Source organism: Labrus mixtus, chromosome 13 (assembly GCF_963584025.1).
Source record: "Labrus mixtus chromosome 13, fLabMix1.1, whole genome shotgun sequence".
Lineage (NCBI taxonomy): Eukaryota > Metazoa > Chordata > Actinopteri > Labriformes > Labridae > Labrus > Labrus mixtus.
Genome location: NC_083624.1, coordinates 10,072,999 through 10,143,593, shown reverse-complemented (window position 1 = coordinate 10,143,593; position 70,595 = coordinate 10,072,999). Strand labels below are relative to the sequence as shown.

The 70,595-nt window shown below is 43.2% G+C and overlaps 4 protein-coding genes across 5 annotated transcripts; 1 reads left to right on the top strand and 3 right to left on the bottom strand.

Moving 5' to 3' along the window:
- Positions 1-2,333: 2,333 nt before the first annotated feature.
- Positions 2,334-7,875, bottom strand: rgcc (regulator of cell cycle). Its single transcript, XM_061053642.1, has 5 exons — positions 7,716-7,875; positions 7,285-7,458; positions 4,838-4,945; positions 4,293-4,355; positions 2,334-2,771 (listed from the first exon to the last, which is right to left on the bottom strand). The coding sequence occupies exons 1-5, from the start codon at positions 7,741-7,743 to the stop codon at positions 2,764-2,766; spliced, it is 381 nt and encodes a 126-aa protein (XP_060909625.1). The 5' UTR covers positions 7,744-7,875; the 3' UTR covers positions 2,334-2,763.
- Positions 7,876-10,398: 2,523 nt separating this feature from the next.
- On the bottom strand, positions 10,399-27,077 carry f5 (coagulation factor V). The gene is made up of 26 exons (XM_061053640.1): positions 26,825-27,077; positions 26,367-26,449; positions 25,159-25,281; positions 24,328-24,540; positions 24,078-24,239; positions 22,899-23,120; positions 22,655-22,820; positions 22,367-22,547; positions 21,781-21,877; positions 20,743-20,948; positions 19,737-19,884; positions 19,387-19,599; positions 17,169-19,254; positions 16,882-17,050; positions 16,507-16,743; positions 15,921-16,137; positions 15,009-15,188; positions 14,768-14,884; positions 14,601-14,672; positions 14,399-14,484; positions 14,154-14,309; positions 13,911-14,055; positions 13,488-13,639; positions 12,567-12,749; positions 11,248-12,463; positions 10,399-11,072 (listed from the first exon to the last, which is right to left on the bottom strand). Exons 1-25 carry the CDS (start codon positions 26,974-26,976, stop codon positions 12,317-12,319), a joined length of 5,913 nt encoding a protein of 1,970 aa, XP_060909623.1. The 5' UTR covers positions 26,977-27,077; the 3' UTR covers positions 10,399-11,072; positions 11,248-12,316.
- Positions 27,078-30,346: 3,269 nt separating this feature from the next.
- On the top strand, positions 30,347-36,927 carry slc35a5 (solute carrier family 35 member A5). Its single transcript, XM_061053639.1, has 10 exons — positions 30,347-30,484; positions 31,775-31,931; positions 32,056-32,154; positions 32,237-32,370; positions 32,721-32,788; positions 33,374-33,562; positions 33,645-33,845; positions 33,932-34,059; positions 34,212-34,480; positions 35,755-36,927. The coding sequence occupies exons 2-10, from the start codon at positions 31,805-31,807 to the stop codon at positions 35,821-35,823; spliced, it is 1,284 nt and encodes a 427-aa protein (XP_060909622.1). The 5' UTR covers positions 30,347-30,484; positions 31,775-31,804; the 3' UTR covers positions 35,824-36,927.
- Positions 36,928-37,406: 479 nt separating this feature from the next.
- ccdc80 (coiled-coil domain containing 80) lies at positions 37,407-59,525 on the bottom strand. Of its 2 annotated transcripts, none has more exons than XM_061053638.1 (10): positions 57,882-59,525; positions 57,266-57,463; positions 54,976-55,442; positions 54,132-54,473; positions 52,260-52,416; positions 47,855-47,991; positions 46,385-46,536; positions 45,393-45,496; positions 41,617-41,700; positions 37,407-41,007 (listed from the first exon to the last, which is right to left on the bottom strand). In XM_061053638.1, exons 1-10 carry the CDS (start codon positions 58,567-58,569, stop codon positions 40,685-40,687), a joined length of 2,652 nt encoding a protein of 883 aa, XP_060909621.1. In that variant the 5' UTR covers positions 58,570-59,525; the 3' UTR covers positions 37,407-40,684. The 2 variants fall into 2 exon arrangements, with proteins under 2 accessions (XP_060909621.1, XP_060909620.1); XM_061053637.1 differs by having other exon boundaries at positions 54,976-55,445; positions 57,882-59,524.
- Between the last annotated feature and the right edge of the window lie 11,070 nt (positions 59,526-70,595).

Below are 70,595 nucleotides of genomic sequence, written 5' to 3'. Positions count from 1 at the left end.
CTTTTGAAGTTCTTGAAGTTTCTAAAGCGGTCGTCGGCTCAGAAGAGAGTTCATTCTCTTAAATTACAAGATTGGCCGCTCTCTTTCACGTTACATTATCTTTATTGTTTACACAGAATCTGCAAAATAAGTGCTAAGCAAAGAAAAAAATGGGGCCGTTGAGGGCCTAGCGGTTTAGGTCACACAACCCATGTATGGAGCCTAGTCCTCCAAGTGGGCGGCCATGGGTTCTAGTCCGACCTGTGGCTCCCTTCCCACATCTCATCCCCCACTCTCTCTCTCTCTCCAGATCTCCTACTCTGTCCACTGTCCTCACTGAATAAAGGCATATAAAAACCACATAAATAAAGCTAAAAAAAAACAGTCAAGAAAACATGAAACTCCTGCAAACCAGATCCTGAACATGCCTCGAGTGATGCACGTGTTTTTGCTTCTTCGTTTTGCATTTGATTATTGTTGTGCAAAGTTCAAAATTGTCTTTGCATTTTGTTACTTAACTGTTCTATCAGGAAGCTTGTGTTACAAACTGGTAGCATGGCGTTTAGGTGTTTGCTTTTATCAGGTTGCCTGTCAGTCTGGCTGACTGATTGGTTGAAATGTGGGATTAAAAAAGTCAGGATATGTCCGCTTGACGGCCTAGATTACACATCATTAGGTCTTTTTTTTTATGTGTTTGAGTATTCCTGAAACTCATTGATCGTGCTCTCTGGTCCGTCTGCACCTGCTGCACTGCTGCTCTAGAACCATCATGGAGGCCGGTCTGCCCAGGCTGAGGGGTCGTCTCTGACATTAGACCACTTGAGCCACACCTGCTGCCGGCCCTGTAAGAGGTCACACCCTCCTGTCTCCCTCCGCCGCTGGAAATAGACCCTGTTGCTGCAGAGGTTACATAAGTGTTTGTTTGTTGAGAGGTTGATTAATGAGCACAGAAGGTAGGTGACGTGTTGTATCTATTTCAGTGCGTCTGTGTGTGGCTGTTGCTACATGCATGACTTTTACATTATTAGGAATCTGCTGCATGACGCCTCTACTCCCTCATTCCAAGCACATGATTAATGTAATGACGACGCAGTTAACCGCAAAGTTTGTTGTAGATTCTGTGTTTGTAGCTCTATGTTGGGCTCGCTCCTGCAAAGGCGGCTAAAGATCTGGAGGCAGATCAGCAAAACATTCAAAAATGCGAAGTGTTTTGGACATCTGGGACGTTTTTTGTTTTTGTTTCTTGGAAGAGTCGAACATTTTCAAGGTGACAGCTTTCTCAACATATAAATATGGGCCTCATTTATCGGACTGCTTTACTGCACTAAATGCATCTTTTAGAACCCACAGATTTTAAATGTAGATTCTCCTGGATGTTTTTTAATTGACCACATTTCTCCTTACATCAGGAATGATTTTTGAACTTTATGCTACAGTTAGATCGTCGACGTTCCCCCTTTTGACTTTTCTCTGAAGTTTCCACATTTGTGCCTTAAAAGACCCAAAGAGGACGCATTCTGCAAGCCGAAATAAAAGACCAAAATCTGTGAGAACTGGCATTGAAACAATAATCCCTCTTAGGTCGAGTTTTACTAAATGATTATGCACATTTTCAATCCAAGATGGTATTTATTTTATTATCCTACTTTAACGTGTTAACATCTTTTACTTGCATTTACTTCCATCGTGGCCACTTTTGTTCTTTTTTCCTGCATGCATTGTTTTAATAATCACAATGAGAAGCTCTTTTGGTTGCGTGTTTGTATGAGTGTTCCTTTACAGATTCACTGGAGTTGAACTTCTGATATCTCTCCAGATTAGCAAACAGCAGCTGAACCACAGCTTTGCTAAGAAACCAATTCGTCCTGCAGGGACTCGATAACAGATCAAAGTGCTTTCTGCAAAATATACAAATGTGAAATACGCTGCTGTGTTAAACTTCAGATAAACAAATCCTTACTCTGACCTGCTGAATGGACCTCACAGAGGGCGTCTGTGGTCGCTAAAGCGAAACGAGACTGCACATGAACTTGAGCTCTGTGTTACTGAGACGAGCTGACAGAAGCCCAGAAAAGCAAACGCTCCGGTCCAAAATAAAGAGCGGAGTCGTGTGTTAGTAAAAAGAACATTTCATACTTTAATATTATCTCTGGCTCGGCATTCGCTGTATTAAATACACATATAGCTTTCCAGATTTCTCCAGAGATGATTCAGTTTATTCCAGTTAATCTGAACGTCCTGTTAATAAGGCAAATAGAATTATTATTTACATAAGATACAAAAATATATTTTACACAAAGAAAAGACAATAAGGAGCTCTATAAAATTACAAATATATTTCTATTATAAAAAGCTTCTTTTTTTTTTTAAATACTCTTCCAGCTCAGGGGTTGGAGTGTTGATGTGATCTGACAGTAAAAGTTCCAGTGACTCTCTGCGGCGTTTCATTCACGCCTCCTCACTCCTCGTAATGATTCATGGAGTCCATTGCATCATGCTGTGTCCTCAGGTTTCCTGCTAAGCTAAATTTGGCCCTCTTCGCTGCCCTTACAGCCCCAGTATCCAGGTGGTTGAAGTGAGTAGATGGCTGACGGGTTAAATTTAGGAGCTGGTGCCGTGGTGGAGCTGCTTGGACGCCGCTGGGATCCAGCTGTATCCTGTTGGGTGGTTTTGGGTGTAGGAGCCGGGCGTATGCTGCTCGGGGGGGGGGGGGGGGGGGGTCCAAACATTCACTCCCTCCTTCCCTCGTGTGGCTGCACTCCAAGACGACTCTGAGCCTCCTCGTCACATGCCTGAGAACAGAGACAGACAGACCTGATTAGAACCGGACTCTCTGGCTCCTCGGCTCTATTCTCAGAGCGGCGGGCTGCTCGCTTTTTACGGGCAGGGCATCGTAAACAACGGTGGCCCCCTAATAAACACACCATTCAGCAGAGCCAACAGGAGGCTGGCCGACTTCCCGCCCAGGCTCACTGAATGTCCAGTTTCTTTTACAGACGGTCTGTGAAAGACGGACATTCAGCGGCGGAACAGGGGCGAGGGCCGAGGGAAGGAAAAAACATCCACACAACTCCCACTCCGGTCTCATTCCATTCCTGACATTTACAGTGGGAATTCACGCAGCGGCACACATTCCTCAAACTCTGAAGCAAGTTCAAACACTCACAATCCCCAAAGTACAGAAGTCAAACACAAATGAGCCGTGTGTGTCTGTTATCAATGACATTTTGCAAGTTAAATGACGCCCTTTTTTGCTTTAATCTCCTCATGTGCATAAGCAAACATACATATCTATAAATATGCAGAGGAGGAAAAGTGAACACTTTCTTTACCCAAGTAGAAGAACAGATACTTCTGTAGAGGCAGGCGTACTTATCGGACTTGTTTACTGCAGTGCACATGTTGCAGAGGCGGCTCTGATACGTCCTCATATCTCAAAGTAAAAGTTTCCCTCTGAAGGACATTTATACCGCTGTTTTTTTAAGTTATATTTTTGGGCTATTTTTGCCTTTATTAGTCAGGACAGCTGAAGAGAGACAGCTCACCTCATTTTAGAACATGATCAAACTTAAGTCAACCTGACTTTGAGTGTGACTAACACGTTTTTCAATGTGCAAATCAGAGAGATAGAAAGTGTTGCGCTGCTCTGAATACGACGCCAAGCTCAAACTCTTGTGAAGTTTATTCCTGTCGTGTTTGACGCGCACAGATGGATGCACAAAGAGCGCAGCTTTTCTGTTTGTGCCACGTCCGTTTAAAAAGGGTTAAATCCCTCTTGGTGTTGGTAAAGGTTCAAAAAAATAATCAGGATTATTCCCCTTAAGAGTATAACATCTAAAGTAACGAGCCTGTTGTCAAAATATAATTAGTAGAAAGAAGATATCTGTAAAAAATAAGTAGAGTAATGAATACTGAAGTCATGTCCAGATACCTGAAAACTATTCCTGAGATACAGTAAGTGCAGGAGCTGACGATGGAGGGCTTTGTGATGTGTGTAATTGCACGGTGTTGGTCCGAGCACTTTCTTGCGAGTTTGATTGACAGGTTCAAAAGGGACACGCTGCCTGAGAGACCTTCATGGTCCACATAACACCACCGCCCCGGCCCCTTCACCCTCCTCCTCCTCCTCCTCCTCACACATCATTGTTTCTAAGAAACCAGAGGGGAGGGGCTGCTGTGTCACTTTATGAGTGGTCGTTAGCATAGCTGACACAGGGAACAAAACGCTTGTGTTAATCCCGGAGTAGCGGGCGGCGCCAGCACGCACGCTAATTCATCAAGAGTTCTGACAGCTCGGCGGCATTAGCACTTACTCTCTAATGTCCTGTCGAGGTCGGCGATGAAGTCCTCCAGCTCTTTAGTGTCGCCCAGTTTGGCTGCAGGGAAAGAAAAAAAGATTCACATTTTCAGACAGAGCAAAACAAATCTTCAGAAACTCGTTTAAAGACCAGAAATAAAGTCTGCGGCTCCATTAGATCATTACACATCTTTGTTTGAGAGCCTGGTATTTGTGCATGACAGGGGTAAAACAAAGATCTGTTACAAAGCAGGGATCAATTCACCGTTATGAGAGACTATTCCTGATGTAAGTTCTTTCACAAAGAGGGCAGACATTTCAAGAGAGACACAGAGACAGACACAATGTGGGTAGAAACTGGCTGAAGCTGGAGCGCAAGAAATCTGTACAAGCAACAACACATCAGAGTGCAGGCGTACTGTTTGGGGACAAGCCGAGCAAATATTAGCTGATGAAGGTTAACGCCTTACTGTTCAGCATCTAAATATGTAATCTTAAAGTCAAAGTTTCTTCACAAGTTTCAATAGAGATATGAAAATATTGTTAGATAGAATTACTCACGTTTTGGTGACATGAGAGGAGGTGAGGAGTTGGTGGGGGAGAGCACGGTGGGGGAGTTGAGCCTCTCGTCACTGAAGCTGAAGCTGTTTCTGTTGAGAGACTCTGCACCTGTCAGACAGAGAGAGAGAGGAGACAAATTCAGACACATTAGATCAGGTAAGTGTCCACCTCTCTGTGTACACACACACAACACAAATCTAAATCTGTGTCAGTGGAGCAGCTTCGGTGTGTAATCATCACATTCTCCTCTAATGACGGCCTTCCTCTCTCCGGCCTGTCACACACATGCATGTGCTTGTGTTTGCACACACAAAAAACACACGCTTTTGACATCGGTGCAAAAACAAAACTCCGGCGCAAAAAAAGCGGACTCACTGTAGCGACACATTTTATGCATTTCCCTTAGAAGTTGAAGATTCAACGTGCAGTCCGTAACTGTAAGTCAGAGACTAGATCTCCAAGGTGGCAGTCAGTGAGATTTATCTCTGACACGTTGAGAGTCTGATACCAGAACAGTGCAGGCTGCAGTTTCTATCTCTTCTGTACGACCCAAGCCTTGAACGGATGGTTACATAAGTGATATAACGACCAGTTTGAGCCTGCCAGGTCATATTATGAACGCCACCACGTTACATATTTTCACTGTCTGTTTGTCTGCAAAGAAATGGAGTCAGAGAGAGATAAAGATGTGGAGACTTTCTGCAGCTGGAGTCCAGGATTTAAGGCTCATTCATTCAGTAAAAAACAGCTTCTCTAAAGCTTGAAGTCTCGGTTTAAGTGGACAACACTGTCCGTTCTGTCTTTGGGATTTTGAAGTGAGTGTGTGAGACAAAAAGTAGATTAGGCCACACTTATAGCTGTCCTCGCCTCTCTCACTCCTCTGCCCAGACCCGCAGCAGATCTTAACAGTGTCTCAGATGTCGACCACTTACCACTCCCCCCCCTCCCCCCCTCCTCTCCCTCTGACCTGTGCCACTCCCAGCACTCAACACTGCACACACAGCGGGAGATAGGAGACACCACACAACGGGGAGCGCCCGGGCACACACACCGCCGCAGCCCTTTTGTGTTTGACTTGGAAATGAAGCCCTGTTGTTTTTACTGTTTTTCATGCACTTTCTATTTTCCTCTATCTCTGCTTCCCGCACTCTCTGGTGGATCTCTCGGGGCTCTGCCCAGTTTTGTGTCATTAATCTGCGCGTCCAACAGTCCGTCCATCCATCAGGCTGCAGGACAATAGAGCGTCCCCGCGTGGGACAGGTCCCTCTTCATTACACTGCCATGGAGAGGACAGAGCTCCTGCAGGAATCTGATCCCCTCCGATCAACACGCTCATTAAGACTGCAGACCTGTTCAAACACCTTCCACCGCTATTAACACAGATGATGAGTACTGCAGGATCTGTAGTGGTAATGTGGTAATGAGGTAAGTCCTACCTGCTGTGATAGCACCCTCGAACCCAAGCGTAACCACAATTCTGTGGTCGAATTCTTGTGCTGACGTTTAAAAAATCTGCATCGAATAAAAATCTACCCATCCAGGTTTGGATAATAAACCACACAAGAGCTGTAATCGTTCAATGCGCTTTTGTTTTTTTGGAAGAAGAATATTCTGCAGTCTAGACTTTTAAAAGTATCCCAGTCCTAATAATCAAATCTTTTCCATCTCTTCCTGGCAGACCGGCTGCGCTCACACGTGTTTGGGAAACTCAAGGGGACGCGAAGCATATTTTTCTTTTTAAAGTCAGCATATGATGCTATCACATTTATGCAGCCTGAGGCCACCTCTGCAGCTGACTGAGAGGACTTTGAGAAACACTGTGGGGTAAAATAGCAAATGTATGCTTTTTAAAACTTTAGAGTCACAGCCACGATCCAGAGGCAGGTGTGCCAAAGTATGCAGCAGTAGCTCGATATCACGGCCAAATCTCTGGACTGAGATCAAGGATTTCTCTCTTGCCTTCAGGCAGAGACAGAAGAGAAGCATATGCAGGGATGCATGTGCAACAATCTGCCCTGCTGCCCTCTGATGACACATGATAAGAAACTGCACACAGAGGTGATACAGTGCAGAGGAGGAGGAGGAGGAGGAGGAGAAACACTGACTTAAGATGAGATATAACCTGCATGATTCAAAGTTTATGATAACAAATTTGACTGGCGGTTTTGGCAAAGTAGAGATAACTTTTTAGAACACCAGGCACTGAAAAAAGAGATAAAAATAATTTCTGCAGAGCCTGATCTCCATTCTGGCTCCCCTCTGAAGTCATGGGAGACTATCCCTGTAGTCATCTAGAATCATTTTTCTACGGATCCTGAAAATGTGTCACTGATGTCATGAAATGATCCAAAAGTTTACATTTGACTTTTTTTTCTTTCTTTTTTTTTTTTTTTGCCCCGATGCTCTCTAGTAAAGTTGAATGTCCAGTTAAAGGGTCAAACACTCACTCTCTGAGTCGCTGATGCCGCTGTCGCTGACGCTCGCGCAGCTCCTCCTCTTCACCGTCTTCAGGTGCTCGTCGTACCTGAAGTGACGCTTCTCCACCGGCGACGTGAAGTCTTCGATCACCGCGTCGAACTCGCACAGCACGTCGTCCAGGTCCTCCTCGTTGACGAACTTCGCTGCAAGAAAAAAACGGCAGAAATATAACTTAGTGTCAGAAACCTCATAAACTCCATGTTCTAGTATTGGAATCGACTTTTAATCCCGCCAATATTTTTTACATCTCTTAAAATAACCTGTTTATTTTCTAATTGGGATATTGTATAGGCCTATTCTAATATAAACCAGCATAACACGCCTTACTATCTTTCAATAAATAAGTTCCCCCCTCGATAATAAAAATATAGCCTGTAATAAAAGATAAATAAACATTTACCTTGGGCTCTCAGTTTTGGAGACTTCATTATTCCAGTGATTTTAGATTTTCCGGTCCGGAAATAATCTTAGTTTATACTTGAACGTCGCTCAGAGTAAAGTCCAAAACTGTCTTCTACGAGTCTCACTGCAGGTCTTGAACTGACCCTCCGAGTCGAGGACTGGCGCTTTTAAAGGAGCCACGCTCAGAGGGGGGGCGGGGTCAACCCGAGCAGAGCAGAGGAGGGGAGGGGAGGGCAGGAGGTGTGTGTGTGTGTGTGTGTGTGTGTGTGTGTGTGTGTGTGTGTGTGTGTGTGTGTGTGTGTGTGTGTGTGTGTGTGTGTGTGTGTGTGTGTGTGTGTGTGTGTGTGTGTGTGTGTGTGTGTGTTGATCTTAATATTTACAGTCTATTGGTCGTGACCATTAAAAGTCTTCCCGGTTGGGGTTACACTCCGCTGACGTCACTCTGATGTTTGTAAACATCTTGTGTGTCAGTGTCCAGCAGCAGGCAGCAGAGTGTAATACAGATATTTATAATCACGAGCCGGTATGTTCATATTCTATCACTGACAGATCACTCAGGATCAACTCAGGACGCTTTGATTGATTTACTCTTTTCAATTACATCCGGCTTAACATGCATTTATAAGATCCGGGAGTGGTGGAAAGTGAAGAATAGGAACTTTGTTTTTCTTCTACTGCCTTAAATATCAGAGGCCAACGTCGCACTGTTGCTCAAAATATTTTCCTTCAAAATATGTTGCAGTTGACATAAAGATGAAACAACAGCAGGAAAAGACAAACTGGCAAAACCACTAAAGCAACAAAAATACAAATAAATAGAGACTAAATTAATTTGCTTACTATAAATAAATAAATGTATTTTTGAGATCATTCAGGTCCCTACTGTCCCATTGTTATGAAGAATTATGATGGATCTATCTTAATATTCATGATCCTATGAATACCGACTTTTATTAGTAAGTTAATGTTTATAAAAAGCTCAATATAAATTTGAGTTAATGTCACTTTTCTGAAGCTACAATTCCCTGAACAGACGTGTTGATCCAAGGGGACATCAGAGAGTAAGAACAACACAAGATTTAAAACTTTACTTAAACATAAATCCTGAAAGTCCTCTGCCACTGTGTAACATGTTTCTATTCCACTTGTGATCTTATCATGTGGAGAAGAATCATCTCTGAATGTTTGGTCTAGGACTAACCTGCAGCGACTCCTGGTGGCGCACTGTAGAAACTGCATGTTACTTTTGTCCAAGCATTGAAGCAGTCATTCACTCAGATGTTGTGTGGTGGTGTGACTTTTCTAACATGTTCAGGAAAAAAAATGAATTAAGTTGAGAGCTGTAAGAAATCAGAAACACAACAATCACAACTTCAACAAAAACAAAAAAAAACATCTACGTGAATGAAGCCCCATTTCCCGGCCCCTCATCCTGTTTCTGTGGATCTGACTGCTGTGAAGGAATGTGCACACAGATCATTAAACATACTTATTATTGCTATTCATCAGAGAAGTCATTGCACATATTTTAAGAGGTGATCAGACTAAGACTCTGAAGTCCACCTGGACTCTGAAGTCGGGTGTGTGACCAATAACTGTGTGCAAAGAAAGAACAACACTTCTTATATGTACTGTATTGTAAAATTGGGGAACTTTAAATACAGTTATTGCATGTTTTGGATAGCACTTTCTATCTCATCAGAGAACACTTGAGGTTTTTATGACGGAAATACCCAATATTTGGTGTCTAGGACTCTGGGGCGGCTGTGGCTCAGTCTGTCGGCTCTCAACTGGAAGGTCGGGGGTTCGATCCTCAGATCCTGTAGCAACATGTCCGATGTGTCCTTGGGCAAGACACTTAACCCCCGAGTTTCTACGTCTGTGGCGTGTGCATGTGTATGAATGGATGAGTTACTTCTGATGGACTCTTCACTCAGCAGACTCTGCCATCAGTGTGTGAATGTGTAGGTGTGACCTGCGGTGTAAAAGCGCTTTGAGTAGTCAGAAGACTAGAAAAGAAATATACAAGCTCAAGTCCATTTACCATTTCGGATTTCTATGTTTGTTGCCGTGGTATCGAAACAGGTATCGACAGTGTTTGATTTTTTATTTGTATTGTGTCAAAGTTTAAAAATCAGGTATAGTGACACCTTAAAAGACACGTCAACTCACCATATCCGCTTTAAAAAATGTCTGGAGTCTGGATGAGTCGGCGATTTCCTGTTAAAATGTTAATGAACAAACTCTGACCTCTGCAACAAGAGACTTTGCAAACAAATGATGCACCACATTCTGATCACTTGGAGTATTTGTACAGTCTCACTGACTAACAGCTGCTTCTCCTCTCAGTGCTCCCAGAGCATCCAGACGGCAGGTCGTCCAATAAAACTATGACTTAATTTGTTACTCGTAGATCAGTAGCGACGCAGGGCAGCCATGCTGGGACTTTCACACCTCCAGTGCCCAGTTTAACATGATCAGCAAATGGATAAACACGGCATGTGTTTGCAGCTGCACGTGTCTGTTGACTCTGGAGGCCCCCGGGCTGCCCGCTAAACGACGAGGCCTGCTCAGCAGAGGTGCTAAAAGTGACGCCTTCTCGACACCATGAGAACATATCAGTGTGCACATACTCATACTCAGGATACCGAGACATGAATCACTGAGCAGGACGCTTAAAATAAGAACAGCAATCATTTTTATTGACAAATAAATTACGTGATGTCTACTTACATATTTACATTAATTTATAATCATTTCTGATGTCAGCATAAAAATAAAACTCATATTTCAAAAACACATAAAACTATGACGCATGGGTTAGGATTACTCATACTTAGTGCATTTACAAATTAGTTTGGGAATATATTTGTGGATCTGAAAACGTAATCATCTGTTGCAAAAAATCTCCAATCTTTCCATCTTTTTTTTTTCTTCTGCTGCAGCACCCAAAGGTGACATTAAAGGAGGTAACATTCCCCATCAGCAGGAGCCATGACTCATGCAGCAGCTGAGTTTCACAAGCTGTATGATGAGTTTAACAAATGCCCTACACCATACCTGTGAGTATATTTATGCATATAGTGCCCTTGATAAATGACTGTATATTTTGGAAATGGATGTGCATGCACCACATGTATGCTTCAGTTTGCTTAGGTCTTTATTTGAGCGTGCATAATTGACCAGAGGGGTGTACTACCAAACAAACTAAGACCAAGTCATCGACACATCATCACAGAAAAGGCCTGATTGTTTGTCACCTGATCGTCATGAGGGACATATAAGAAAATAAAGAATACTAAAAAAGTGCAAATTCCTTAATTGAATTATTTCTAGACCACTCGTTGAACTTTCTCTGATGCCTTTATTCAGAGATAGGACAGTGGATAGAGTCAGAAATCTGGGATAGAGAGAGTTTGGGGAATGACTTGCGATCAGATTTGAACCTGGGCTGCCTGCTTGGAGGACTCCATACATGTGTGGCACGTACTAACCACTACGCTAGCTGCCCCAAAGCTCCTGTCAGGGACTTTCAGTTTTTGTTGATTTTGGCGCCCCCCTGTGGACAAAGTGATGCATACTATTCCTTTGCTGATCTTGTTCTGTACATGTGAGGGTGGTGAATTCCTTTTTCCAGATCATATTGAAATTCATAATTTGTGATACCATACCAGTTCACTCTTTGTTGTAACTTGCATTTAGTGGGCACTAGACTTCCTGTATGACACAAAAAAACCTCAGCCTGATGGCTACTGTGTGTGTGCTGATGTGTTACTCAAATTTAAAGGTGACATATTCTCCTCCTCTTCAACCAGTTTAAATAAGTCTCAGAGCTCCTCAAAACATGTGTGTGAAGTTTCTTGTTCTAAATCCACTCTGATCCTGTATTTGATCATGTCTATGAACCCCTCTATTTCAGCCCTGCTCAGAACAGGCTGTTTCTGTGTCTGTACCTTTAAATGTAAATGAGCTGTGTCTGACCACGCCCCCTCTCTGGAAGGGCTTGGGTGTACTCTGGCTTTCTCGCTCCATGTCCTATTGTTTACGGTGAGAAGGCAGACTCGGAGGGCAGAACAAACACCTAGCTGTGGGAGTGTCACCCACCTGGGGGAGGGGCTACTGCCCTTTGTGATGTCATGAAGGGAATTCTCCAAACGGCCTGTTTGAGCACACATTTTCTGAAAAGTGGAGCAGGCAGAAGACACAGAAGATGGACTTTTCTCATCATTGGGGGGTTTGTAGACAGACTAGGGACACATATTAGTGTTAGAGGAACATGGTGAAGTGTATTTAGCATAACATGTGACCTTTAAAATAAAATAAAACATGTGTGTAACATATTGCATATATTCTTATGAAGAATGCTGATATGGGTAGAATAAGTGAAAGACTGATGCTTTATAAAGACGATTTCAGAACTGAAACTTTGAACATAAAGAGTAGTGAGTCATGGTGATCCAGCCCGGTAAAAAGCGAGACCGCTACAAAAAACTGTAAGCTCTGACTTTGGGCTCAACATTACTCACTTAGTGATCCTGTGTAGTAGTAGTAGTACAGCCCTCTGAATTGTCATAATGTTATTTTAAAGGTGTGTGTGTTTCACTCAAAGTCACAGCCCAGGAGTTCTATCCGCATAGTGATGGAGCCCATCCAGCTTTTGGGAACGATCCGGATGAATCGGGAGAAAATTGGAGGGTAGATGTAGTTCTTGACGTGGTCGTTGTTATCTGTATTTCCAAAGAATGTCTGCATTTTGCGGGAAGAGACATTTTTAGTATCCACTTTCCTGCCTTGGTAAAAGAAAACTTTAATGTGGTATACTTTGCATTTCGATTTTCCTGCAGCTCACCTTGGAGGAGATAGCCTCGTCGTCTGTGTACTGGTTCCAGTGGATCCCATTGTCGCTGTACAGCAGAGAGTAGGAGATGACGTACATCTGTTTCCCCAGAGCCATGGCTCCTTGTGTTATGATACCTGTGATCTTTTTAACCTGAGGCAGCTCCACCTGAAGCCACTGGTTCATGTCGTTATACTGAGATAGACAGGTAAGAAACAGAAGGTTTGACTACAGATATCTCTGTGCTCTTAAAGGTAGAGTCAGTAGCTTTTTCCTAAAAATTAAAATCCAGACTTGTACAAAAGTAAAGCTGCTTAATCATCCCTTCTGGGCCTCCATGCATGTGTGGTGGTGACTGTGACTGTGTCTGCAGAGACCCTGACCTCTGATTAGATTTTACTGTTCTGGTTTGTTTGGATTGAGGCGGGACGTTTCTGGACGGGGAGCTGGTGTGTTTCCTCCAGCCAATGACAGCGCAGCAGTTGGGTTTAGGAGTGGATGCAATTTAGTGATCGGACGCAATTCAAACTGGTGAATATGATGGATGTAGCGGCAAAGATGAGAAAATATAATCACAGTGAGGTGAAACTTAAAGCAGATTAAGCTCGTTCCAAAACAAGGATGAACCTTTTGTTGGCTTTCACCAGCAGACGTGGAGTTGGCCTGATTTCTATTGGACAGGTAGATGCCAAACAACGGTGGTTAGCTTGTGCTAGCGTGTGGTAGCTTGCAGTGTACAGTAGGTACAAGCAGTAAATACTAGAGTTCTGGGGGTGATGAGCCCAGGAGAAGGGGACTAGTTTGAATGTTTACAAGCTGCAACGAAAAATATTACTGACTCCACCTTTAAGGGTTAAAAGGCTGAAGTTAGATAAGATCCAGAACTACAAGGTCAATAAGTCTGTTTGTCATACACAGTATTAGTATTTGTACATTTGCCTGCCACGCGTTGATGGTTCCCTGTTTGTTGAGACGAGCGAGTGAGGGTTTCCAGGGTCCAGAGTACCAGCTGGTGGCTCTGGAGCTGGCTGTGATCCGATGGTCTTCGATGAGTCCGGTCTCCATCCCCAGAGGCACTGAGCAGCCTGAGAGAGGAGACAAGAGAGGTCAAATTTACAGAACATCTAATGACATCCATTTTGTTTTTAACAGGTGTAATCTTGTTTACATATTTTGAGGTCTCGATGACTAACGGGTACAAAATATCGGGGAATAGCTAGGAGGAGGAGTAGAATTAAATTGTAAATACATTTTTTGTCAATGAAGTTTGGTGGCTTTAAAGAGAGTGACGTTACATCTCTTGTGGTCAAAAGGAACCTTCTTTAATAGAAAGGTCTGTATAAACATATACATTACCATCCAGCTCACAGCCGTAGAACTCCATGCGAAGTGTTCCCTTGCCGTACCAGTCGACAGGGTGAAGTCTGATGAACCGTCCAATCACAGGAGGAAAGAAGATGTTTTTGCTCACCTCGTGGGATTCCTGGTTCCCGGTGAACGACTGTAGAAAGAATCGGCAGACACAAAGAATTAAAGAGGTGATCTGTGTCAGTTTGAAGCTGTTTGTTCAAATCAAGAAGGTCATCAAACTTCTCCCACCTTCCTGAGGTCCCTGCTGTTGCCCTTAAAGAAGATCCAGTTCCTGCGGTCCGTGCTGTAAGAGATGTAGTACCTGACCACAAACTGGGAATGGAAGAGCTGTTTGGCTCCCTGCGTGGCGACCTGGCTGATCACAACTGGCCGCTGGAAGTCCACCTGGACAGGAGGAAGTCCACATGGAGCAGATTATGTTTAGGAACAAAGTGAACACAGTCAAACAAAGTAATTCCACTTCTAAGACATACCTGAATCCAGCTGTGGTTCTTCTCTGTGCTCCAGGCGTTGTATTTGCCATGATTGTTCAGTCTGGCGAGATGGGGTTCCCAGTATCCTTTAAAGATGAAGGTGATATCATTTCTCAAGTGACATATCAGCATTATGGAACAATACCCTGCAATAATTGTACACTGATTGTGGATCCAGCAGGACCACAGGGATTACGGTTACCTCTGGTGTTGATTGCGGTGATCTGTTCATCTTTCACGCTGCCTGACTCCAGACCCAGCGGACGGTAACAGTCTGATAAGAAACATTGAGGTGAATACAACAAATCGTCAGTGAAGTGAGAATAAAACTCTACATCCTGCAGAGATATTTTTTTTAATCGTCCGTACCATCATCTAGAGCCAGAAAGAGGGTCTGCATGCCCTTCTGTTGGTTGAAGCCGACTTCTGTCTCCAGCTGCCACAGGCCGGGTTTGGATGGATACATCTCCAGAGTAGCAAAACTTCCTGCAAAAACAGTTCATTTGAAAGTGCTACATTTCACATATCAAATAAGATTAGCAGGGCAATTGACTTGGCCTTAGACGTAAATAGTTGTCTTGTTTGAAAAATAATTTTAAAAAAAGGTCACCAGGCAGCAGCGGGTACACAGCTTGTCTGTAGCTGGTGGTCTTCTTGTGGAGGAATGTCTGTCCGTGGAAGTGGACACTCTGAAAGTCTTTTGGAGAACCCATGTTGATCAGGTGCCAAGCCACAAGCTGGTTTGTGTACATCCGCAGACCTTTCAGGTTGAATATAATCCCATTGATGGCTTTGGAAAAAAACAACAGATAAAAATAAATTTTTAGCATTTACATTACTTTGTAATCCCTGACTGATCATTCTTGAAAGTATCAAAGAAACGTATAACACTGGCTTTACCCAATGAAGATGTTAAATTATTCTTTCTGTTGTATTTAAAGTAGAGCTGTCATGATTCATTTTTCAAAATGCGCTAAATCTCCTAATTTCCATAGTAAATCGTGATTAACCATGTTTTTATTGCATGTTTGAAATTCCATTATTTTCCATTTCAAAACAATTTTTGCTATGCTTTTATTTTGAATTGTTGGACTGTCTTAAGCTAATGGTTCTTTACTTCCTGTTTGGATACAGACCTGCTTTAATTTTGAAATAAAATAAGGCACTTCCAGAAGATCGGAGGTTACCACATTAACTTAGCCACAGAAAAAGGAATATGTAAAAGATCGAAATGTAAATGAAAATAGCTCAAAGGAACGGTAAAAAAATAAATGGTGTACGCCACAAGGTGAATATTACTTTTGACTCGTTAACTGAGCCATCTGGGAGTTTTTAAAAGTGATATGAGACATTCAGGCGTAGCAGGTGGTTCATTTCCATCATTGTGACTATAGGGAGACCCTGCATAGGCTTAGCTACGGTGCGCCCAAAGGGACATAACCGCACACAACTTGTAATAAAGTAATGGGTTAATTTGAGCCCTTAATAGAATTGCAATTAACACATTAACATGTTGCATTACAATGGAACTTGAGGTCCTCCCTGAAGCTGAGGGCCATAGTTCTCCTTCGACTTTTCCTCTGGATCCTCTCGCGGTTATTCTCGTAGTACCAGCTCTGGGATTCATCAAAGGTCATGAAGAGCAACATGAACTCCCTCATGTTTGGTAACTTGTTGTCCAGTGTTCCCTCTCGACACACCAGCAGAGGCCCAATCAAGCCAGAGTTGATATCCTTTTCCTTGAATACAGAGCAAACACTGAGTTTACTATCAGCTTTTAGAAATGTGTAAAACATTCCACTCTGTTAAAAAAAACTTACACATAGTATATTTTGAAGAAAGGAATAGTCCTTAAAGTGACCTCTTTATGATCTTGCAATAATTCTGAATGGATATATTTGTGGTTGCTGAAACATGACTCAACCCTGGCTAAAACTGTGGCCATGTTTCAGTTACTTTCAGCCAATTCACGTGTACATTGTGTATTTTCAAGTTGCCACAAGGGGGCAGCAGAGTAAGAAACGATCGGCTGTTTTGATAGTTTTAATGCTCCTAGACATTAACATAGTTAGTATATAAACATCTAAAAAAAAATGCAAATTACTCACAGGGTTAACACCTGAATAGTAGGCCCAGGTCCGACAGTTAGACTCGTCTGGTGTTGGCCCAACCGCAGAAGGGACCTTCCACAAATATGTGAAGGTGGTATTGGGCTTAACCTCATCGTCATATTGATACCAGTACTTAGAGCCATCCTCATAGGACAGACCTTCTGTTTGTTTGGTATAGGTGACGCCATTTGGATGTAATGAAAATGGACGGTTGGCATTGTTCCTGAACACCACCTACAACACGAAGAGACGCAATCAAAGGTTCAGTATGTAACAAAGGCTCTGAAGGAATATACAAATGTGCCTTTTTACTTGCCAACAGATCAATGGATCGTAAAAATGAATAAAGCTACAGTTAAGATACAGTCTTACCATTATGCTTTGTCCAACCTCTGCCTTAATGACAGGTCCAAGAATGCCTAAATGCTCATCCATCTCCCCTCTTATTTCAGGGGTTCTGAAGCTACTGTCCATGTAACCTCGGAAAACCACCTTGGTGAACTTCGTCTCTCTGCTGTTAAGTTGTGACCTGTCTTGCCTCCTGTGGAGACAATACAACTTTATTTCAATTTGTGGATGTGAAGCTGTGGTAGAACTCTACAATAAATCTGAACTACCATATCTTCTCAATTGTCAAATGAGCTTTCTGTAAGGCTTACCTCTGTCCGTAGCCGGCATAGTCCCACTCAACCTCTTCTGCAGCGATGAAATAAGTTCTGACATTTGGGCCTGCGAATTTCAGGTAGTACTTGGCTGTCTCGTCCAGGTTGAGATTCTTGATGTCTTCATGATCACTGTAGGGGTCTTTGTAGACAACATACTCATATTCATCTGCTTTCACATCTAGATCATCTATTCCTAGATGATCCGGTTCATCTCCAGGAATATACAGCTCATAGTCACTGAAATCAGGCCTAGGCACACCGATGACGACAGGCTGGTTAATGAGTTCATCCTCAACAGAGAAAGGATGAGGTACACTTGGTCGTGCCCCACGTGGGGCCATGCCTGTATTGAATCCTCGCGGAGAGAATGGTGAACCACTTCTTGCCTGAGGCTTGTATTCCTTCCTCCTCTTTGTTTTCATGCCTTGGCCCTTCTGGGGTCTCTGTCGGACATTCTTGGTCTTTTTTGGTGTTGGTGTTGTTTTGGGGGCCTCTTTACCTAAATACTTCATCAGGTCATCAGGAATCTCCAATGGTACCACTTGGTGAGTTCCGTCATAGGTCCAGTTGTACTCTTGCGTCTTTACAGATTTTGTTTTAATCACCGTTGCATCATTTTCTTTAAGGTAGATAACCACTTCTTCATTGCTTTCTGAGGAAAATAGCTCCTCAGAACTGTCCTTCCTGGAGAGGGATAGGTTTCCCGAAATCATGGTCTCATTGGTCAAACTATGTGAAGATGAAGATGTTGTTTGGTTCGACTGGTCAAGAAGAGCTGTAACATTACCCCTTCCCTCCATACTAATCTCCAATGATGAATTTGAGATTAATATATTCATCGAGACATTCTGCAAGGGCACAATTTCCCCACGAGTATGCAATATGCTTTCAAGGCTGGAATTGGATGAAATATTGGCATTATCAGAAGAGTTCCCTTTGAGTCCATACTCTAGCTCCTCAGCGGTGTTCAGAGAGTCATTAGCTTTGGTTTGGTTGCCAGTTTTGATTTCAGCCTCTCCAACATCAGTCATTGGAATAGACAATGAATGGTTTGTTCCATCTGCTGACACATTAGCATGAGTAGTCGCTGTGTTATTCTCAACAGCCTTTTCATTTCTGTGTGACAGGGAGGTGACATTTCCATTCGGTGTTTCATGGATATTGTTTTTGGAGAAACTGGATAGAGGCTCAGAGACGGAGAACATATCCCCTCTGGTAAGCATCTCCTTGGATTTATTTGCCAAGATATTACTGTTAAAAGTCTGGTTATCCCCATTTGGGGTTAGATTCATTCCTTCAGCGTCCAAGACAGAACTTGAATTTCCATGTAATGTTACTGTGAGATTGTTAATTTCTCTTGTTATAGTTCCAATCATTGATGATGTCGTAGCATTGGTGGCATTGGTGGCATTGGTGGCATTGGTAGCATTGGTGGCATTGTTAGCATTTGTCATAATAGTTTCATTCTTTGCCAGTGTATATGAGCTATGAAAACCTGTTGTATTCTCTGTTTTAGATGTGGTAGAATTGTCTAAAGTTAAACGGGTGCTACTGATCTGAAAATGTGTTGTATTCTCACTGCTTAGGTTCAACACATTTTCTGTTGTAATATTCAGTCCATCCAACTTTTTCCATTTTGAAGATAATGTCTCATTTTGTGCATTCGGCTTCGGTATAGAGTCCTTGTATTTATGCTTTGTATTAGCCATATTAAGGATAATATCCGTATCTCCATCAGGGACATCAACAACATCATAGTTGAGGAAAGTCAGGTCCAGCAACTCAACACTCGAGCTCTTAGATTGGTTCTTTTGAGACCTAAGACCCAATTCTGCTGCAAAGAAATCTGTGTAGATATCTATCTCAACTGGTTTCTTTTCTTTTTCAGTTTTTGACTCCTCCGCTTCCTTCTTGATCTCAGCCAAGCTCAGAGGGTTCCACTGAGTGAATGCTGGATTTTCTGGATCTTCAAAGTCATTGTACTCATACTGGTAATCGCGGTAGCACTCGACATCCTGAAATCTCACACGCATTCCTTTCATTGTCTCATGGGAGTTCAGGGAAGCCAGGAGCCAGCGGCCTGGTTCAAAAGAGACACACAGATTAATCATAAACTTTAAAGACATTTGATTTGATTACATTAAAGCATTGCTACATAACAATATTTTGAAAATAAAGTGTTGAATCAGACTTAAAAAAGAATCTAACAAACCAATGTTTTCCATGTTCATAGTGATGGTCTCTCCAGTCATGGGGTAAAGGCTGAGGAAGTCCTCTGTGCGATCATTCAGCGTAAATGGATGTCCGTAAAAAGTAGCCGTCTGGATGTAGTCCTGCGCTCCAACGCTGGACATGTGCCATGTCGCAACCTCACCATTGCAAAAGCCGAGGAGGGGGCCACTCTCAAACATATAACCGTTGATTGCTGAGAGAACATTTTGATAAATATAAGTCCTCTTTCAGGCAGCAAAGAAAAATTTAATTATACGCATGAACAAATAAAAGACAGAATAATGATTGAGGTTAACTTTTATGAGTCATTGCAATTGTGACAAAACTTACTATGCATGACATTGGATTTATAAAAGTCGGGGTCTGCCTTGTTGACTTTGGATCGATCACAATATTGTCGAATGTTGTGGTCCAGGTACCAGCTCTTGTTCTCATCAAACACAGCTAACATTGCATGCTGCTCCTTGTCTGCTCTCAGCTGTAGATACAAACCAATGTAGTCAGTTCACGTTTGGTTCATTGGCTTTCTAAATATTTGACTCCTCCTACACAGAGTCACAAAACTGCTGCAGTCCCATCATCAAAAACACAACATATTCATACAACTTTGAATAAAAATAAGTTCCCATGAAAAGATTAAGAGTCTGCAGGCATTCAACGAGCTCTGAGAAATCACAATTCATCCAGAACATCAACATCTCGACCAGATTTAAACAGATTGATCATATGAATTAAAAAGAAAATATCAGCAAGAAAAAATAAATCATCCTAATAGTGGTGCTACTGGAAAGGTCAAGGACTCACAACAGTCAGAATGGATTCATCTCCAACCACCGGATTGCTGATGGACGGTCTAGCTCCCCCCACCCCCTTGCTCTCTATCCCTCTTCCTGCATCTTATCCCATCTCTCCCCCTATCCCTTTCCAAGCCCGGCGCAGTCTAGGCCTGTGAAGACTGTTTCGTCATGAGCCGGGGATCCGGCCGAAGATTTCTGCCTTTTAATAAGGCAGTTTTTTCTTACCACTGTAACTTTTGCTGCTTTGCTAAAGTGCTCATGATGGATAGGCCGGATCTTTGTAACATAGCAATAAGTAAGGTCCTTTACCTGCTTTTTGTAACATAACAATGAGTAAGGTCTTTTACCTGCTCTTTTGTAATGTTAACAGACAATGAGTAAGGTATTTTACCTGCTTCTTGTAAAGTGTCTCGAGATAACACTTGTTATGAGTTGACGCTATACAAATAAAAGTTGATTGATTGATTGATCTCCTGGGGACAATGAAAAACACATCCGACCAAAGTGGATGCCCAACAAACATGGTAGAGTCTTTTTACCTGAACATTTCTGACATTGAGGGACTGACTCTTGCAGATGAGGATTGATCCGATCAGTCCTGAGGCGATGTCTCGTGGTGTGTCCACCGCGCTGTGGTACAGTCGTGTCAGACATCGAGAGTCTCCTCCCAAAGGCTCATCCTCTTCCAAAACTCTCCATACATAAGTGTGAGTCTCACCTGGCTGAACTCCATGAGACTGGTTACCTTGAAAACACATTGAAATGTTCATTACTCATCATTATTTCAGAAACAAATCTTGTTTTTCTTTTGCTGCAAAAAAAACAACTTGTTGCTACTACTTTCATGCCCCTGCTTGATTGTGGTGATGTTTTATATATGCATGCATCTTCTCAGTGCCTAAAATCTCTGGATAGTGTCTATCATGGTGCGTTGAGATTAATAACAAATCTCAGGGCCCTGACTCATCATTGTACTCTGTATGATCGAGTCAGCTGGCCTGCATTGTCTCAGCGTAGAAAAACTCATTGGCATGTCCTTATTTATAAGGCTTTATTCAACCTGCTTCCCACGTACTTGTGTAACTGTATTCATGTGAAAAGTGCTGGAAGACACAGTCTTCGCTCTGCAACCCAGTTACAAATGTTGTTGTTGTTATCTGTTCCCAAAGTGCATCTTGAAATGGGGAAAAGGAGTTTCACGCCGGTACGCTGCACCGGCGGCCTGGAATCTCCTGCAGGATGATCTGTGTCTGGGGGAGCTTGTCTCTTTAAATCATTTTAAAAGTAGATTGAAGGTGTGTGAGGAAGATGCTTCAGTTTGTAGATGCTTTGACTAATGACTTTCTGCTCTGTGACTCAGGACATGTTAAACTGTGTTTGTAATTACTCTGTGTTTTATGTCTGTAACTCTTTGTTGTGCTGCTGCCCCTCTTGGCCAGGACACTCTTGCAAATGAGATTCTTAATCTCAATGAGGTACTCCTGGTTAAATAATTTAAATAAATAAAATAAATAAATACATTTGAATTGTTTTAGAAAGTCAAACTATTTGTTTTACAGTGATGGGAGATTTGGTACCTCCTGCTGGGTAGTTGGCGCCCTCTTCTGACTTCTCTATCGACAGTCCATGCGGGTAGATGCTGTAAGGCCTGGAGGCCATGTTCTTAAACACAATCTGTAAGAGGACAGAGGGATGTGTGAGGACTAACGGCTTGATTTCACAATAAATTAAATCTATTAGCACAAAATGCAGGATTTTCTGATTGAAAACCTGCAGCTGAAAGTCGGTGTTTTAACATCCTAGTTAACACTGCACACTTTCAGCTGCTGATTACCAAGCTTTAGACAGAGTTGCAAGTAGTGGTGTCAAACTGTTATTTTTAAAATTGCATTAAATCTCTGAATTGAGTGAATTGCGATTTATCACATTTTTGACTACATGTTTGAAATTCCATTATTGCATTTAAGTTTTTGTTTTGCTTTTATTTTGTATTTTGTACTGTCTTAAGCTTTAAGGTAGTTTACTTCCTGTATGGATAACCACCTGCTTTTATTTTGAAACAGAATCAGGGACGTCTTGTACATCAAAGTAACAACATTTACTTTATTATTTCGTCATGCACCTGTTGTTGTAAAAAATATAGAAACATTTATACTAACTCACCTTGATGACATCTCTGATTTGCGCCCTGATGACAGGACCCAATATCCCCAGCTCATTTTTCCTCTGTTGTGACTCCAGCTTTTCAGTGAATGACTCGTTTTTGTACAGTGTGTACACGGCCTTCTTGTACTTCTTACCGATGCGTGTTGGTGACTGTCTCAGGTACTGGAGCTTAAAGTCCCTACACAAAGAAACAAAACAAAACAAGGTTTCATTTCTGTTTAGACACTGGATCAACTTCTATCAGCAAGCAATGCATGAAAGATATAAAATGTAAATTCTGCTTACTCGTCAACGTGTTCATGAATTTCAGGCACGTAGTCCCAGACGATCTCCTCCGCAGCGATGTAGTATTTCCACTCCTTGCTCTGTCGTTTCTGCTCAATGGTCATTCTTCTATTGGGTGCTCTGAAGCCGTCACACTTTTTCACATCCACAAAACCATGCATGCCCGCTGCAATGGTAGAAACACGTTAGATTCACTGGTTTTAAAAAGGCTCTCTTATAATTTACATGATGTTATCACTCCTACCCTCCATGTGCTTTGCAGTGAGAGAGGAGAGCAGCCAGCGGCCCGTGTGTAGAGCCTGCATTCTGGCCGTGGTGGAGGAGCCACTGATCAGTCCCACTGACGACACTTTATGTCCAGTCTGCTGCAGCACATGTCCGTTCAGGTGCACAGAGAACACCTCAGGCTCCGAGCTCATACCCAGCAGATGCAGGCTGACAGGGGCGTTTGCACACACACTGACATCTGGAGAGAAGAGACTGTTAGGAACTTTGTGTATTTTGTCTGACAATAGTTTGGTTTACACAGAACATCTGGTATCAGTCTTTGCACTGACTGTACAACACATACTGTACATGACGGTGTGATCTACTTACCATCAGTCTGAACAGTAAAGCAGTAGACAAGTATTCACATGCAGAAAATGACATGCTTTTATATAAAAGGAGATCATTTAGTAACAACGTTTTCTTACAATCAAGGATGATGAAACAGCTGCTGGAAAATATACCAAACAGTGGGAACTATTCAGTTTGGGGATTTGAAGCTTTTATTCTCTATTGAAGCCATTTAAAGACCAAAATGACATCGGCAGATTAATTAAAAAAATGTAAGTTAACTACCTGCGGGAGGGTGATTATTGTTGTGCTCAGCCATTCACCCACCAAAGAAGATAAAAATAAAAAAATCATATGAAGACAACTATTAGGGAAATGTAAAATTTCTGACTTGATTCAAAGGAGCAATATGTAACTCTGACACCTAGTGTTTAAACTGGGCATTGCAGTCCTAATTCTAAACATTAGAAAGCCCCCCCCCCTCTCTAAAGTCGATGATCACGCAGGTTGCTATGTGGTGGACACTGAAGCTTCAGTGTTTAGCCAGCTCTGCATCGGTCTGTAAATCTTTCTGTGTTCTAACCTCTCTCCATTTTTCGAAAGCATCTCCAATATTGATCCTAGTTTGAGCACGTTTCTGCTTCTGGTACAATCACTTCTATCTGAACCAGTACCTGAATTTGAAGTTTAATATATCAGCCCTACAGCTGTCAAATTATATGAAGTGAAAAGAGCAATATCAGCCTCTTAAACTATGTGAAACAATGCTTCCCAAAGTCAACTTCATATTTAGTAAAAAGAAAGAAACGAGAATATCAGCCACTGTGCCACAGTAGCCACTTACTAAATGAGTGGACAAACTCACCAGGTAAGGATCCCTCTGTGTATCCGTTGATGGTGTATTTGACGTGGTTATCCGAGGAGTAGCTGTTTGGTTTGTATTTACTCTCCTTCTCATGAAAAACCCCGAAGAGGAACGTGTATTCATGGTGGACGCCGACCTGCTTCCCTGAATCATCCAGACTGCCTGCAGCGGGAGAGAAAGAATCCAAATCTGTCATTCAGATGCAAATAATTCCCCTGACCAGCACTAGAGAAAACAGCCACATGCTTACCGTGCTTGCAGATGAGCAAAGTACCGATGAGGCCCGAGTTGTAGTCCTCAACAACATTCTGGTGGGAGATGTAGTTGTAGGTGAGACAGGTGGGGTCACTCTTCTGTGGAGAAACCTCTGACGTCACCTCCCAGTAGTAAACGTGTTCACTGTTGGGCTGCACAACGTCGTCCTCTTTCTCTTTCTGTGAGGTGTTGTCAAAGTAGTGAGCTCCTGCAGAAACAATGGGCAGTCGGTCTAAAATGCCATGTGGTATACTTTCAGGGCAACCATAAGTAAGGTGAACAAAGTATCATATTCATACTCATTGCATTTAAAGAGACACACACACCAAAACGGAGCGTTCTGAGAGAGCTGGTTTGTACAGGGTCACAAACCTCCTCTGGTGCTTGATTCATGATATATTTTGACCAAAGCACAGCACAGATGTTTCATTTAGACCACAGGGGATTGTTTGAAAAGGTGGAAGAGGGGGAGAATATGTCCTCTTCAAATCTCTGCACTCTGACTTTTTCATTAAGAACATATTAGGGATTCATTTCCTTATTTAAATGATGGCAGGAACGTCCTGTTATTTCTCTTTATATGAGCAGATAGTGATTTCCTCAGGCTTAACAGTTCTTCCTGTTGGACTTCAGTACAGTCTACTTTGATAATCTGCCTCTCCGGGTTAATCTTTGAGAAAAAGACAAACAAAGTTGTTTGTTTTGTTGGCCAATCTTGTATAATTATCAGAATGAGTAACATCATGAAGACCAGCGCTGACCCTAACACAGGGTAACACAGAGGAATCGCTTAGACTCATGCACAGCTGAGTTAACGGACACCCACCTTCAGACTGTTTCCCATAAGCGATGCCATGTGGGTGGATGCTGTGCGGTCCCGTCGCCATGTTTCTGAAAGTGACCACAATGGTCTCGCCCTCCTCCGCCCGCAGGGTGGGTCCGACCAGACCTGCGGAGAGAAACAGGATTTGGTTTGTTAGGTCTCTGCATCACATGTATGTTTTATTACATCATCATGAGACAGCGGGGGGAAATGACGTGAAGACATTCTGACTCATCGCTGTGTTGCTGAAGTGAAAAGACATTTTAACCATCCGCTCGTGTTTTGTAATGTACAACAATGTGATTCCCTCTCTTACCTTACTAATATTTATTCTAGAAAGAAGCTATTGGGCAACTTAGAAACATTCCTGGAAACCAACATGAACTTTGGTAAAAGTCAGAAGTATTGAATAAGGACGGTGTTGTTGATGTCTCACTCCAGACAGTGTTACTCACCGTTATTCACTTCAGCTCTTTTTGAAACTGAGGATGGGGATGCAACTAATAGTCAGACAAAATACAACTCCATGGCAACCACATTACAGTATTCATCAAATAGTCGCTCCAATATCAAAACAACAATATGTAGGAATACGGCTTGGTGCGCTTTGAAGGTCTCTAAACTCAGAAAGTGCTTTTAGCTCCTCCCCCTCATCGACTATGTGCATTTGTTGACAATCAGAGGGTGGCAGTTAGCATCTGGGGTATACATACAGTATATGTGTAGTCATCTGTTCCCATGACGACTATAGGCCATGGTTAAATGGCTGCATTGGAGAGGGTGATTTATTTATTACATTTATTTAAATTTATTTTAAATTTTCTGCAGCTGGTAAATGGTAAGCCCTTCCAGAGAGGGGGCGTGGTTAGACACAGCTCATTTACATTTAAAGCTACAGACACAGAAACAGCCTGTTCTGAGCAGGGCTGAAATAGAGGGGTTTATAGACATGATCAAATACAGGATCAGAGTGGATTTAGAACAAGTAACTTCACACACATGTTTTGAGGAGCTCTGAGACTTATTTAAACTGGTTGAAGAGGAGGAGAATGTGTCACCTTTAATTATCTTTACAACAGTTGTATTCAAATCCCCTCCCTTCTAAGAAGTTATTAGCTGATAAATATTTGAGTCTGGATGGATAGTAGACTTGCAGACAGGATGAGTATTTCTTTGTGGTTAAAGACAGACTGTGTATACGCAATAGTTACCTAACCAGGAGGGATGAGTCTTTGCCTGTCTGAAGTCTTTCTCATATTCCCGAAAGACCACTTTCTTATAGGTGGGACCGAACCTGAGACACAAAAAAAGAATCAGCACACACACACACACACACACACACACACACATGTCCTACTCACAACACTGCTAATCTATGATATGGACTTCAAGATAGGACACGTTTACTCATGATGCAACTGTTGGTCGTGTGTTTGTCAAAATAACGCTGATACTGTCCGAGGCTGGGGAACAGAGCGGCAAAGAAATGTAACGAGGACAATCTGGACTGATGTTATCAGGTCACAGACACATTTAACAACAGAACATGAGCAAATGTGGAAAGATTGTCTAAAGGAATACAAATACTGAGACAGAAATACAATTAAAAAATTTCATTTTCAAAGTGTTTCATTCTTGTGATGTCATAAATGTTCCACTAGTGTCCTACCTGTGAGAGTCATTTCCAGAGTAGTTCCAGTCTATCTCCACAGCAGCGATGTAGTAGTGTCTCTCTCTGGGTTGATGCTGCTCGGATCTGTGAGCGAGAAGAACCAGGACGAGCAGAAGACGTCGAGCTCCAGCCCAGAAACAGAGCCTCATGTCCAGTCCCTCAGGTGAGCTGGGTCTATGTTCTGGAAGTGAAGAAGAAGAAGAGTGATCTGACAGAGAGGTGCACTGCTCTGAGCTTTATCCGTCACTGACACACAAACCCACACACCCACCCACACACACACACACACACACACACACACACACACACACACACACACACACACACACACACACACACACACACACGTTCAAACATTATGTCCCAGGGCAATGAACTGTGTCTCAGTGTATTTTCTCTCCCCCCTCCCACCCCACCTCTCTTGTAATTAAAACCTCCTGTGTTTGGCTGTGAGTCATCCCCGAGGGGTCCAGGGTGTGCGTCTTCACATCATCTCATGGGGAAAAAACAACATGATTGGGATGAGTGCGGGAATTTACACAGAAAACGTCTCTAACCGCAAAGCTACCATGGAAAAAAAAAACACTGTCATGATACAAGATTCAACTGATGCAACCTTTATTTATAATTTGGAAGAGACACATGATCAATAAGCCTTTTATACTGCTGTAGATGACATGAGTACAGGCAATGTTAATGTTCAGTAGTTTGCCACTTTTTCGACTCCACCTTTTTAAAAACAATACAATCTGTTATTTTAATGATCAATATCATCAAGAAGTACAGAAGCTGTCAAAATAACTGCATCGATTTCATAACACCGGTGAGAAGGAGAGGAAGGAAGCCATCAAACATTGCAAGATAAACACATTTCAGCACTGACACATTGCCAATGTTTTTGTGCAATTTTCTGCAATTTTTGGGGGAAATTAAAGTGAGAATTTACAAAACACCGGGTGTCTAGGACTTCTGTTTTTGTTGCCACGGTAACAAAAGAGGAATCAAAATTGTTTGAGTTTTACTAGAATGATGGAAACGTTCAAATTTCTGATATCGCAACAACCCTGCTTGCATAAAGTTTAACAGACGATGTGCATGATTTAAAAAAATTCCATGGAGGATCTCAAGGGCTGAAATCCTCGGTGATGACTCGGGATTAGGGATGTTAATGATTAATCATTAATCGAATTTAACAAATTAAAAACGTATAAACCTACAATCTGTTAACAATTCTACCAACTAGAACTAACGGTTGAGAAAAACGGCTGTAATTTGCAACCCTACCTACTGGGGACTTCAGGGATTTAAAGGGCCACAGTCATTTCTGTCCACCTGTTTTTCTTCTCCTCTCCATCAGTCCAGGAGAACTGCACGTCCCTTCGCTTCCCCGCCTTGTTTACTAGTTTGCAGCTTTGGTGCTAGCGAGACCGCATCTATCGGCTGTTGTCAATGGTCACATCATGAAACAACAAAACTTGCATAAGACCAGACGACTTGAGACCATATTAAACCGTATTAAACATGTCTGATTTTATCTAGAAGCCAATAGGCTACCTGGGTGGTGTTCAAGTATGAAGGTGGCAGTAGCTCAGTCTGTAGGGACTTGGGTTAGGAACCAGAGGGTAGCTCAAGTCCCAATGCGGCTCAGAATGTCAAACTTGGTCTGGTAGTTGGAGAGGTGTCAGGCCTATGCATGTGAAAAGCATGTCTCTCAATAACAGAGTGCAGAACCAGAATTTCCCTCAGAGATTGAAAAAGTATTCTATATAAAATTCAAAGCAAATAAAACAATTCTAATATCAGGACACCACTCTGTGATTTAAAGGATGAGAAATGCACACTTGCCCAAAGAATAAAAACAACTTCACATGCGCTCAAGTTTTCATTTTTAAATGATTGCTTAATTCAGTTATGCAATCCCAACAATATGTTTTTACCTTTTTTTTAAAGACTTTTCTGCTTTTATGTCTTTAAATATCAAATCACACAAGATTTAATTTGGCTTTTTTGACACAGATGAACCAGATGGTTTGCTTTCACTCTGACATTATTTAACTTTTATCTTCTTGATCCCTGTAATCATCTGTGTGGCAATTAAATGTGAAAACTTCCTTAAAGGGGGAGATCATTTGAAATGTGCTGTATCTCCTGGACGAGTCCTTGGCATCCATAAACGTCTATTTAGCATTCCTCGCCCTGATTATCGCAATTCTTCGTCATGTAGGAGTCGGTTTTCTGACACCTGCAGTTCATCCAAAAAACAGCCGAGAGACTCCTCATGGTACCAAGAAGAGCCGGCACATCTTCCCTGCACTGTCCTCCCTCTAATGTTTATCAGATTCATACAGAATTTATTTTCATTTGGAGCATTTATTTGTTTTTTTAAAACACTTGAACAGCACTCGACCTTTAAAAATATTACTATTGATGCATTAAAAGGTATTTCCACCCATGCATTTGCTGTCAGCGCTTGATAGGTGGAAGTCATCCTTGGTATCTGGGCGTGGTCTCGTCCGGTGTCTGTAGGTGTTGTCACCTTTTCATAGAACAGCTGCACAGGATGTGGAGACAGCATGTTTTGTAAGCAGTGGTTTGATACGGCTAATGCAAATCAATTTTATAAATGAGAGATGCTCGATCCACCGATCCTTTTTTTCTGTTCCGATATGATACTGATTCCGATTTCTTAAAAAAAAAAAAATATCATAATTAATAATGTTATTGTTGTCGTTGCTGTATTAGGTATTTGTAAGGCTACACAACGCTGTAGTAAACCTGGCATTGCATTTCTCATTCAAAGAGCAAAAAAAAATCATAAAAACTGAAATGATACTAAATTAATGTATCTGAACTTTGTGCTGGCTTCACCAGGCACATTGCACCCGGGGGTGATGTGGGTGATGTTGCGACACTCACAGTTTTACTGAAACGTACTTTCATCCCCCGTACTTTTTACCGGGGGAGTCATTGATGAAAACTGATTGGTCAAGTTAGATTAATTGAGTGATAATTCAGCCAATCAGAGCTGTTCGTTTACAGTTGAAGCGCGGTAAAGTTAGAAACATTCAGCAGTAATCCTGCTAATTAACTACCTAAGAACAGCCGCACTTTTAAAATTGCTGCTCCACCCCTGAGCGTCACAATAAAGTAGCTAAATAAATTAAAATATGTAGCCTACAATTTAAGAAAAAAAAAATACAATCACAAAAAGCTTTGGTTTTGAATGTGTGCAATAATGTAATGTTTCCATGTAGGATTTAAAGAGGGACATGAAGACAATAAGTCTTGGCACCTTTAAAAAAAATGTTGGAACAAGATTAGGCTACCGGTAATTAGCCTAATTTAATTTAATTTAATTTGGGGAAGGCTATTTCGTCATCAAAAAGAACGAGTGTGAATCTTAGTTGAACATTTACGTTTTTTTTCAAAACAAGATTTAGATCAGTTCAGAGAGTCTGACTAAAAGAGCAGTCCCAGAAAAAGGAGAGTTTCATTATGCAAATCTGGGACAATCGGAAGTCCGGGTGTGTGTGCGTGTACGACGACGTCATCGCGGCACCTGTGCCAGTACGCATGCGCATGGAAATCTAGGAACAGGAAGAGTTGATTGGAAACAAAAATGCTTCAGAGATGCCTTTGTAAAAAGGATAACCACAAGTAAGTGACTCTTTTAAACTGCTTTCTGTGCATCTTATGAGTATCAATGTGTTTTAAATTAAACAGAAGAAGCGTGATTTATAATATTTGTAGAAATATGACGGTTTTTGAATCAGGAACAAAGATGCTAATTTAGCTCTGAGCTCTGTTTGTTTACTTCAGATTATCCTGCGGATGAAAATTATCCGACGTCCCTCATGCAAACGATATCTCAAAGATGTTTATGGTTTTGATCAGTGGTTGGGTCCATTAAATGTCAGAAATTAGTAAGAAACAGATTCGTTCGTCTTGATAAGTCATTATTTGTTCGACCGACAGCCCAACTAAAAAGATAATTAATTGAAAAGCTGGAAAATAATCACATTTTTTATAAACAAAAGCACGAAAACTTCGCCTTTTTCACTCACTACCGTCCAATTTAGCTTGGACACTGGTTTGTACGGTGGCCCGGAAGGTCAACTGCACAAATGTTTCAGGACTGCCAAAAAAAACATTTTACAACATGCAAAAAAATATTTCATGAAATGCAAATACATAAACACGTAACAATATATCATGAAGCATTAAAAAACATTTCACCTGCTGCAAAAGAAAAACATTAAATTCCTGCAGAAACTGTTTTTACACTCTGTGTAGTTCTGCAGACGTGAAATGTTTTTCTTGTTTCATGGGATATTCTTGCATTTAGTAAAAGACTTCCTGAAAACAAGGAATGGCCTAATATTAGGGGGTCTAGGACTTTTGTAGCTGTGATGTTTTCACCCATGATGAAAAACATGTCCAGTCAACAACTACAAACTGTGTTTTCAAATAGATGTTCTTGTCATTTATCCGACCTGTTTCTGCCCTCGACGGTGTCTGTGCAGGTCCTCAGTCATCCGGGTCAGGGTGAATCGAAGCTAGGGCTGGGCAATATGACCTCAAATCAACTTCACGATTAATTGAACATTTGACCTCGATTATGATTCATGAACGATTATTTAGTTTTTTTGCCCTCATAGTTCACTGACTTGGTCTCTACTTTAAATATGCTCAACTATTAAAGCTTGGATATGTTTTCTTATGAAAGAGTTCATATCTGATGAACTCTTTTGTGGTTATTGAGGAAATGAACTTCTCTAAAACAGTAGAAAATAAATAACTTGCATTTCATGTGCTGTAATGTTTCTGTACCGAGACAAACCAGTTTGTCCACTTCCCTTTGTGTTACAGATTCTGTAAAGTAATCTTATGATGACCTAGATACTGAGCACAAAGTCTGATCCTAACTCTGTTTTTGTGTCAAATCAGGTTTGACTGCTTCGACTTCCAGTCGTAGCCATGTTGTACTGCACGCCCTCCCCCAGGCTGTGCTCGCGCTCCTTGGCCTACACGCTGGCCCTCGGCCTGGGCTTCGTCACCCTGGGGACCACTCGTATCCTGCTGCTCAAATTCTCTGCAAACGCTGGTGACTATGAGATGGATTTATTTCTTTATTTCAGGCAGATGACGAGACGTTCTAAGATCTTTAAATCAGGACACTAATTATAAAATTGTTGAGCGTGCCTTTTTTGTTTGTCGTCGATCTGCAGACAGCAAGTATGACTTCCTCCCTGCGTCGGTCAATCTGCTTGCCGAGCTGCTCAAACTGCTCTTCTGCCTGCTGATGTCACTCAGGGTCATAGTCCGAGGTAAAGACAGAAGTCGCTGACATCTCAGCATGTGTGTTGTTGTGTGTGTGTTGAACTAGTTTCATTCTCTGTTTCTCTTCAGAGGGGCGATCCTGCAGAGAGCTCGGCTGGTCCTCTAGTCGATCGTTCCTAAATTCTCTGAAGTGGTCCGTCCCTGCGTTCCTCTACTTCCTCGACAACCTCATCGTCTTCTATGTGATGACCTACCTGCAGCCTGTCAGTGAACGCCTCAATATTTAATATTTCATAATCACTTCGAGATGTGAATGTTTTGTTTTGGCTTTACAGTAGGGCTTCTTTTGTTGCATAAATCCAAATGATTTAATACCCTTACCAAATTCTGTTTAAGGGATTTAAAAGTGATCGCTGACCTGATCACCTCGAATATGAACCTGATTGTTAAGTCTCTGCGAAAAGTCTCAGTCAAAATCCAAATGTAGATTGTGCCCTCTCTTATCAAACCTACTTTTACTAAACGTCCCGACTAAAGACTCCCCGCTCTTCTCATGTTCTGTTATCGTTCTGCTCTTTATCTCTAACCCAGCTGTGGTTCCTCTTGTTCCCAGGTCTTGGCGGTGTTGTTCTCCAACTTTGTCATCCTGATTACAGCTGTTCTCTTCAGAATCATTCTCAAGTAAGTGACTCATCGCACGACTCTGATCCTACCACTCTGTTCTGTACAGTGAGATAGTGTGTGTGTGTGTATTTCCTTTTGTTTGACTTGTTAAGATAAGAGAGAGAGAGAGAGAGAGAGAGAGAGAGAGAGAAGGGGGAGAGGAGAGAGAGAGGAGAGAGAGAGAGAGAGGAGAGAGAGGAGAGAGAGAGAGGAGAGAGAGAGAGGAGAGAGAGAGAGGAGAGAGAGAGAGAGAGAGAGAGAGGGGAGAGAGAGAGAGGGGGAGAGAGAGAGGGGAGAGAGAGAGGGAGAGAAGAGAGAGGGGGAGAGAGATGGAGAGGGAGAGAGGGGGAGAGAGAGAGATGGAGAGGGGGAGAGAGAAGGAGAGAGAGAGAGAGAGGGAGAGAGAGAGAGAGAGAGAGAGAGAGGGAGAGGGAGAGGGAGAGAGAGAGAGAGAGAGAGAGCCCCCTTCAAGGACTACAGCCTCTGTACATTGGGGATGTGAACTGACCACTAGGCGCCCTATTCCATCTACGGTGAGTCGAAGTTGACACAAACTACCACGACTTAAACTAAAAACATCTCGTCCATCACTTTTTCCTTCAGGCGGCGTCTGTCCTGGGTTCAGTGGGCGGCCTTAGTCGTCCTCTTCCTGTCCATTGTTTCCTTGACGACGGGATCGGGAGGCAGCCAAAATGCCATCGGCGTGCCCGGTCTCCACTCTAACCCGCTCTCCACCCCGTCGAACTCCTGCCTGCTCTACACACAGCTGCTGGAGCAGATGAGGAACAGCAGGTCATGTGACACTGTGATGGATGCAGAAATGATTCAGTCCTTTATGTTGTGCTAAGTTCTGATTGGTTGCTTGTTTTCACAGTGCGAGCGGATCATGGGTGTCGTCCCTGCCCGGTCAGGCCTGGAGGGACCACGTTGTGGGGAAGCTTCGCTCTCTGGGTGTGGGTCACATCCTGCTCGTCCTCCAGTGCTTCGTCTCCGCCATGGCCAACATCTACAACGAGAAGATCCTGAAAGAAGGAGACCAGCTCACCGAGAGCATCTTCATCCAGAACAGTAAACTGTGAGGAGCGTCTGGTGATGACGACAATGAGGTAGAGGAAACAGCGCTTCATCCTAACCCCGGTCCTGTGCTCTGTGGTTCTGCAGGTATGCCTTTGGCGTTGTGTTTAACGCTATGACCCTCGGGTTCGGCAGTGAAGCACGCGGACTCACTGTCCACTGTGGCCTCCTACACGGACACAACGTCTACTCACTGGGTCTGGTGCTGGTCACTGGTGAGCCAATCAGAATTAAGTCCCTCACACCTGAAAGATCAATTTTCTGTTTTGTTTGCATCTTTTAAACCGATCGTATTTGGGATTTTTTCTGATCTGATGCCTCCTTTAGAGACGTGTTTTTTTTGCCATCTCTCCTCGTCTCTCCGCAGCGGCCCTGGGTTTATTTGTGGCCTTCATCCTAAAATTCAGAGACAACATGTTCCACGTCCTGACAGGACAGATCACCACCGTCCTGGTCACCGCCCTCTCCCTCTTGCTGTTCGACTTCCGGCCCTCGCTGGACTTCTTCCTCCAGGCTCCCACGGTCCTGCTGGCCATCTTCATCTACAACGCCAGCCGGCCAAAAGACCTGGAGTACAGCCTGCAGCAAGAGAAGCTGCGGGTCGTCAACGGAGAGGTTTTCGAGAGGTCCAGAGGGGTACGGATCAGATTGCACACACACTCACACACACACACACACACACACACACAGACCTTCTGTAGTCACGGTCCTCTCCTCAGCTAACCCCGATGTAAAGCCCCCTCCTCCCTTCACTCACACACCCACACACATACTCTAGGAAAACTTTGGCCCTTGTGTCTCTATAATGTGATTTCTTCCATGCAGGAGGAAACAGAATCTCTGCATTCAGACTCACTCTGGAGACTCAGCTCACATGATTTCATTAAGTCGATGAAGTCTATTGGATTGTGAAAGAGGAAGCTTTTAAACAGAACAGATGTCAGTGAGGCCTTATGAGGACGCTGTTCTGGACTCTGCGGGACTCTGAGGGGACTTTTTTTGTTTAGCATTAGAAGACTTGAAGGCTTTGGTGCTGATGCTCAGAGATAGCCTCTCGTTTATCTTTCTGACCTCTGACCTCCCTAAAACCTCCCCCTGATCAGATCAGATCCTCCTGTTGATTCTGGTCGTCATCACTCAGGCTCGACTTTCTCGTTTCTTCCAAACATTTCTCAAGTGGCGTCCTATTAAATATGAGTAGAGGGCCTTTGCAGCAGAAAGCGTACGCCTGGAGAAAAAGTGCAGCACCCAGCGTATTTTCTTTGTGAGTCCGCTCCGAGCGCTCAAGTAGAAAATTGTTCAACTTTTCAGAAAGGCGCTGTTGACATTACCGACGATCTTTTCCAAATGTAAGGTATTCCCCGTAGTTTAGCCTCCTACGGCTCGTGTCTTGTACCCACGTCCTCCTCGCCCTGTGTCTGATCGGGAAATAAACGATCTCAAATTTAAAAAAACAATGCAGTAAAAAGTAACGGAGCAGTGTCGGTCGTGCAGCGCCTGTTGTCATAGAGACAGGACTGACTTGCAGTTTTAATTTGTTTCACAGCTGAAAGCGAAGACGTCTCTGTTTTGCACAATCGTTCAGGGCACCATAATGTTGCATTAATTTGGGTGTAAAACATATTGTGTCTGTGTGTGACCGTGATACGGCCACATAAGATTGTTTTACGCATAATCCCGTTTAATAAGAGCTTAAATAGAAAACACATGAGCAAGAACATAACTTAAAAAAGATTGTGCAGACATCCTGCAGTCACAAGTTGAAGTGACCTCGGGTAGGCAGGACAAAACTCTGCATATATCTGTAAAGATCTTTGCTGCTGTAGAAGAAGAATAGACTGATATCACGGCTGCTTGCTTTCTGATTCTTCATTTATCTCTTCTCGATGTTTATGTTTATTGTGTTGCAGGACGGCGAGGAGCTGGAGCTGCTGACCAAGACGAACACAGACAGCGAGTCAGACGAGGAGTCTTTGTAGTGCTGAGTTAGCGCTCACATTCAGGACAGAGGATTGTCATGAAGCTGCTCTGTGGACTGACGCTCTTGAACGCAGAGGGCGTGCAGAGGTTTGGTGTCCGAGCGTTGACCGACTGTCAGCAGGGAAACAGTGAATCCTGTGGATCAAGTGTGTGATGAACTCTTGTGAGTATTAAGGCTGTTGTGTATATTTTGAAATGTGCCTGTCTTTGTATAAGTGCTTTAATTAAAGGGGAACGCCTGTACTTTTTAACCTCGGCCCTATGTTTACATATTTTGGGTGGTTTTTTTTAGAGTAATGTAACAGCTGTTCAAGGTTAAAATATCATCTTCCCTTTGTAACAAAAAGTCTATCTCTGCAGGGATCCTTTCTGTAACGCTGTCAGACACTTAGAATAACAATCTGAGTCAGTCAGTGAATATAAAACAGGAACTTTGAGTGGAAAGACTTTGACCATTGCTGCCATTACAGCCCGTTCTGCAGCCGCCATCTAAGTCGACCGACTAGAGCCGTTCCAGACCCTGATCCTAAAAGTCGGTTAGACCCCAAACCATGTTTAATAGGGCCACGGTTTAAAAATACTCCCTAATTAAGTGGAAGGAACACTGTATTTGCTGTTTGGGATCATGAGGCAGATTCTTTTAGAGATTTTAGTTTGATGATTCCTGCCGTGTGTGTGCAGGTATTTGGCTGCTTGCAGGTGGTTGTACGAGCAGCATCCTCACGTCGACAGTCGTATGATTGTATAACAATATGTGTGCAGTGTAAATGCAATATTCGGTCTATACTGAAACCATGAGGGGAAACGTTTTAGCATCACATAAAAGCACAAACTGAAGCTTCCAGACATCGCCGTGGTAACTGTAAATTATACATACCATACGTTTACACACTCAGAGAGTAGAGGGCTTTCTATTCTGCAGCTCAAACCGTGAACACGTACAACAACCAAGAGCACAGAGTACTCTGCTTTACACATTCCTGTTTGATGTTTTCAAACTGTGAAGTACCCGTAAGTCTTATTCTATGAAAATTCCTGTATGTGCCATAAAGTCTGACCTTTGACTGCTTGTGATTCTGCAAATAAACTGCAAATAAAAACTGCTTTTTAATTTGTCTTCATGTTATTCAAAGCCTTGTTTGTATATTTTATTAATGATAAATTAACATGTGTAACTTCATACTAGTGTTGTAGTACTTCAAATCGGTCTTGGTCTCAAGTCCGCTTTTTGAAGGTCTTGTCTCAGAATTGAAAGCATCCCTAAATGTCTTGGTCTTGACTCGGTCTCATACCCTAAATGTCTTATTTTGTTGCCATGGTCTCGCCCTGCCTTGGTCTTGTTCTTGACTCGGTCTCTGAGCACTCTGATCTCGGGTATGGTCTCGGTTAGTCTGGTTTTGACTACAACACTTCTTACACAGTGGAGCTGTGTTCACCCAGCAGCTCACCCTAACATCTCATTGGACCACTAGGAGGAGATGTAGCTTCACAGATTTTTTTTATGCTGCAGTTACTTTGACTTTGCATCTTAATAATGTATCTTATATCTCTTATAAATTCTGCACAGGAAGCAACCAAAGAGTGGTAGTAAACACGTTTATTTATCATAAAGCACAACAGAGTATAAATAAGAACAATGGATAGCAACGGAAACTTCACAAAAATGGAGAGATAAAAACCTGCAGATGCAACAGATGTCCAATAAATACAAACATGTTTTTCCGACCTTGAAGGGAAGTTAAAAAAACACCCTGTGCTGAGGTTAGAAATGTAGAGCGTATCGCTGCCACACCTGAAAAAGAAACGGTTCACAATCACATCACCACACGCAGAGCTGTTGTTATAAAATGAGATGTTATTACAAAGACATTTTCACATCATTAGGACATACAAACATATCCTATAACAGTAAAGTCAGAACATGATTTTGTTTAATGATGTAACAGTTCGGTTTAGACGAGCCATTCCATGGTTTAACCCCGCCTCTCGCCCCGTGACAGCTGGGATCGGCTACAGCACTCCAGCCCAATGCGACCCCGAACAGGGAAAAAGCGGTAAAGAAAATGGATAGATGGATATTCACCATAAACTAGTCTAACAGAGTTGGAATGAACCTCTTGTGAATTTCTACAAAATTGATGTGTCTGTCATATTTATGTTACTTTGTTGCAGCCTGGTGGTCTAATAGCGCAACTGTAGGGCTCCTAGCTGGCCACCGTACGTACCTCAGCAAAGGAATCTCTCCTGAGCTGAAGGTTAATGCTCTTGTGTGCGTGTTTTTGTGTTACACAGATGTGAGTCCTTGCAGTTGCATATCAATGCTGATTGTGTGCTTTTGTATTGTACACCAGGTAGGCACGGTTAAATTAGTTTTACATAAAAAGTGAACTGTAAATTCATGTTGTTTGTGTTCATTGTAAAAAGCTATAAAATGCAATTCATTGATGGTTACGTGTTAAAATGATTTTGGTATGTTTATACACAGATAAAAATTGAAAATGCTCTTATTTGGTAATCAAAGACAAAGTAAAATTCCACTATACGATCACTTGTGCTAAAAATGTATTTAATTGATATGATTTCATGATGTTATGTAAAAATACTCTTAAGGCAAACGGAATCTCTCCTGAGCTGAAGATGCGAGTCCTTGCGGTTGCATATCAATGCTGATTGTGTGCTTTTGTATCATACACCAGAATAAAAAGGAAAGAGATCCAGAGTGGCGTTCTTCCTGCACCATAAACATCCGAGACAGACACACACGCCCTCCATAGTCCAGCAGAAAAACACAACCGGTTACACAAGCTGCTTATTAGCAGGCTAATCAGCTGTTCCCTGACTGGGAATCGAACCCAAAAACCGAATCCTAACCACTAGACCACCAGGTAATTATGAGTCATTAAGCTGATTATTTATTATCTTAAAATGCTTTGCTTAGTTTGGCCATCATAAGGTCATAATTCATGTTCAACAACTTCCTAACTTACTATCAATCAGCAGTAATTAGGAGGGTAAACTCTTAGTTAATGACATTATCTATAGATTATGGTCATGTAGATTAAGGTGCTAAAAAGCGCTTAAAATGACTGATAAGCAGCCAGTATGCTACTAGTTAGCATGCTAATAAGCAGCTAGTATATGGTGAATATTGTGACCTTAATTTAAGGTGTAACCAATGTTTATTCCCCCAGTTCTTTTTCCTAATTTTTTGTGTCTGTTTTTTCTTATCTGTTTTTATTTTTAGGCTTTTTACGATTTTATTTTAGAAATAGGACATGTCAGGTTCGGTAGATAGAGTCGGAAATCAGGGACAGAGAGAGAGAGAGAGAGAGAGAGAGTGGGGAATGACATGCAGGAAAGGAGCCACATGTTGAACCTGGGTCACCTGCTTGGAGGGCGTACATGGGGCGCATGCACTAACCACTAGGCCACTGGCGCCCAGAGCTTTAAGATTTGATTAATCTAAATTGTTGTTAGCAGTCCCTCCGCTTGAAATGTCACAGGAACATGTCGTACGAGCTGCATGACGGTGATCTTCCTCAGAGACGCTGTCAGACGGCCACACTGCCAACAGGTGACTTCTTCTGCCCGTTAAAAAAAAACCTCTCCTCTGAATCAGCAGGTAGGTGTTCCAGGCTGGCGGCATTCAATGCGGCACACACACAAACACACACCGGAAACTGACAGTGGTGCATGTCACATTATTTGCTGATGGGCAGATGTGGCCGCGATCAGGTGATACACATGTTCAAGCGATGCATCAGTGCGTCCCCGTTCAGCCGGCTCTTTTGGTGCAGCTCTTGAGAAAACGTCAGTTATGTTTGCTGCTACATAAATAAGACGTCGATTCACTGATTAGAACTATTTATCTTGTTAGGACATGAATAAAATCACATAACACATCATTGTAAAACATCATAAAATCTTATAAGTATAACATGAAATGTTTCTCATACATACAAAAAGGTACAGTTCATTTAAAGATGGAGTCAGTAGCTTTTTCCTAAAATAATAAAATATAGACTTCTCCTAAAGTAAAGCTGCTCCATCGTCCCTTCTGGGCCTCCATATATCTGTGATGGTGACTGATTTTCATGTTTTGGTTGACTCTGGACGTTTCCAGGCGGGGAGCTGGCGTGTTTCCTCTAGCCAATGACAGCGCAGCAGGTAAGTTTAGGAGTGGAACAATTTAGCGATTTGACGAGAATATAACGGACATTTAACAGCACAGAAAACAAAATATAGGTAATTACTGTCAGCTGTAACACCAAGTGGATAGAGCTCGTTCCAACCAAAACGAGGGTGAACCTTGTGTTGGTTTTCACCCGCAGATGTGGAGCTGGCCTGCTTCCTGTTGGACAGGTAGATGCCAAACACCGGCGGTAGCTTGCAGTGTAGGTACAAGCTGTAAACGTACACACTCCGTCCTGCAGTGACGGTAAGGTAAAAAAAAATGCTACTGACTCTACCTTAAGTTTGTATGTCATAATTGCATCAAAATATCCTGTTCTCACTTGATAATGATCCCATTGGTTTTAACTTGGTGGCAGAAATACCCTCTGTAGGAAATGACCAAACTAGAAAATCTAAATTAAAAACATTGGACAATAAATCCCTGAACCTCCAGGCTCATCTACACATTCCTACACTAACAGTTCTCTGATTAAAGCCTCTTGACAAAGTGTCTTCACTCGCAGCGATATAAACCGAAATGAAAGAGCTGGAAAGGTGAAAGCAACCGTTCGGAGGCTTTCATTAAGTGCTACAAAACATTCAAGGACCTCAATTTGTCCGAGCCAACTGGAAAGATTTAAAAGAAGTTAAGACACCACACACAAGCTGCGATGCACGCTGGGGGAGTTAGTAGCCGTAGCCTTGGTGGTATCCGTCCTGGTAACCGTGTTCGTATCCGTGCTGATGGTAGCCGTAGCCGCCGTACTCGTCCTCAGGGCAGCGCATACCCAGTGACTGCTGGATGGCCATCTCCTGTCGCCGCAGCTGCATCGAGTCCACCAGGTCGTAGATGATCGCCATGGACCACATGGGCGACGGGTACCAGGACTTCACGTTGCCGTCTTTCCCCACCAGCAGCATAGAGAAGTACTCCGGGCTGATCTGGAAGTAGTTCCTCATGTCCTTCACTAGGATGCCCGACAGTCCCTCACGCTCCACAGTAGCGCTCCCTGAATGGATGGAGCAGATATCCAGGTCAGGAATTAAAGTATTTAGCGCAGCCCCAAGTGAACAGAATTGTTTGCTTTGAGCCTGTTTGACATTTTTTCATCTCCACATGCTGAGCCTTTTAATGTCAAAAGCAGAGATGTCAACAAGTTCAGTCCGCTGGTTACAGCTCCAGTTTTTACTGCTAAAGCCGGAGTCATTTTTTTCCTTATTCCCAGGAAGTTTAATGCCATATTTGATTAGGAGATCTCTTGAGCAACATCTTACAGGTTATGTGAAGTGAAAAAAAACTACAACACCTGAGTGTTGGTGCAGCTGTAAGGGTGTACAGTGTTGAGGATTTGCCTGTTAAGGCCCTGAAACACCAAGGAGATCATCGCTCTAGTTTTTGCGGTGTGTCCAGCTCCATCGCTACCCGTCGACCCCCGTCTGCCTTTTTTTTTCGGCCGATTCAACATGTAGAAGATATTTCTACTTAAATGAAGCGTGCAAGATAAATGCCCTTTGTGTTTGTGGTCTTGGCGTTCACTAAAAATATGATTTTAAGGGCGTTCATTTAGATATATGTAGCATGTGCGTATTCGACGTTCGACAGAGGAAAAGCTTCTCACCATTGATAGGATACAGTTCCAGGACTCCACCCATATCCAGTAACTCTGTGCCGGCCAGCTTCAGAATGGCGATGTGCCTCAGACCTGTAACCATGGAAACAACAACGACATCAGGGAGAAGCAGATATCTTACAAAGATTTGAAGTACATCGTGCAGACCAACTGTTCTTTTATTCAGCACCGTCCTGCTGGCCATCCTGGCTGATTTTTATTGGAACCATCCCGGGCTTGTTTTTGTTTTTTTTATATGTAAAGGGAGGAGATCGAAGTGGTCCGGAGAGTCCAGCCAAAAACAACCCGTCTCCTTTGAGGCAAGACAGCCCACAAGAGGACACCCTCCTTAAAGACAGCCAAGTGCTGACTACCAGGATCAGACCTCTGAGGTCTTCAGCCCACTCAGCAGGACAGGCCTTTGTCTGTGTAGCAAGGCAACATGCCACAGTACAAACGCAGCCAAGACCAACAAACCACAAAGAAAGTCCTCACAGACCTGGTCTGGACCGGCTGATAAGCAAGACGAGCTTTCCTTCTCCAGCCCCCTGACTCATGTGGCAAAACAGTGTGGATAAATACTGATGTCACTATTCTTACTGTTTTTTTTTAGCAACAGCAACAGGGAAAACCAAAATAGCAACGTAAAAAATCTACATTGGCATCCAAATATGGTCAAAATCCACAATCGCGACGCTCAAAAGACCAAACTGGCAGCTAAAATTACTCTGTTACTTAACCTTTTATACCTTGATTCATCCGATTTTCATTCATTTCATTTTTTTAAATGAAACCTTCTCCACTTAATACTTAAAATGAATACAGCTTTTATGTTGTTCTCTTGGCATGCATTTTCCTTATAGTTTTGTGTCTTTTTTGTCTTTTCTTTGTACATTAATGTTGGAGCAACGGGGAACCAGAATTTCTTTTGGAGTTTCTTACCGGGGTCATCAGCAAGAGAGCTCTTGGTTGGTAACATTTTGAACAGTTTGTGCGTACCAGGTGTGTTTAAAAAAAGCAGCAGAAATGTGTGTCATGCGGAGTGGTCGTTTTAGAGCTGCAGCTCCTGGACGGGCCTAAACTCCACATCCTGCCGTGCCCTGAGGATTTCATGAACACACACACCCTCTTCCTTTTTTGCCGCTCGTCTCCTCGTCCTGAGCAGGAGAAAGGCCAGAGCTTTCTATTGAAGAGTGGACGGATACAGTGTGCTGCGGCAGGAGTTACTTTCCCAACTATCGTTTCGGTCACCTAGCAACTTGCGCTGTTGATTTGCACGCAGCGACCCCCGCCGGCTCTGCATCCTACCCCGCGGCGAGCGCAGCGCACACTTCATCCTATCTGAAAGCCCCTGCAGTAGCATAAGCCAAGAATTCTGACATGTTAAACACTTGAACAAGATTGCATCAGAATAAGTTCTCGAATCTAGGTGATTAAGCAATCGTAAACTTTTACCATCAGAATCGTTGGGAAATGTTTTTGTCAGATTTATGACTTTGACTCTTGCACTTTTTAAAGTTTTTTTTTATGAAAGAGTGCTTGGGGAAAGATGTAAGAGCCAGAGAGAAATGTCAGAAATCTTTAATTTCCTATAAACAAAGCAGGAACTCCACATGAGGGGATTTATTTAGTTTAGCCGAGGAGTGCGAGTTCTACAAGGGCTCTAAACTTCACATTTATCTCACATAAATCTGTCAAGACACATGGGGTTGTTGAGAGTTGTAAAGTTTAGATTAATGCCTCTTTGTTTCAGATATACAGCAATAACATTTAAGTAACTGTGGAAAAGTTGAGTAACAGGCTCGCTGAAAGGGCCGTCGTCGAGGAGGGAAGGAGCTCGTTAGCTGCAGACAGAACAGAGCAGCTCTTTGCCAGCTCTGTCATCTGGGATCCTTCTGCACACACACACACACACACACACACACACACACACACACACACACACACACACACACACACACACACACACACACACACACACACACACACACTAATATCTGGAGGGTCGCAGCAAACAAACAGACTGAATTTAATCCACTTCTTGATGTGATTTATAAATTGTAAAGTAGTCTAATACTTTGGCAGGCTGCAAGAGGAAACATCCCTGAGTGAAATTAAAGCATAGTTCAGGTTATTTTTTTAATCAAGGCCATTAAAAAAAACAAAAAAACATTTAGGAGTCAAAGTTTCACACTAGGGACCTGGGCCAAGGTCTGAGAACACAATACAAAAATATTCCCGTTGGGCCGCTGGAGGCTCAGTGGTTAGTGAGAGCGCCCCATGCATGGAGGATATAGTCCTTCAAGCGGGTGGCCCGGGTTCAAATCCGACCTGTGGCTCCTTTCCCGCAAGTCATTCCCCATTATCTCGCTGCCTGATTTCAAACTCTATCCAATGTCCTATCTCTCCCAAAAAAGGCCGAAAAGGCCTCCAAAAATAAATAAAAAAAATCCCGTCCACACACGATAAGTTCTCAAAAACATCTTCGTTCACATAAAAAAGCAGAACACACTGCTACGCCGACAACAATGTCCTTGACATGCTCAGATTTTCTCGCCATTTCTCTGCAATTACCATTTCATTCACAGAGTAGTCCATTCAGGCGTCTCCGCTCGTCAACATAGTGGGAGAGTAACTGTGTGTGTATGTGTGAGCGTGTAAAAAGTCCAGTTAGCAACGTTAGCACAAGCGCTAGTTTGGTTACGTCTGCCATCGCACTAATCTCATGTCAACAAAAGTGTCAGCGTTGCATGATGGCGTCACAAGGAGGAGAAACCAACTAAACCAAAATATCTGCAATATTAGAGGACACGCTGGGGTCAGGCTTATTTTAACGTGAAGTTAACGGCCTTTACAGCCTGTTAGGCAGCTGCAAGCTAAAGTATCTGAAGCAATTTAGAAGCTAGTTGTGCCTTTTTAGACATTTAGAACCATTTATATATCAAACTGAAAGACAGCATATCGATGTTGATATCAGATGAGGGTTTACATTTTGGGCAGATGAATTCCCTCAGATTTTGTATCTATTCAGATGAAATAATAAATCATGCAGCATTAATATTATTCTACCAATCTGAACTAACAAAAGGTGATTCATGCTGCAGTGACTACATTTAAGATTTTGACATTTTCTCTTCCCCGTTGGCATGCTTGGGACGTGAACTCTCTGTCCGGTTTGTTTGTTTCTGGCTTCAGCAACAGGAAATAGTTCGGAGCACAGAAAGAGCAGTTAGCGTTCAGAGCTGCTCGAGCTGAGAGCACACACACACACACACACACACACACACACACACACACACACACACACACACACACACACACACACACACACACACACACACACACAGAGAAGATAGAAAACAGCTGCAGAAAACCCCAAGAGAGAGAGAGAGAGTCCTCAAAAGCAGTGACCACACTGATGAAGGGCACGCTGAAATCAAAAACCAAAAAACACTTTATGACTAAATTCACACGGTCAGAGGGCTTTCACACTCGCAGAAAACTCCTGAAAATCTTCCAGGAGGAGTTGTATATGTAAATGAAAACTTTTCACTCGGACTTCACCCTTCTTCAGTACCTCGGGCTGGACTTCTGAATGGTCATCATTACCACCATTCAGAAGTCCAGATGTAATGTTGTTCAGTATTCCTGTTTGAGGGAATGTACAGCAGTTTTTTCAGACAGTGTACATTAGTCCTTATGTTGATCTCATAGACTTTCAACTGATTTCTCTTTTACAAAGGGAGTAAACGGACCAATCACAGGTTATTTTCAGAGTGGCTCACCGAGGTTGCAGGCCTGGCTGGAGAGGGAGTAGAGCTGCTGCTGATAGGCCCACTCCTCGTCGTTGGGGGCGGAGATGATGAAGAGGCGACGTCTCCATCGGAACCTGCAATCACAGAAAACTTCAGCCTGGATTTAAGTGATACTTGAGTGCAGCAGCGAAAGCTCTGTGCAAGGACAAGCTGTTTGTGCTGCTACATTTTCCTGTACTGTTACTGCCAGAGGGTGACAACCACGTATTATGGTCAAAAACCTGCCACTGAGCTGGAGCTTCCCATGATAACAAAAGACAGCCTTTTTCTTGCTTTAGCCATCTCACAGAAACGTGTGATTGCAGTGATTCAGCCCTGAGGTGCAGCGGGGGTCGATTAAATTTCTACCATCTGAGGAACCCACACAAACAGGCTGCTGCAGACTCCTGAATGCTGCTCAAAAAGGCGATAAAAGGCAGATTATTGAGCAAAGCGACAGATGTTTCATGGAAGCAGAAACAGCTTGATGAGACCAACCAAATATTCTGACAACAAGCTGCTCAAAAAAATCTCTTCAGATACAAATTTGATTCAAAAATATTGTATTGGAGATGCTTTTAAAAAATGGAGAGAGGTTAGAACGCAGAGACCGATGCAGAGCTGGCTAAACACTGAAGCTACAGTGTCCACCACATGGCAACCTGCGTGAGCATCGACTCTAGAGAGGAGGGGGCGGGGGGAGACAGCTCTCTACAATGTTTAGAATTCAGACTGCAGTACCCATTTTAAACACTCGGTGTCAGCTTTACATATTGCTCCTTTAAGTAGCTTAAAGGGGGCGTATCCCCAACTACTGTAGCAGAGTATGACATATGTACTTCTGTCAATAAATGGATTCTCCCCAGAGCCTGTTGGGGTTAGTGTGTGGCCTGAATGAGCTATAACTGCAGCTCCACTTGACTGCACATGTAAACGTACTTCTCTACTTCTGTGTGTATATTAAACTATATAACTACTTTTACCTGGAGAGGAAGTTCTCCAGGGACCTGGGCTTGTCCTCTTTCTTACAGGCGACCCCGTCCCTCTTCTGCTGCTCCATCTCTCGGATGCGGGACGAGAAGGTGTCGATGTAGTCGAACACGGCCTTCATGGCGATGGGAACCTCGTAGGATTGCTGAAAAAAAACCCCAACATAAACAAAAACATTCATTCTCTGTTAAGCCACAGGATTAATACCCCGATATGTCTGTGAGAACTAATGTTCTGGAGGGGGACTCAAGAGGTCACGAAAATACAAGAGACGATGAAGAAACTGTTTCCAATGAAGTGATGAAGCGAAGTTTGAAACGTGATAGTCAATGTGGTGCAGACTCGACCACATCACAGGAATTCCTTCTAATAGTTTCTGGGAAGCAGCACAAGACATATCGGTTTAACATGACACAGAATTCAGAATTCATTTACAAAACGATGGAAAATCTCAGCGTGAATATCCAACACATGTAGGGAGATGAACCACAGACAGACACACACACACACACACACACACACACATACACACCTTCTCAGGGTCTACTGAATCGGCTGCTCAGCTCATTTTCACTCTTCACACCTTCTCCTCTACTTTCTCTGTCTTTCTATCTTTCTCCCACACACACACACACACACACACACACACATACAAACACACACACACATGCACACCAGACACACACACACACACACACACACACACACACACACACACACACACACACACACACACAGTCTCTTTGCCTCTGTCAGCACAGAGTGAACACTGGTCTCTTTGATGGACCTGTCCAAAAACAGCCGGGTGATTTACCCTGGCATGTACTCTCACAAACACACACACACATACAGGTGGTGGGTAAATGTCATGTTGGGTGAATTAAAACAGTGTCTTAGTGAAGGCGGCATGTTTGCAGTACAAGAAAAGGTCAGCCCCCCTTTAAAGAGAGAGGAGATTAAAGTGGAGACATACTGACTGACAGCAGTGCCACAAATAACTTTGAAAAAAAAAGGGATTAATTTGGGGAGTTAATGAGTGAAACATTAAAAAGGAAAAGCTCTGGGCACCAGAGGCCTAGTGGTTACTCTGCACGCCCCATGTACAGATGCTGTTAAGAGGATAGGTTTGCCTGAGCCCAACGAGTCCATGAAAGAATCATGCAGAAAGTCACAAATTATGTCAAGGCTTTAAAAATCCCTGAATGTTAAATAAAACCTTTATCTGTGAGGATGCATCAATTTTTGCCCTGCAGATTCTTGCAGAAAGACAGTTGTTTTAAGGGAAGTTGGTTTGTATGCAGGAGATGGGGATTGAGCCCTCAATCTTCTGGTTGAGAGACACTGAGCTTCGCCACTGAGCCACAGCTGCCCCAGCATATTGGGATACGTAGGCAACATGACAGACAAAAATAATCTGGAACAAGCACCTAACATTGGGTCGCAGTCTGAGAGTGAGTCCTTACCTTCACCCTCATGTCGGTGTCGGTGAGGACCATGTAGAAGTCCTCATAGACCATACTGAACTCTTTCCTCAGCTCTGTGATCAGGTCCTGGTTCACCAGATCCTCCTGACGAAGACCCTTCATCGGCTTGTCGTTTTCTGGAGAGGACGAGAAATAGTGATAAGAGAAACTGAGACGGTTTGATGTCGGACGCTATTTAATCACCAAAGGAAAACAAGAATTAAATGTTCTTTGTAGGAAAAGGCTGACGATGAAAGTCCCTGATGCAGCAAGCAGACGGCAAAGGACTGTGGCGTCACCTTTTATCTTGGACAAAAAGTTGCACTAGAACACACCGCAAAGACTAGAGCCGATGGCCAACCACCACGTACGATCTGCAGATGCGTGAGAGGAAATACCTCTCCATGCCAGCAGGCGGCGGTAGTCCGTTGTTATGATACGAGAAAACCATTTTCTCACCGCTGTCGGTCTCATCGCTACCAGAAGCGCACACCCACTGCAGGACGTAGTCGGTACTTTTACTGCTCGTACACTGCAAGCTAGTGCAGGCTAACCGGCCATGTTTGGCACCTTCCTGTCCAACAGAAAGCATACCAACTCCAAATCTGCGGCTGGTGGCGTGGTGGCGTGGTGGTTAGTGCGCGCCCCATGTATGGAGGCTGTGGTCTTCCGGGCGGGCGGCCCGGGTTCGATTCCGGCCTGTGGCTCCTTTCTCACATGTCATTCCCAACTCTTTCTCCCTGATTTCCGGCTCTGTCCACTGTCCTGTCTCTCCAATAAAGGCACAAAAAGCCCAAAAATAAATCTTTACTAAAAATAAAAATCACTGAATTGTATCCATCCCCAAAGCCACCTGAGTGCTTTCATTGGCTGCAGGAAAACACACCAGCTCCCTGCCTAAACGTCCCGAGTCAACCAAAACAAATGAGAACATGAAATCCAATCAGAGGACAGGGGCTCTGCAGACACAGTCACTACCACATATGTATGGAGGCCCAGAAGGGATGATTGAGCAGCATTGCTTTTGTAGAAGTCTATATTTTATTATTTAGGAAAACGCTGCTGACTCTACCTTTAAGTCTATACAAGGGTTGAATTTTAAAAAAACTTGTCAGCTCAGCTCTGTCAGACCTCTTGATGTGAAATGATTCACAACAGAGATTAGGCCTATAAGCTTTCCCATTCAATCAACCATAAACACATTACCCAATGAGAGTGCTTGGCTCAGATGAGGAACTGGATGTTTCCTACATTGTTCAGCTCAACATAATGTTGCTTTGGAAAATGTGTCTGACATGACGGTGAAGAGAAGAATAAAAAACACACAGATCAGAAGGAGAGCTGATGTTTGGTCTCCAGATCCAGCAGGGTTGGACGACCTCACTTTTACTGAAAATGACTGCAGCTGGGGTTTCTGCAGGCCAGCGTAAAAAGCCTCTAATCACAGCGACCTCCATTCATGTGTGCACGACTCACAGGCCACAGAGCCGTGTATTTTGGTGGATGGTTCACCCGCTCTGTGCTGTGTAATGCGTGTGAGCAAACCAGGAAAACCCCCAGCACATGCTGGAGACAGCAGACTGAAATATACAACACACAAAACCCAAAATATGTTCCACCTACACGCTGCTCGCCAAAAAACACTATGAGTTCAGCTTGAAGTGAGGGCGGGGCCTCCTTGAAAGAGCTGCTTGTTTGTATACAGTACATGCTCACACACACATACACACACACACACACACACACACACACACACACTGACCCTCTGGACCGTGAGTGGAACAAAAGTGTAACCGAGTCCAGGCGCGGGTGGGTGTGGGTGTGGGCGGGTGACGTCGACCTTTGCTACTTTTTCCAGCATTCCATCAGGATAAACCTCGCCGTCGGCGTGCAGAGTGACAGACTCGTAAAGGTTTTTGAAGTGGGTTTGAATGTCCTGATGTTCACACGCACTCACACAAGTCCTGACTTAAAGACGGCTATAAAGTGTCTCTGACTGTGAGCGACAAGGACACGAGATATCACACAAAGTCTGCTTTTTGTTTTCTTTTTAAAGAAGCATCTGTTTACAGTTTAATAAAAGGAAGACTTTTAAAAGATGTAGTTATCACTTTACATGTGTGCAGGTCTGATGACTTCAAGGGGAATTATCTGGGGTTCTATTCCTGCATACCAACCAAGAGGTGGAAATTATTTCATGGTTGCTTACTGCCACACAACAACCTGTAATGGCTTCAACATAATTATTAATCTGATGTAAGTGTGTCCATTAAAAATTAGGGCCCGGTGGTTAGTGCGCCAACCCCATGTACAGAGGCCGATGTCCTCAAAGCAGGTGGCCCGGATTCAAATCCAACCTGTGGCTGCTTTCCTGCATGTCATTCCCCACTCTCTCTCTCTCTCCCAATTTCTGACTCTATCCACTGTCCTATCTCTAAATAAAGGCTTAAAAAACACAAAAATAAACCTTCAAAAATTAGGGCCCATGTGATTTGTTGGGGCCAATACAAATACCGATCGATCAGCCAATATCTTTCTTAGATCGATCTTTGATCTGTAGAGATAGATATACACATTTATTGGTTGACCCCTCAAATGCAGTTATCAAACTGTTGTAGAAAAGATTTATAACGAAGACCAGATGGTCACTCAACTGGAAAGTAACTGTGCATGTACATGCATCACCGCTTGACACTCTAGAGAGAGATGATGTTTGTTGTAATCCATATAGCGCCCTCTGCTGGTGACATAGAACTGCTAGTATAATACAATGAAACTGAAATTGAAATGCTTTTTGACTGGAGAATAAATCTAGTAATATCAGCGCATACCGGAGAGATAATTAACGTTAACTAAAGCATGCTTCATGATCATGTAAAGCCATGCATGGGTTTTATTTTGACGTTTTGTACATGAGGTAACCGACTGTGCTGAGGCCCGGTTAGTCCTGGAGCAGTGTGAGTGCAGGCCAGCAGGGGAATGGGGAGGCGGGACACTTGTGTTTTGCCTATTGTGAGACTTTGAAAAATACAGGTATTCCCCCTGTAAGTGTATCCAGCTCCCCTTAGGACGACACTAAAGGAAGGTATTCTGGCAGTGGTTAGAGGTTCCCCCTCATCCCCTGATGCAGATATGATACAGACCCTTTTAATCTGAATACCTGCTGAACTCATCTTACATATTGTAAGATCACACAGACACCCTCTCATAAAAGTATAAAAATACAATGAAAGTATAACCCTTCAGAGGAGAACATGCACATTAACATCAGAGCGCAGCAGAAACCAAGATCACAGGAATGTGAAGTCAGCTCTGTCTCAATCACCTGCTCACACAATGAGAAGTACACAACGCTGCGGTTTTTGGCAGAGTCTGCGTGCTTTCTGAAAAGTTCAACTTGGAGCTGCAGAAATCATCTCGTTCTACATCATGTGATTAAGGTAAAACGAGGACAGGGCGGCAGACGTGGCAGGAGAGACTGACAAAGGTTCTGCGTAACTTATTGCAGATTTAAATAACAAGTTTCAGACTAAATAAAAATGTCAGTGTCAAGAATGCACCGACTCAGACAGAGTTGATCGGTTATTGGAGACAATGCTGAAGTTGCATATCTTTACCCCAAAGAGCTCTGGATCACGCTCTGGATTTGCATTGTTGCTGAAAGCCAAAATCTTTATGATTTATGACCTGACTCTTTACAGCATTTTAGAAAGTATTTTGACATCTTCTATTTTATTTAGGTTTCTTTAGTGTTGCAGTCCTGCCATTATCTTGTTTTCTTTTGTTTTCATTTATCATTGTGCAGCAAGACACAAAATAAATTATTTTTATGCATGAACACATGTTGCAATAAACTCAGTTGTGACTCTGACCTCAGTCCTCCTAAACTCTTTTTATGTGCAAGAACCAAGAATAACCTCAGGCTGCATCTATGTGCAGGTGAATCTTCTTATATATGTAAGTTTTTAAGGTTAAAGATAAGAAAATAGACAAAGAAAATCTGTCCTGCATAAAACCTGCTGTGTGTGCCCTCAACCAAATATCCATTCATGTAACGATAGAGTTTGGGTTTTGGATTTGTGACTGTTACAGATTTGAGAGAGGACAGAAGATCTCTTCACTGCAACATTAAAATCTGCAAAAACATCACGGGACACATTTGATTCTCATAAAGAAATATTCAGAGAGAGTGCGGGCATAACTCAAAAACCTTACAGACCACTGACAGAGCAGAGAAGGATGCATTTGGCAAACCAGTTAGAAGGTAGAAGGGTTTACACTGGAGTGTGAGCGAGAGCTGTCAGTCATACTGCACCGGCTATTTCAGTTACAGTCATGAGTGTTCCCACCTTACTGTGAGAGAGGTGAAATTATGGTCTAGCACTGCATGTGGAGAGTCACTCACCGAGCTGGTAGTGATCGATTTTCATGGTGGAGTTGGTCAGGGAGCCAAAGATGGTGATGATGGAGACTTTCCTAATGGCCATTTCACACACAGACTCCAGGTACTCATCCCTCTGCTGAGCATACATTCTGTTCTCCTCGCTGGGAGATGTAATCAGCTGCAGGGAGGGGAAGGAGGAAGGTTAAAGTGTCATTTCCTATGAAATGAAGATCCCACACATATACATACACATAGAGCAGCAGAGGTGGTGTTTACATTAACCTGCAGGCGGAGGATGGGGCATATTTTCCCAGCCTGCCCACATCACTGCCGTGATAAGAATCTCTGCCGGCTGCAAAACAGAGACACGCAGTCTGCAAACACACAGCTGTGCAGCCTGCCAAAAAGCTGCAGGACGGAGGCTTCACATAGTTTATGCCTCTTCATGTTAGATCTCACTGCAGATGGATTAAGATTTAAGAATATAGGAAATAAAAAGGGGGGAAAGGGATTAGCTGCCTAAAGCACATAGTTGAAAATCATGCCTGTGATGACATTTCAGCAACAAAAAAATGTTGTCATAATCTACTGGGGAATTTTGTTACTTTAAATCTGGGTCCTATTTTCATAAATTAACACTTTTATTTACTAGAAACAGGTTTTTATGCATTTCAAAAACAACCAGACACCTCTGAAAAAAACATTAATTTTACTGCACAAACAATGGTTAATGGTCTGACACTGCTACGATTGGTTACTTTGTATTTTGTTTCATATGGGTGTTTCAAATCAGTGGTTCTCAACTGGTGGGTCGGGACCCAGAAGTGGGTCGCAGAACCATTTTCAGTGGGTCGCAAATGTGTGCTTGGAAAAATCTTGTGTCAAAAAGTCTGTGTAGCGTGTTTGTTTCGATAAATTTCTTGCTTCAGTGACTTTTTTCGTACCGACTGAGATCCAAACTGCACAATATTTCAGTAAATATATCTGATTGGTCGGAAAAAATCGAGTTGGGGTCCTGAGGCCAAACGAGTTAAGAACCACTATTTTAAATGGTCTCAAACTGTCTCTGTTAGATAAGGAGATTGACACCAGTCTCATTTGTGTATGGAACATTTAAAGGACAACAAGCACCAATTAGCTTAGCTTAGCATGGGGACGGGTTACACGCGAGCCTGGATCTGTTGATGTTTTAAACGTACTCGACTGTTTATTACTTTCACTAGGAGATATTAGAAAGCCTTTCAGTAAGCCAGTGCGTAGGTAAGTTCAGAAGTGGATACAATTCAGCCATTGGACACTATTCAAACCATTGAATATGACGGACGTGGACGTAGCAGCAAAGAAGAGAAAATATAATCATAGTGAGGCTAAAATTGCCAAGCAGATAAGGCTTATTCAAAAACGAGGGTGAACCTTGTGTTGGCTTTTACCCGTGGACTTGGAGTTGGTCCGCTTCCTGTTGAACAGGCAGGTGACAAAACCCTGCGGTTAGCTTGTGCTAGTATGCGTTAGCTTGCAGTGCAGGTACAAGCAGTAAACGTACACACTATATCCTGCAGTGAGTGTGCGCTTCAGGTGGTGATGAGCCCAGGAGGAGGGGTCCAGTTTGAATGATGACTCTACCTTTAAGAAAACTAAGCTAACCTTTAAGCATTAGCCTCAGACTAAACAGAAATATATAATGTTGTATTTGTCTTTTTAACTATTAGCTTAAAATTGTATAAGCATAAAATCCCAACTATTCCTTCAAACTGGCATGTGTTCAGAGAGCTGGTAGATAACTGAAGTTTGATACTGTCATTAATATTTCCCCTCTCCAGTCTGACTCTGGAGATTTGCTATGCAGAGAGATTGTGAGTGTGTAGTGGAGTGTGAGTTTCGTCATGCTCTCACCAGCAGCCGCCTCCTGTTCTCAAAGTAGTCCAGGAAAGAAGCCAGGGATCCCTTTGGCGGGGGTGTCGGCTTCTTGGTGGGCTTCGGGTAGTCCTCTTTCTCAGGGTACTTTGGCAGCTTCTTTCCATTTTTCTTTCCCCCGATCTTCCCTGCCTTTCCTCCTCCCCTCCTCTCGGCTTTCTTGGCAGCCTTGTCGTTCTTTTTCTTCTTCTTGTCGTGCTTATCGTGTTTGCCTTTCACCCTCTTGGTTGGACTGATGTCTGTGAAGGTTTCTGCCTCCCCAGGATCGCTGACTGTTGGCCTGCTGGGTTCATACTTGTCCTCATACTCGTTAGTCAACACCTGCACAGAAGAACATAGTTTGTTTATTAAAAAAGAGGAATTATCTTTATGCAGTCTGCGATTAATTCCCAAGTTCAGAAGAAAGTTCATTTTCTGTGTTTTGGGAATTTGAACAAACTAATTCTCATAATTCTCTGGCAGATAAACTCCTCTTGTAAAACCAAAAAGTCTGGCAACAGTGTCATATTGGCAGTCATAATTACCAGTTAGGATTCTGATCCATCAGAGTTGGCACTTCAATTAAAATGCTCAATTCTAGAGCCAAATAAGCTCCATTACCAGGTGCCAAATAGAGATACATGTCCTTTGTAAATTAGTTAAGAAATACACTTTTGGGAAATTATTCCAATGCTGCAGAGACAAAGAAAAACTACATTAAAAATGGAAACAAAGAGAAATCACCTCTGGAAAGTTGTGCTGATCGTACACCCCTAAGACTTCTGGAAAAAACAAAAACCAATAAACCTTTTTACAACACTTAAACTACATTTCCTGGCCTCACCTTCTCTCCACCGTTCTTCCTCCTGGTGGGTCTGATCTTTGAGGGTTTATGTGTGGCAGGAACCATCTTTCTCCCGTGTGGGTCTCTGCTGTCCTTGTCAGTGCGGTTGTCTCCGGCCGGGGTGGTTTTAGCCGGGTACCGCTCCCTCTCTCTGCGGTCGTAGTGGTGAGGATCAGCAGTGGTTCTTGGTGCGGGGAGCCACATGGCTGTGGTCTGGGCTCTGGTTGGTTTCAGTGTGGTGGTGGTAGTGGTGGTCGGTCTTTTTGTGGTGGTTCTTCGGGTGGTGGTCGTTGTTGCTTTGGTCGTGGTTGTAGTTGCTCTGGTTGTGGTGGTGGGCCGGGTCGTGGTTGTTGGAGGGGTGGTGGTGGTAGGGGTCGTGGTTGGTCGTGTGGTTGTTGTGGCAGCTGTGGTGGTTGTTGGCTTTCTCATGATTTTCTTTGTTGGTTTTCTTTCTACTGGTGTATCTACTGCTGTGAACACACAGGAAGAGAAACAGCAGAGTGGATATTTTCTCCATTAGCTTTGGATTCATTTTACTTCTAAATTCTTTTGACATATTTCGGGGAATAATTGAGTAAAAGGTACAAAAACTTTGGAATTGCTCCAGTATTTTTCTTCAGCCTGCAGCAGTGAAACAGGCTCTTATGGCTGCAACATAATCCTTGATGGGCCAAAGTGTGTCCACTAAAGGTTCTGGTGTTTGTCCCTGACAGACTCAGATTCTTCTTCTTAGTGTCTGACAACATTGCAGAAAGCATACCTACAGAAATAGACCTCTTCATTTAAAGGTCCCATACTATGCTTTTTTCTGGTTTTATATGCTCTTTAGTGTGTTTTCCATGTATCCTGTGCATGTTTAGGCACATCTATGTGCAAAAATTCAAAGTCTGCGGAAACGTGGCTTCTCCTACCTCCTCCTGTTAGCTGCATGTAACGCTCGGTTCTAGCCCCCCTCGATAAAAATTTGTCAGTGCGGCGTCATTGTCAGTGTGAGATCACTGATCTAAGCCCATTGGCTCGTTGTGGCAAGCCCTGCAGCTCATGTTGAAACTTCAGAGAAGCGTGCTGAGCAACTGACCAATAACGACAGAGCGGATCGGCAGACCAATCAGAGCAGACTTGGCCCACGTGGGGTCTAACAGTGGGGGCTCAGTAGAGTGTAGCTGACGGACTCAGAGCGTAGAGGGAGCTATTGTGAATGGACAAAAGTAGGTACATAGATTAAATATACGAACCCCAAAAAGGGCATAATATGGGCTCTTTAAGAGGAAGATGACCATTACATTGCTGTCTTCAAAACTACCACACTACATGGACAAACTAAAGGAGTTATGTTATCTAGCTGAATGCAGGAGTTGCTGGTGAACTGCTCCCTCAGGCGCTAAGTGACATAGTTTGATTGGGCGCATCTGCACCCAAGGATAATGTTGCATCTATTACTGCTTACTTTACAGCAGCCAGTTGAAAATCGAACAGAGCAAATTAAACTATGTATCTGCCAGTTCATTACACTCCAAAAAATGTTTCAGAAAAAGCATCCCAGGTTAAACGTCACATATTCTCCTACTCTTCAACAACCAGTTTAAATAAGTCTCAGGGCTCCTCAAAACATGTGTGTGAAGTTTCTTGTTCTAAATCCACTCTGATCCTGTATTTGATCATGCCTATAAACCCCTCTATTTCAGCCCTGCTCAGAACAGGCTGTTTCTGTGTCTGTACCTTTAAATATGTAAATGAGCTGTGTCTGACCACGCCCCCTCTCTGGAAGGGCTTGGGTGGCTCGGGCTTTCTCGCTCCATGCCCTATTGTTTACGGTGAGAAGGCAGACTCAGAGGGCAGAACAAACACCTAGCTGTGGGAGTGTCACCCACCTGGGGGAGGGGTTACTGCCCTCTGTGATGTCATGAAGGGAAAATCTCCAAACGGCCTGTTTGAGCACACATTTTCTGAAAAGTGGAGCAGGCAAAAGACGGAGAGGATGGACTTTTCTCTTCATTGGGGGTTTGTCAACAGACTAGGATCACAAATTAGTAATATGTGACCTTTTAAAGACTTTAAGTGACAAACGTTTCATCATTATCTAACCTCTGCAAAGGTGAAGATGTTTCTTTCTAGAAATCTCTCCTTAACTCAAAATCTGCTGGAATGAAGCCAAAATCTGCAGCCTTTGATTTTGGGCACTGACCCTTTATAGATAATGACAACTAAGAACACACAAAAAAGTGTGACTCCTGGTTTCCTCTTCCTGTAATGATGATAAAAAAGAGAGATCCTAATCGCTCCTCCTCACCTGCGAGCGTGCCCTCCTCCACCTGGCCTTCCACACCTGCTCCTCTGCACTTCTGCACGAAGCCTTTCTGTCGGAGCTTCTCCAGCCTCCTCATAGGCGACTGGTCGATCACCTCGTACATGGCCTCCATCCTCACAGGGTACGGGTACCTCTCCTCCACCTGCAGGGTCTTCTTCAGCAGCACCATCCCAAACTTACCTGCAGGGCGAACAAGTGTCAGGTAATGTGTCAGATTTGACTCAGATTCTGAAGGTGAGGTGAGTGGCATGGGAAAGGTGAACTACTTACTGAATAGCTGCTTGACTACAATTATAAGTCGCTTGCTGATGTGTATCAGATTTAGATGTTATATGTTTGAACAAATGACTTCCAACTGCTTTTTCTAAGCGTTTAAGATGGCCAATCTGTGATTTTCTCTTTAAAGCGTTGCTGTTATTAAGCATCTGAAGTTATAGCTAGCTTGCACAGTAGTTTCCCACCACTGGTGCTGCATCATTTCAAGCTCTTTTTCTTTAAATTAATTGGAAATATTCTCTTTATTCAGATATAAGATTTACTGGAGACTATTAAGAAAAAATTTGCCACAACTCCTTCGGGACCTGGACCCCTTCCTCACCTTTCTCCAGTTTGAGGAAGCTCATGAGTCTGGGGATGAGAGCAGTGTCCAGCGGCTCCTCCATCACCTTCCCCTCCGCGGTGATCCTCCTCACCTTGCCCCCCATCTCGCCCTCTTGATGAAAAATGACGATCTGGTGAACATGCCTTTCTGCCAGCTCACAGTAAATATCTGGTTTGAGGAGAGACATCATGAGTCTGTAGTATCCGTCTGACTCATGAGGGGCTGAGATCACCAGGACGCGGTTCTTTCCGGCAAAACTGGCCAGCAGGTTAGGTGACCCTGCGCCGCTGGGCATCCGGGTCACCCTGGCTCGCGCTCCTGGTGCGCCCTCATCCTTCTGCACGTCCGGCTGACGGGGCACACCGAGCTGTCCGGCCAGCCCTCTCCGTGGCACGAGACCTCCTGCTCTCCTGCCCTGCACAGTCCCTGACCTGACGGAAGCTGGAGTACCTTCATCAGCTTGCACGTCCTCCTGCCCCCTGGCAGCGTGCACAGAGATAGCTGAACTAAACCCTGGACGCAAACGCCCAACAAGGCCCCCGTTGTCTGCTGTGCCCAGCTGGGCTCGCCCCTGTCTCGTGCGTCTTTGCAGCTGCGACCGATGGAGGTGATTCGGTTTGTCCGCCTCTCCAGTCCATGTCAGCAGATAGATCAGAGCTAAACTGAGCACAAAAGCCCCACGCATTATGTCGAGATGTCAGAAAATAAAACCTAAAATACAGATCCAGTGGCGGAGCTGCGATCCACGCGCGTCTTTAGTGCATTTGAGACTGTTTATCAATTACTTCCAGATGAAGATGTGCAGCGTGGGCACACAAACATCCACCTTAAGTGTTTCTCAGCATGCCTGCCTTCTGTGGAGGAAATCCACTTCACTGTCTGCTCTTTATTTGACAAAGCAGGCGAATAAGAGCAGAGTTTGTTGTGCGTAAACAGTTATATCCAAAACTTCATCTCAGCAACACTTCCGTTTTCAAGCAACCAATGATCCCAGGAGATCAGCAGAGTATCTCATCTCTTAGACAAACATCCAAAAACTCTGAAACATTTCCTCAAAAACACCGGAGGAATGAATAAAGTCTGTCGGCGAAAAGTTTAGACCACTTCACATCTCCAAAGTACACTCTCACGCACGTCAAGACACTAATTACTTAATTCATCCAATTAATCCTCGGGCATTGTTTATTTCCAGTAAATATTGTGACGATCTCCTGCGCGCAGGAAGGAGGAAGAGCGCAGAAAATGCTAGAAATGTGCTCTGTGTGATCCCCGCTGGAACTCTTCGCTGAGTGTGCACACAGAAGAAAAACGCGGCTGTGCTTCCTCCCAGGTTCTCCTTGGCAAAAAAAAAAAAAAACGAGCTTTGAAGGCTATTCCAGAAATGTCCACACAAACCTCCAGACTCTTGGCGACGCGATGGCACGACCTGCCCCGGACTGTTCACTCTGCAACACCCCTTTCCCTGAGAGAAAAAAGAAAAGCGTGTGTACCAAAGTGTCTGCCCCTACAGCGCTGGGATAAGTTTCACTGAATCACCAACTCTTCGGCAGCTGACTCTTAAAGTTCATTTAAAAAATATTTTAGGAAAAGTGCTGCTGGCCGGATGGGCAGGAAGAGAATTGACCATATCAGACTTATAGCCAAGTTCCTCCTTTAAAACGAGCAGAGAAACGCCCCCTAACTCTCGTCCCTGTCCAGCATGATTCCCTCCAAGTGGACCGCCCCCCCACCCTCATCTACCCCCAAAAGGCTGCTCCATGTTAGGTGCGCAGAATCATAGATGATATAGAGGAAACACAGCGCTGGCTTGCATTTCTGACTAAAATACGGTATATCTATGTGATGTTTAAGTGACAAAAAGCCAAATTGGAAGTTGTTTTAACATGTTTTTGACCAAAATGATATATTTACAATGACTGTCTTCGCTCTTTTATGATGGCTCTGTACTTTGACTGCTCTGAGAAAGATTCCCAGTAATTAAATCCTAAGTAAAGAAAAGTTAACCACTACTTTGGAGCCACATTCACTCTCACTGTGGATACAAAAAACACAGTACAGTGTGTGCAAAGACAGCATGAGAAGCTTCTAGTTTGCATGCAACAGGATAGATTTTCTACCTTTCTTAAAAATAGGTAAAGTAATGCAACACCTCCATCTTATATCTGGATGAGTTTCATCACTTGTTTAAAATTTTTCTTGATGTTTTGTGGACTCTCACAACCTTGTAAGGATGTCTCGGGCAGGGTTCCCACGTCGACCCAGACTTACGGAAACAGTGGTCTATAGATGATAAACTAAATGAGTAACATAAGGAAAGTATGGGATAGAGAAACTTTTAAAGCATTATAATGAGGGATTTCAGAACAACGTCTTGCTTGTTCACTAAGAAGGCAGCGGTAGCCTAAATGTTAGTGCGGGCAGCAGTAGCTCAGTCTGTAGGGACTTGGGTTGGGAACCGGAGGGTCGCCGGTTCAAGTGCCGGTGCAGACCAAATATGGAAGTTGGTCTGGTAGCTGGAGAGGTGCCAGATCACCTCCTGAGCACTGCCGAGGTGCCCCTGAGCAAGGCACCAAACCCACTCCCCACCATCAGCTCAGGAGCGCCCGCTGTGGGCCACTCCATCACTCTGGCTTCTCTTCGTGCATGTCCATAGGATCCTGTTTCTGCATGTGTGTGTATATTTCAGCCTATGTGTGTGTGACTATGACTAACAGAGTGTAAAAACTGAAATTTCCCCTTGCGGGGATCAATAAAGTAAATCTTAATCTTAATCTTAATCTTAGTGGACACGCACTGCTCAGAGGCTGTAGTCCTGGATAGTGCGTACAAGACCCGCCACCCCCCAAAAAAAAAAAATCTGCAAGTGTCAGTCAGTGGTGAGTCATTGCAGTGGTGAGATGCAACACTGAAAGCATCTGGAAACACTTTGTAGATTTTACCAGCTTTTTGGTAAAGTGAGGCTAAAAATAAATCTGTTAAAAGTCTCCAAGAATTCTCTCCACTGTGAACAAGCCCCTTCAACCTTTCGTAAGAGTGCCTCGTCTCAAATACAACCCGTTCTGTCCCAAAACCCTCAAACAGAACCAAGAGGATGTCAGCTGTTTGTTTGCACGGTTACAAGAGCAACATACACTCAGTTAAAGGTTGTTATATAAATATATCAGGGTCACATGCAGATTCCTCAGACAGATAGGCTACAGTTGCAGATCTTTCTTTGGATGAGGAGAGCAGTATAACGGGTCTGGAGCATCCTGTGTTGCTCCTGATGTCAGCAGATAAAAACAGCTGCAGGAAAGAGACGATGGCTCATGTGATCTCAGCATATCAGGCCTAAAGTCAGCATGAAGACGGCTTAACCTGCTTATATGTTTGTGTCAAGTGTCCAGCCTTTGTCCAGCCTGTGTTGTGTTTCCACCGTTACAAAGAGCACTTATTTCTACATGCATCCTCATCTAAAGTCTGCAGAAGTCTCTATACATTTGACTCTGTAATTACTCTGTAGTTCTCTCTCCCTGCCCACTTCACAGACTGTTCACTTCACTCTGAATCAGCCCGAGTACAAATCACTCCCAGAGTCTGCCAGCTGAAACGTATTTCACTTCCATCCGGATTGATCTTTATTACAGACCTCTGAAACATTCAGACAAACCAGTAAAGTCAGAGAAGCAGAGGCCTAAAGGCTACATCACGCAGGAGGAGAGCAGATGCATACACCGAACAGAGGATAAAACATGTGCAGCATGTGGGGTTCACATGTGCGACTGATGCAGACCCACTGACAGCGACAGCCAACATCTAACAGATCACAAGTGTTCATTCATTTTATTGAAGTTTACGACATGGGTTCTTATTTCATCTTCATGGAAGTTGTGGCACCTGTTGAACATCAGATCTGTGTCTCATCAGCAGCCTTCCATTGTCTGAATGTCATATGATATATTCAGCTGACTTTTGAATGTGTATCATAACAATGAGGGATGCATTTAAGAAGTGGACGTAGCCCCTATAGTTTCAAAAGTGGAGCCAATGCAGAGGTGTCTTGAGGGAGCCCTGTACTGGCCTGGGGCCCCCAAGCAGTTGCCTGCCCTGCCTGTTGACAAGCAGCGCCTCTGCTGGCAGGTTTACTTTGATGGACACTGTCCCTCACAATAGAAATGGCAGAGATATAAGCACAGAAAGGCTCAAGACTCGTGAACCCCTCTGCGGCCGTCCTTTGAGCAACATGTTTTAAAACCTTCTCATTCCTCACTGCGCCTTCCAGTTCCCTCTGCACCTCCTCTTCCCCCGATAATGCAGAGGAAGGTCTGCACCTCTGCGGTCGTCCATGGCAACAGTGCTTCGTGCTGACACTTTCTCAAATAAATAATACTGTACAGTAGCCTTGAAAGTAAACTGGATATTTGGACTGCAGTGTTTCTAGCCCCACCTTTTAGGGTCGGATCAGTATGCTTGGCTCCCCAACAGCAGGGTAGCAAAAAGTAGGACGGTATAGAACGGTCATTTTGGGACTTTTCCAAATTTTTGACAGTGGAAACGCCAGAAAATACATGCCTTACCATGAAGATCTGACATGAACCGAAACGTGGCCAAAGAAACTGAAAATGACTAGTTGTTTGGGGCGCTGGTGGTGCAGTGGTTAGTGCGTGCGCCCCATGTATGGAGGCTGTGGTCCTCCAAGCGGGTAGCCCGGGTTCGAGTCCAGCCTGTCGCTCCTTTCCCGCATGTCATTCCCCTCTCTCGCTCTCCCTGATTTCCAACTCTATCCACTGTCCTATCTCTCCATTAAAGGCACAAAATGCCCAAAAATAAATCTTAAAAAAACCCCACTCAAACACTCAAAATGGTCGCAAGACAAATCCAGGACAGTCTTTGAGAATAAAAACCTCAGTATTACCTCTCTGGGATGTCTCTGTTTGAAGTTTAATATGATGTAGCCTCTTAAAACTGCAGTTTATATGACGTCCATTGGCACACATATGTGTCTTTTTTGCCTTTCATACTCTATGAACATGTACTTCACTCAAAATATAGATTTCTATACTTGTGTATATAGCACATAAGGTTGGTTTCAGTATGAAGTCTGGTGGAAGAGCTCAGGAAACGTTTTAGAAAGAACATTTTTGGTTTTCCTGCACCACCCTCCTGTTAAAATTCAGTTTACAAACTCTGACATGCCGTACAGTTTAACCCATCTGTGCCTCACATGTTGTGTTCAAAGCCTTCACAGCGAGTGCTACACGTCTGAAGCTTCACTGACGTCTGAACTCTTAGATGTAGAGCTCCAAGGTCCTCATGGTCCTTACATGTCAAATAAAACTGTTCATAGTGTGGGGATGAACGGCACAATGCGACTCACCTAACCGTACATCAGTGGGCGTTGTTGTTGTCACACCCTGGAGGTGAATCCCAAACTATTTTGACCTCACATGTACATTTGTCTTTTAGCTTTCTGTCGGTGTGTGTCACGTCAGCTTCCCCTGCAGACCGACCCGATGGAAACACGAGAAGCTGTTGGGTCTCGCTCCTCGGTGGCATCCCGACCCTCGCGAAGTTTTGTTGACACAGCGCACCCATGACCTCTGACCTCTGACCTCTGACCTTGCCCTCTGAACTCTCCTTCTGTTTTATCAGGTCACCTTTACATGTTACAAACACACATGACTTATGGCTCGTAGCAACAAGTATGAATGATGGAAACATGAAGGGACTACAGGAGCAGGGGCGGGACCACAAATCGTACTAATCATGCCTTTCTTAAATCCCAGGTCACATCAACACCTCACAGTCTGCAGGTTTAATGCAGCTGAAAGGTATCTAGAGGTTAGAAGCGAGATCAATTCCTTGGGAATAAAATGTGTCCAAAGTCATGCAGAGAAGAAATATTTTGCACAAACAATAAATAAACAAGACGATATGTGAGGTATCAAACTGTAATTGGTTTCTGCTGTGTTCCTCACAAGGTCTCCAAACACGGAGCAGACTCTGTTCCTGTATCCACCCACAGAGGTTCTGCGTTAAAGCACATGAAAGAGATGTGGTTTGGATATAAAAGGCTTGTGTTTACATGTGACAGAAATAAACTAATGACTCGCACATTGCCGTCTTTTTAGCAGAGCTCAGCAGGAACATAGAAACTGTTTGACTTATTAGCATGGTGAAGCAGATACAAGTCAGACTCTGACTTTAGAGGCGGGGTTGTGTCTCTGTTTGTCCTGATCTGTCGTCTCATGGCGTCACTTTCTGACACTTTTCTTCTCACCCTCCCTCGATTGTTCTTTTCAGGGTGGTGTCCTCGGTTTTAATAAGTCCTACTGCTTTTTTTCCCTACTTCAGCAGACCATGACTTCACATGTGGAAACACAGAGCAGCTGTGAAAGTATGTTGAGCGTGCATGAGTGTGTGTGTGTGTGTGTGTGTGTGTGTGTGTGTGTGTGTGTGTGTGTGTGTGTGTTGAAGGCTCCTGGGTGTGGAGTTTAATCCCAACCACAAGTGTTTTGCTGAGAGCAGAGACCCCGTCCACTCCTGTTCCATCGTGAACACCTTGTGCAAACAGCGCCAAATGAAAACCCAACTGGAAAGAAAAGGACTGATTTATCATATTTATTTAACATTTGAACACTCTATGATGTACAACACAGGGACACAGAGAGATGGAGCTGCAAGTCAGGAGAAATACCTGAGAGTAAACGCTGCTCATGTTGAAAAGCAGCCACAGAAAGTTTATAGATTTTTCCTTATAGTCGTTTTATAAAGTTTACCAAGCATGTTACAGTACGTCTATCAGCTAAATCAAAGTTTTTCTCATCATCAGAGTACACTGCCACCACTTCTAATCCAGATCACAAGGCCTTACATATATATTAAAGATTTTGAGGGCCATTTTTTCATGGTGTTGGTTAAAATGTTAACGTGTTGACAATCCTTTGTTTTTTCATTTCCATCCACAGCCCCTGACAAAAAAACACAAATTGTCACAATCTGGGATTCTTGGAGTTGACATTTTGAGCATCAGGATGTTTTCACACTAGGTACGATTGTTTTGTACCATGCCTGAGCACAGTTGCTCCCTCCTCCCGTCTCCCCCTGCTGGACACATTAGTGACATCGCTCCATACCTGAGTACACTTGTGTATGTTCACAGTCCAATACAGCAGGGGGCAGTATGCACATAGTTGGTTTACAAATTTGCCAAAAAGCAGAAAGAGGAAGAAGCAACCATGGTAACCAGTCGCAGGCTGAGTCCATCCTGCTAACTGTGGATGTTTTTGTCACTTCTGAGACGCCTATGAGCCTCTTCTTACGTCCACATGTACCGTACAGCTCAGAGGATGAAACGGGCCTGTGCTGCGCGGATGCAATGATTTTTTAAGTGACAGGAGCGGTCACTTCCTTGTTTGAGCGTGGTTACCTTCACGTTTCCGTACTCGAGTACATATGAATTGTGCCCGATGCCGTCTCTTCAAGCGGACTCGGGCACGGTACCAGAGTGCGGTACGTTTGTGTTCACGCTAATCAAATGAACCAGACTTTGGGGTCAAGCATACTCAGAACCGGGCCCAGGTCCCTAGTGTGAAACCACCCTAAGTGAGCCTCTTATGACCTTTGTTGATTCCTGTGAAATGATTCAATGGTTTAAAGAAGAAGAAGAACAGTGAATATGAACAGCCTAAGATATAAATATGTATGTCAGTCTTGACGTCTGATCTTGTTCACAAACATTTTTGTCACTGAAACATTATTTAAAAGCGCTTGAAAACTTCTGCACTGAAGAAAGGAATATCTTACACTTCTTAGGTACGGTATCTCCATTCTGAAAAGACTTTGTTTACATCCACCAACATGGCAGACAACCTCTCCATTCATACACGTGAATAGATTCTTCAGTAACGTTTGCTCAGCTAAGTAGCCTCTAAGTGTGTTAACCCACCGATGCCTTCAGGTGTGTATTAGGATGATTATGTTCTCATGTAAACCAGACTTGGACCGATGACCTCGTGGCCATGACTCGATTTCCCCGAGAACTGCATGGTGAGGCTGAGGCCATTCATCATGCAGAGGGAGCCTTTCATAGGGCTGAAACATCATAGAGGGCCTGCGGTGGAGGAGGACAGACCATGACTCAATCCCCACATGGGTCTGCACAGACCACGGCTTCCCAGCTAATGACCTGAACATGTGGGGCTTTCAAATCCTTCTTGTTCAGCTGGCTCTGTGGAGCTGTTAGAGAAAGGACTTGTTCAAGGGTGAACCTGAGACTCATCCACGAGAGATGGTTTGGACCAGGAAAAGATTTATTACTCACATATATTGAACATTAAATCAATCCCTCTGAGGATTTTTTTGAGATTCGGGGATATATAAATAAAATGGACTTGATTTGACTTGACTTGTATTTAGATCCATAGAGGAGGCAATATACAGTATTATCACAAGTAGATACGTAGTTTTTACTATACCTTAGAATGAAACGTGAAAATACATATCATAAAATGTAACAGCCCATCCTCACTTCCAAGTTGTTAAATATGCCAAAATATGATGCTGCTGGACCCTACAAGCATCTTTTCTGGACACTGTCCTGTAGCTTGTTGTTTTGATGTGGCATTGAAGTCAGGAAATATGCTGTAAGTTATGAAAATGTCTTCTTGGAGGGGCTGTTGGGGACAATGTCTGGGTAAAATAAATATGATACGTTTAGCCAGAATGGGAGACTAAGGTTCGAATTCCCATGTAAAAACAAAGTGTTGGTAAGGAGCGCCAGCCAATCATGGAGTCTGGGATAATGGCGGGACAATGCAGATTTTATCCTTTGCTCTTTACCCTTGCAGGTTTGGCATCGCTACTGTTTGTGATTTTCATGAACAGGATCTCAAGGCACAGCCGGGGTCAGGCTATTTACATCTTTGCAGATGATGTGGTGTTGGACTCATCAAACTGTGACCTCCAACAGGCCCCTGGGGGGGGGTGGGGGGAGGGGGGTTGTGGCAAACTGTAAAGTGTTTGGGTTAAGAGTCAGCTTCTCCAATTCTCAGACCACAATCTTCCCAACAGACACAGATTCACCTTCTGGATCTGCCTCATCAACATAGATTCTAATAGCCCCCCCGGGAACGTTTTCCCGAGGATTTAGGCTCACAGTTTGCTCCGTCTGTATCGGGCACAGGACTACACTTCCCTGGGAGTCTCACATATTTTGACCATCCTACTCCCTTTCACAAAAATAACATCCAAGTGTCGTCTACTAGCAGCCTGAATCCAAGTTAAAGAAGCAGAACAATGGATAGACGTTTTAGTGGGAGGGGTATTCCACTTGAGCATAACTAGATTGTTGTCTTAGCATCATTGCTTTGTGAGTACGATTTGTATTTGAACATCAAAGCAGTGAAAAAGTGGAGGTACTTTCCATCACTATCTACAGCTAAAATGACCAAGACATTCAATTTATCCTTTTTAATGTACCAAACAGGTTATGGTTACAATGAACAGATCAGATGTGGCAGTTTTAACTTTAACCTCCAAACAGCTTGTGTGGACACTGAACAGAATAATCTTTAAGTTATACAGCATGCAATTATGGTGGAGCCTCTTGCACTGATCCGCATCCCCAAACTCTGCAGGACAAAGCACATTCCTGCATTTCATTAGTACTGAAAGAAGCACAAAGGAAAATAAAAGGGCATGATTTATCCTGAGTACAGGAGCGACTCTCTGGGACCACACTGATTTCAAAATCAATTCCATGTGCAGTTGTTTCTCCTGGTATGCTGATGGTTGTAGTTCACCGAAAGGCCAACAATAACACTGGAAAACATTAGCATAGTTGTCAATTCCTTATTTGTTGCATTAAAAACTGAAAACCCTCTGGATATTTGCCACTGAAAACTTTTATCAGAGCCAATATTATCTTTTCCCCAAATGATGGGGATTTATATGTTGAAACTTATAGAAATCAAATAAAAAAAATAGACATCCCAGGAATTTGGAGTAACTTTTCCCTTTCTTCTTTTGAATCCCAGATGGCAACCCGGAGTAGCTTTATGTTATCATGCTTGTTTTTGCCTTGTTTCATGTAACCTGGAAATTATGCCGCAATTATGACAGTAGAGGGTGAGAAGAACTGTTGTGAGTATACATTCAGTTAAAAATATTGTGCCCTGCATTTCCCCATTATTGTCGGTATACGAACACACTCATGCACTCAAAAGGCGCCTGATCCAACCTTCACAACAGGGCCCTAAGTCTCTAACTAGACTCTTCTCGTCTGTCGCCCCCTGGTGGTGGAACGAACTACCAAACTCCATTCGATCTGCAGAGTCCCTTTGCACCTTTAAGAAAAAGCTAAAGATCCAGCTCTTTATGAGCACCTACGACCTTAATAATGATGACGGTTTTGTTAGATAATTACGATTTTAGGATGATTTTGATACTGATTATAGTTTTCGAGTACACCTGTTGTACTCTGCCTCTGGTCACTTCCTGTCAGCACCTGTGACCATGTGTCCGATCGTTTGCACATCCTGACGTTGTTTCCTCCTCTCTAGATCCTCGCTTGTGTTGTTCTTACTCTCTGATGCACGTCACTTAGGATAAAAGTGTCTGCTAAATGAATTGTAGAATTGTATTTGCAAGTAATTTTAAAAAATGCGAATGATTCAAAATATTTAGCATTCAAAACCATCCTATTTCCACATTCGCTTCACTTTTAGCTCCATCATGATTTTAGGAAAGAAGTAATTGTATGCAGTAGATTGTAAAACCCTTCAAGGCTGTAGAAAAAAGCCTTCATGGACTTACTTTACAAAGATTTAGTTTCCAATTAACCACACATAACTGAGGATATTCACAGAAACAAAGACAATAAATGGAGAATATGCATGATGAGAACATTTGCAACAAATATGAAATATATGCAGTATTAAAAATCAGCCATGTGTGCCGTTCCTGTACTCAGGAGCCTTGTTGTTAGTTATACTGCAGCACAGAATGGATAATGACTTGCAGACCTCCATGTTGGGAGAGCATTGGGACTATTAACCTTGAATACACACACACACACACACACACACACACACACACACACACACACACACACACACACACACACACACACACACACACACACACACACACACACACACACACTCCCAGCATTTCTAAATCCAAATGCATATCAAAATAGAAATCCCATGCCTTGTGAAAGGAAATAGCAGATTTATAATGGAGCACAGATGAGGATGATAATGAACTCTGGCTACATTTCAGCGTAAAGAGATCCAGAGGCTGAGATCAGATCCAGGCCGGATAGCGGATGTTTGTCTTGGATTTTAAGGTTGATGAAGCTTGATATGCATCTTTAATAAGCCTGTAAATGTGTCAGGCCTTTGAGCTTGTTGAATCTTTGGATAATAATAACCAAGGAGGAAATATTCCTCTAAGCAAAGCTGATTGAATAATTACTCGTAGTTTGGATGTTTTAGTGTTTTCAGCATTTTCAATATGATAAGTAATTTGGATTTCCACAGTTTTGCATCTGTACGTGCTTCCCTACACTCAAATCATTGGACATGCATTACGATTCTTGATTTACTGTAATTTCTTCACAGCGTGTGGTTAAATGTGGTTGTTTATGATCCAACTGTTACATTAAAATTGTTTAAGGTTGGGGAAAATTACCTTGAAATCTTTCTGTGTTAACTTTGACTAAGTTACATCCCTAAGAAGGGCCAATTTGATGGATATTGTTCCATTTAGTTCTGATTCTTTGAAAGTAACTTACTTTTTTAAAGCTGTGTTTAGTAGCCCTGCAACTGCATGATCATGAAGTTAGATGAAAAATCTCAGAGTCACGTTGGTCTGAACTGTGGGTGTTTTAAAAACATCCCAGCAATGATTACTTCTGTTTCAGGAAGGTGTTGGAAAGTGCAGGTCATGGTCAACCAAGTGGAAAAACCTCCCTGACCTCCCTTAGCGGTCCGTGGGTCAGAGGACAAGGTCTCTGTTAAATAAAGTTCTGTGGGGGAAATACCGAACTCACAGTATGTAAGACAAGCTTTACGTTTACTGTGAGATGGCAGAAAAGTCCTCAGCCCAGAGGACTGAGCCTGGCATTGTCCCTCAGAGAATTTAAACAAGCGCTGGGCGAGTGTTTAGTTGCTCCAGGTTTGTCTCTTGTAGTCGATGTATTTTCAATTTTTTGGTCATGATCTCAAGACTCAGCTGGGGATAAGAGAGTGTCCATTTGGGCACTATTTTAGGTATTTTATTTTCTAATACATGAAATTCTGAGTGTCTGACAACCAGTTTTGGGGGTAAGGGAGCGTGCCTATGTTCCCACATTTCTAAGATTCTTTTTCCAAAATTAGGCCCTTTGTTCCCACATTTCCTTTTTCATAAATTTGTATCAGTTAGGGTAACTTACCCTAACCCTTACCCTACCCTGTGGGAACATAGGGCCTAATTTTGAGAAAAATTCTTAGAAATGTGGGAACATAGGGCTGTGGGACCATTGGGCTGTGGGAACATAGGGCTGACCCCAGCTCGAGTTCATGGTGCAGGAAAATGAAACAGGCAGAGCGATTCAAATCAAGACATCTTCTGAGGCTTGGAGAAATGCACACTACTTTCAATTTGCTTCACCAAAAGACGAGAATGTGACGGTAAAGTGTAAACTGTGCCCAGGACTGAAACAACTCTACACTGCTGTAAAGTCTG

Bases quoted from the DNA above. Each gene is read 5' to 3' on its own strand.
- rgcc (XM_061053642.1), bottom strand. From the start codon at position 7,743: ATGAAGTCTCCAAAACTGAGAGCCCAAG. The intron at 4,946-7,284 runs GTGAGTGTTTGA...TCTGTCTGACAG, and splicing joins CGGCATCAGCGACTCAGAGA to GTGCAGAGTCTCTCAACAGA. The intron at 4,356-4,837 runs GTGAGTAATTCT...CTTTCCCTGCAG, and splicing joins TCCTCTCATGTCACCAAAAC to CCAAACTGGGCGACACTAAA.
- f5 (XM_061053640.1), bottom strand. From the start codon at position 26,976: ATGAGGCTCTGTTTCTGGGCTGGAGCTCGACGTCTTCTGCTCGTCCTG. The intron at 20,949-21,780 runs GTACCAAATCTC...TGTGTTTTCAAG, and splicing joins CGCCAACTACCCAGCAGGAG to GTAACCAGTCTCATGGAGTT. The intron at 16,744-16,881 runs GTAAGACTGTAT...TTCGTGTTGTAG, and splicing joins AGGTTGGACAAAGCATAATG to GTGGTGTTCAGGAACAATGC.
- slc35a5 (XM_061053639.1), top strand. From the start codon at position 31,805: ATGTTGTACTGCACGCCCTCCCCCAGGCTGTGCTCGCGCTCCTTGGCC. The intron at 31,932-32,055 runs GTGACTATGAGA...GTCGATCTGCAG, and splicing joins CAAATTCTCTGCAAACGCTG to ACAGCAAGTATGACTTCCTC. The intron at 32,155-32,236 runs GTAAAGACAGAA...GTTTCTCTTCAG, and splicing joins ACTCAGGGTCATAGTCCGAG to AGGGGCGATCCTGCAGAGAG.
- ccdc80 (XM_061053637.1), bottom strand. From the start codon at position 58,569: ATGCGTGGGGCTTTTGTGCTCAGTTTAGCTCTGATCTATCTGCTGACA. The intron at 47,992-52,259 runs GTGAGTGACTCT...CGTCCTCTCCAG, and splicing joins AATCGATCACTACCAGCTCG to AAAACGACAAGCCGATGAAG. The intron at 46,537-47,854 runs GTAAGGACTCAC...GTTTTTTTTCAG, and splicing joins ACACCGACATGAGGGTGAAG to CAATCCTACGAGGTTCCCAT.